The sequence below is a fragment of the Musa acuminata genome, chromosome BXJ2-1, assembly GCF_036884655.1.
Source record: "Musa acuminata AAA Group cultivar baxijiao chromosome BXJ2-1, Cavendish_Baxijiao_AAA, whole genome shotgun sequence".
Taxonomy (NCBI): Eukaryota; Viridiplantae; Streptophyta; class Magnoliopsida; order Zingiberales; family Musaceae; genus Musa; species Musa acuminata.
Window position 1 is genome coordinate 29,735,105 of NC_088338.1, and position 72,089 is coordinate 29,807,193.

At 37.4% G+C, this 72,089-nt stretch overlaps 4 protein-coding genes and 1 long non-coding RNA gene across 8 annotated transcripts; 3 read left to right on the top strand and 2 right to left on the bottom strand.

Annotated features, from left to right (window-relative positions):
- Positions 1 to 1,506: 1,506 nt before the first annotated feature.
- LOC135599089 (ABC transporter A family member 1-like) lies at positions 1,507 to 6,723 on the top strand. Its single transcript, XM_065093819.1, has 7 exons — positions 1,507 to 1,853; positions 2,022 to 2,101; positions 2,235 to 2,406; positions 3,842 to 3,924; positions 4,142 to 4,358; positions 4,917 to 5,152; positions 6,273 to 6,723. Exons 1-7 carry the CDS (start codon positions 1,767 to 1,769, stop codon positions 6,286 to 6,288), a joined length of 891 nt encoding a protein of 296 aa, XP_064949891.1. The 5' UTR covers positions 1,507 to 1,766; the 3' UTR covers positions 6,289 to 6,723.
- Positions 6,724 to 8,175: 1,452 nt separating this feature from the next.
- On the bottom strand, positions 8,176 to 14,014 carry LOC103973990 (ras-related protein RABE1c). The gene is made up of 9 exons (XM_009388697.3): positions 13,873 to 14,014; positions 13,618 to 13,747; positions 9,531 to 9,603; positions 9,316 to 9,416; positions 9,138 to 9,203; positions 8,949 to 9,046; positions 8,753 to 8,815; positions 8,587 to 8,679; positions 8,176 to 8,510 (listed from the first exon to the last, which is right to left on the bottom strand). The coding sequence occupies exons 2-9, from the start codon at positions 13,688 to 13,690 to the stop codon at positions 8,427 to 8,429; spliced, it is 651 nt and encodes a 216-aa protein (XP_009386972.1). The 5' UTR covers positions 13,691 to 13,747; positions 13,873 to 14,014; the 3' UTR covers positions 8,176 to 8,426.
- A 9,370-nt stretch (positions 14,015 to 23,384) lies between these two features.
- LOC135598157 (uncharacterized) lies at positions 23,385 to 24,207 on the top strand. The gene is made up of 2 exons (XR_010481504.1): positions 23,385 to 23,897; positions 23,980 to 24,207. It is a non-coding gene; the product is annotated as an uncharacterized LOC135598157 (long non-coding RNA).
- A 1,971-nt stretch (positions 24,208 to 26,178) lies between these two features.
- On the top strand, positions 26,179 to 27,141 carry LOC103973991 (mannose-specific lectin 3-like). Its single transcript, XM_009388699.2, has one exon. The coding sequence runs from the start codon at positions 26,179 to 26,181 to the stop codon at positions 27,139 to 27,141; it is 963 nt and encodes a 320-aa protein (XP_009386974.1).
- Positions 27,142 to 28,216: 1,075 nt separating this feature from the next.
- Positions 28,217 to 45,842, bottom strand: LOC135583317 (serine/threonine-protein kinase ATG1c-like). 4 transcript variants are annotated; one of them, XM_065093820.1, is made up of 14 exons: positions 45,419 to 45,842; positions 44,362 to 44,526; positions 42,181 to 42,298; positions 42,012 to 42,070; positions 41,529 to 41,593; positions 35,153 to 35,246; positions 34,986 to 35,066; positions 34,801 to 34,906; positions 33,401 to 33,473; positions 32,969 to 33,309; positions 32,513 to 32,883; positions 29,065 to 29,347; positions 28,906 to 28,976; positions 28,217 to 28,649 (listed from the first exon to the last, which is right to left on the bottom strand). In XM_065093820.1, exons 1-14 carry the CDS (start codon positions 45,671 to 45,673, stop codon positions 28,425 to 28,427), a joined length of 2,307 nt encoding a protein of 768 aa, XP_064949892.1. In that variant the 5' UTR covers positions 45,674 to 45,842; the 3' UTR covers positions 28,217 to 28,424. The 4 variants fall into 4 exon arrangements, with proteins under 4 accessions (XP_064949892.1, XP_064949894.1, XP_064949895.1 ...); XM_065093822.1 differs by lacking the exon at positions 44,362 to 44,526 and having other exon boundaries at positions 42,181 to 42,232; XM_065093823.1 differs by lacking the exon at positions 44,362 to 44,526 and having other exon boundaries at positions 28,906 to 28,973.
- Between the last annotated feature and the right edge of the window lie 26,247 nt (positions 45,843 to 72,089).

Consider the following 72,089-nt stretch of genomic DNA (forward strand, 5'->3'; position numbering starts at 1 on the left):
TAAATTATCACCGTATCAATGCTTTAGATAAGATTCATTCAGTATAGTTTTAAATTCTATGAGTTTAGTACATGATCATCTTATCCATAATAAAAATTATAAGATTTTGAAACTTTAATCTTTGACAAGTGAGTTTAATATTTATGATATAAAAAATTTATGGATAAGATTTTAAATCCTCAATTTTTATTAAATGAATCTAATATATCATCCTGACATCCATAAATTTTTTTTAGGCGTTCAAATTAAATCACCATCAGACCAATTGAATAATAATAATAATAATAATAATAATTTTATATTATTTATATAAATGAATAAATATAAGTATTTGATTTTTAAATTTGGCCTATGAAATTAGGGACAGTAATTAAAAAAATAATATAAAATCTAAAAAATGTTTATAATCCATCAAAAATATTGATAAAAGTTATCTATAGCACCGATATGAGCTTTCGGTGCATCAGTTTACGAAAGAAAGACCAGCTGCACTTTTATCATGAACCAAAATCAACTGAATAACATTAAAATTACATCCCATATGTTCTTTACTAAAAGAATTTAGAATAAGCATTTGATACCTAGATTTGGGACTCCAATTTGCCTCACTGTATGTTGTAATATGCCAAATTATGGTAAATGAAAGTGAAATGATTGCTAACGTGCTTTACTACTTCACTAGAAACTCAATACAAAGTTTTTATTTATATAAGCTTCGATTATTTAAATTTGTCTAAAAGACCAGTAACAAATAAGTTTGAACTATTCTTTTCTATATCATTTGTTGATGAATGTTAAATGATATAATCGACTCGTGATCATATTTGGGATACAAATTTATATAATGATGTAATGATGACGAAAATAAATGTATAATAACAAAATAATAAAAAAAATAAAAAATATTTTTCAAAAAATTATTTAATAAGCATCCCACATAGGAATTATACAAATTATTTATAGGAAAAGTAGTACCATTTCCAGTCAGACTTATTAGGGCCGTATGCGGCAAAGAGATGATGATGAATTAGGTAGAGGTATTAACTGAGAAATATTCGACGGAGGCACGGAGAATCGGAAGAGCGAGAGGAGGAGAAGAATAATCGTCAAGCACAGAAGCAAGTCTTGCATAGTTAAGTACGATGGTTAACCTCAGCTCATCGGATACCTCCGCATTCGTAAATGACAAGAGACAGTGACATGAATCGATCCATTTAGGGAAGATGAAGAGACAATCCATTTGACATGGGTCGATGTACTTCTTCTTCGACCGGTCGATTGGCTTCTCTTTGCGAAATCATCATTGATATTTAAAAAACTCGAAGCTCTTTGTTGTGGTCAATAAAAGCTGTGATTTTTTTCTTTTTTAGGTAAATTGTTGTTTATATTTTGAAGTCTGGTACTCATAGGAGAATATTTGCTTATAGCGTACGGTTCACGGCAGCATCCGAACCCGTTTTCCAGCCGGTCCCCCACAGCATTAGCGGGCCACCACATTCCCTGCACCCAAAAGGAGCGGCGGCGCTCAGCCCACCTCTCTCTCTCTCTTTCCTCTCGTCTGTCCCCTGAATCCACAAAACCAGAGCTCCCTCGTCTCGAAAGATCCGTTCCCTTCGACACCTACTCTGTTCTCAGTCTTCGATGATCGCCCGCCGATCCCTTTTCCTCAGTCCTTGCTGTTGGCTTGAGCTCCGTTGATATATATCACCTCGAGTCTTCGGCCAGAAAGAGGGCAGGGTCGAGGGGAGTGGTACACAAAAAGAGAGATGGGGAGGTCTCAGCGGCAGCTGAGGGCCGTGCTCCGCAAGAACTGGCTTCTCAAAATCCGCCACCCTTTCGCCACCTGTGCTGAGGTACTCGGTCGCAGAGCACCACCTGTGAATCGTCCCAAACCTATTATACCAATTCCCTGATCAAAACCCACTCTCAAGAGGACTATTTCATTTGGTTCGGGGTGATTTCTCTTTCTCTCTCCATTTAAGGTACAGTTTGTTTTGTCTTTGTGTCGTTTGATATTTCAGATTCTGCTGCCAACGATTGTGATGTTGATGCTCATCGGAATAAGGTCTAGAGCTGACACGCAAATTCACCCCGTGCAAGCGTAGGCTATCCGCTTCTTTCTCTTCTGTTTTCCACCATCTACTATCCTCGCTTCAGTGTTTACGTGAATTACTCGTCTTTGGTTGCTGCTTGTGGTTTTGATTTTTGCATGTACTTGATTTCTTTCGTTCCAGGTATATTAGAAAGGGCATGCTTGTTGAGGTGGGCAAAAGTGAGATCTCTCCAAGTTTTGACAGTATTTTGAAGTTGTTGTTCGTGAACGGTGAACATCTCGCTTTTGCACCTGACACCGACAAAACAAGGTTGATGCTGGACGTGCTCTCTTCGAAGTTTCCGCTCCTAAAGGTACCATGCCGCGATTATTTGCTTCTTTCCTACTGTTTTCTCATGTCCGTTTCACACGGCACTGCAAACATGTTCCGCGTGAACTCGGCCAATTCATGACGGACGGAAATAGCATGGTATTGACGGACTCTTGGCATTAGAAACTTGATGTCTTCTTTCGGATTTGAATGTGCCTTCATAATGGGCATGGAACTGCCAAGGACTGAGACCCCGTAAAATATATTGTAGGAAAATTAAAGGCAGATGAGCAAGAAACAGTTATTTGTTGCTGTAGATTCACAGCCGGAGAACTAGAACTTGCTCTTTGTCTCTTCAAATACAAGAAAACTGAGTGTATCTGCTGTGGCATCTAACCTCTAAAGCCATCCACAGTGGCAATTCCTTTTTAAGCTAAAAATCAAGCAACTTGAGAGTGTAAGCCAGGAAGGATTTTTGAACTTATAATGACTAATTCTCGTCCATAGAGATCACAAGACACAAGAATAGCTGTTGCTTATACTTTGAGATCTTTAGTAATTTTTAAAAATCAAAGATATTGCAGCTTCCAATATAGGAGAAGGTGTCTAATCTTATTATGAACAATAAATGCATCATTGATCTTGCAAAGCATTCCGATAATATTGAAGCTATAGTCTTGTTGAATGTAGATATCCTTATTAGAGTCACCATTTGAGAGAGCGAATCCCATTTAAAGTAACTCTATGATAAATTTCTTTATGAGTAAATCTCCTCATAGTTCACTTTATCAACTTTCTGGAAAATTTTGCTACAAGTCAGGCCTAAAATTTGCCATTGACCCTATTTCTCTAACCTTCCGAGCCCACAACAAGTTATCCTAAGTAATTTTCATAGAATCAAGATTGCGTGTAGTGGCTTTCCGCTCAACAGAAACTTCGATGCTTCATGGTTTCGCCTAGTCGCATCAACATCCAGAAAAATGCAGCCTTTCCCCTTTGAAATATTCTTGGGGTATTTTCAACATTGAGAGCTCCATGCTTTCTCCAGATTAATTCTTCTCTTTGCAAAATCTTAAGGTCCTGATGTTTAGAGAATAATGTTGACTCAAAGCCCTTTTCTTTGGTTAAACTTCCTGAAATGGTTGTTTTGCACAAAATGTTGAACCCAAAGATGGGAAGGTTGATTCTTGGAGGAATGTATTATTTCTTAGAAATAATTATTGAACCCAAAGTTAATTTTGTCTTTTTTTCAGTATATTTATATTTAATTTGTCATGCAATATTTACGCAATTCTTGGTGTAATAGACATTCAGTCTAGTGTTCTTCATGCCATTTCTTTTTGTTCTTGAGCTAAATGGAAAAAAATAATAATACAAAAATAAACATTTTTGGCTGTCTATCACTTTTTTTTTTAATCATTATCTACAATGTTAGCTTTAAATTAAGTATAACAGGCATTTTTGCTTTTTATTAATAGATGGTTGGCAGACTTTACAAGAATGAAGCTGACCTGGAAAATTACATAAGGTCAGAACTGTACGGCGTCAATGATCAAGTGAGGTAAGTCATGATTCTTTCTATAAATTGAATCCTGTAAGCCTGTAACTCATTACTTGGTGACCCTCATTTTAATTCAGTGTGAACTACGGTTCTTAATGTTCCTTTGCTTGAGAATCAACATGTTATTACTTCTTAATGCATATTATTTTTTTTAATCTTTATGGAAGATGGCTTGAGCTCTATATCTGTTTCAGAAAGATTAGCATCGTTCTTGCAGGAACCTATCAAATCCCAAGATCAAAGGAGCAGTAGTTTTTCACGCACAAGGTCCTCAAACATTTGACTATAGCATACGTCTTAATCACACATGGGCTTTCTCAGGTTTTCCTAATGTTAAAACCATCATGGATGTAAACGGACCATATCTCAACGACCTCGAGCTCGGTGTTAACATTGTACCAATTCTTCAATATGGATTCAGTGGATTTCTGACCGTATGAGTTCCTCTTCCTTTCTTTCTATAGGCAATAACAACTTGTGCATGTTAGATTGACCTTTTTCTGAATGTTATATTCTTGATTGATTTTATTTGCAAGCGAAATGGTATTGCTGTTTTCTTTTCATGTTGACAACGCTTTGAAAATGTGGCGCTCTTGTGTGTGGTGACTTGAAGATTGAAATATGTACTTGGAGTAATGATATTATCATGTCACAAGGATAATCTGTAGAGTAAATGCTAATTATGACTTTGTCTGAACCTCTTTTGTTACATATTCATGTTTCACAAACCCCACAGGGTTTATTGGTTATCTTGGTCAATTCTCCATGTGTCACGATTGAACTGCATCATGATTCATAAATTCTCATACTCAGTCATGAAGACTCAACTTCTTCATTTTATTGTATAGTGCAATGCATGAATAATATCAATTCCTGGAATTTTATAGGAATTGCCTAAGTTATTTAGATACATTTGTAGATTTAGTTGTACCTGAGTGCATTAATTTCAATTGTCTCAATTTTGGGATTTAATTTGATATGTGTTCTTGCAGTTGCAGCAGGTGATGGATTCATTGATAATTCTTCTTGCACAACTAAATGGAACTAATGTTATGTCTGAGAGTATAAATGTAACAGAAACATTATCACCTTTTATTGGACCTCGCTCTCATGTGAACTTCAGATGGACGGAGTTTATTCCAGAAAATATCAGAATTGTACCATTTCCAACTCGAGAATATACAGATGATGAGTTCCAGTCAATTGTGAAGATTGTCATGGGATTATTGTGAGTATAAAATTTACTGTATAATAATCATTTTCATTTTCTAAATTTTTTTATTTGTTTAAACTGGGATCTTTTAGAAAATTAGAATTCCTTTTTCTGACTGAGCAATACATGTACAACAGATATTTTTTGTAAAAGACAAAAGCATATATAATAGTTTTCATACTGTAGTAGTTGCATTTAGGGTTCTGAATTTTGGTGGCACCCCGGTGCGGCTAGGTTGTTGGAACGCGGAATAGCATGTTTGGAATGCTGTGTCACTTGGCGTGGTGAGGGTGCTGCCTGAACTGAAATATAAAATGAAAAAGAAAAATGAATGCCTCTGGAATATCAAATCATGGGCAAAAATTAAAACAAAAGAACTAGTTGCTTGCTCTCCTCTGCTTCTGCTGACAGCAGGAGCTGTGGCTTGTGGCCAAGTTCAAAGAGCATTGTGTTCTAAATTGGAAAGAGGATATCGATTGATGCCCTAACATTTGATGAAGTTAAAAGTGAACCTGTCTTTTACTCGGACTGCGTTTGGATGGTGTTGAGAAAATATTGGCTTGAGAAACTTTGGCCAATACAGCAAGTCACTTTTCAATACAGAAGTGACTTGAGAAACTTTTCAATATTGGCTTGAGAAACTTTGGCCAATACAGCAAGTCACTTTTCAATACAGCAAGTCACTTTTCAAGAAACTTTGGTGTTGAGAAACTTTGGCTTGAGAAACTTTGGCCAATACAGAAAATATTCACTTGAGAAAATACTCGGACTGCTCTCTGATGGATTAGTTGCATTATTTAATTAGTTCAGCAAGTACAGCTACCCTTTTCAATCAATTGGTTTGCAAACTCTTTAGGTGCTAAGAGATTGGAATAATGAATAATAAAAATAAGGTGTCTTGCGTTCGTGTAGAGATATAAACTTGATTTGTTAATGCTACCTATTAAGATAAAAAAAGCATAAGTCTCATCTAATGGAGAAATAACTGCCTTTAACTACATATTTTCCTGCAGAACCTGTTGATCTTCATATGTACCTTTACTTTATATATATCCCTACTCTACCCTCCACTTTCTTGTGAACTCTGTTTATCTTTTTTGTGTTTGTCATTTTGACCAAAAATTTTATAAAACAGTTATCATGTGCTATAACCTAAGAAGAAAATTTCTGATGCAACAACTGCTGTTATCCGCTCGACCCACTTCCCTCTTGGGCTGCTTTCTGCACCTATTTTGGTCTGAATCCACGGTTGGCTCTAATTGTGGCCTCTTTTGGGAAACTAAACCAATTTAACAGGGCTCAGATCTTGTCCTGATAAAATTGAGTCAGCAGCTCTTATTGACAATAGGAAAGGAGCCAACACTCCCGTTAACTCGACCAAAGTGGCACAGAAATTTTTTATCTTCAGACAGGAGCAAAGATGCAACTGGGTTGTTTGGCCAGCAGTGAAAGGCTTAGGCAACAATGTTTAGAAGGATGAAACAGTTTTTTTTTAAAAGTCTTGTTTTGTTAACTTTGTAAGCCTCCTGGCATACGTTTAGGCTGTATTACAGTTGATTCCAGCAGCTGAATGCTCTATTTTCTTAGTTTTTCCTTGCTTTCATAATCTAAACTCTCTTTGGAGGTTTCTACTTCTATTGAAGGGGAATAACACTCATTAGGAGTAATTCCTAATGGAAGAACCTAAAGCATTTGGTTTGTCACTGAAATTAATCAGTTTATGGTGGAAATCATATCGACACCACCTTCATGTCATCCTCAAACTTAAGATCTCTTTTTCACATGTCACCTTAAGAATAAGTTAATTATTTGATCGATGAGCGGAGTAGAGACTGAATCCAGACCAGGAAAGAAATTTGTCATGACTGAAGTTTAAATGACCACTTTTTCACATGTTTAGTTTAGGAACTAGAAAATTGGAATCCAAATCTAGACCTGCATTATGTCTAAGAGTGGGGAAGATGAAAGCAAGGATCTAACACTAAATTTACACAAAAAGATCTACATGATAAATTTCACACTTGAATCGACTTTAAAAATCTAAGGCCTTTATATTTAATATCACATTAACCAATCATTAGAAAAAAGTGTAAAACAATATGTAAAAGTTAACTTTATGATGGAAAAAAAAAAAAAGTTAACTTTATGGAAGTGTGAATACTAAACGACGATAAAATTTTCCCTGTATAAATAAAATTATCTTTTTTTTTTTATCGGTTTTCATTTATCTTCAAGGGAAGATACAATATCAATATAAAGATAAATAAAAAGGAAAGTATGAAAGAGAGACCAGAATCTAATAGATATATTGCTAAAATAAAAACCAAAAGATAAATCCATCATTTAAAAAAAAAAAAAAAAAAACTTCTATACTATTTTTATCAAAGACTGATCTTTTAGTCTTCCCTATTTTTACGGAGTCAAGTAGGATCTGTCCAAGGGCTATCCCTGTCTTGAAGGCCAAAGAGCACCAACAGACATCTTTAATTACGAGCGATAAATTTGGTACTGTTCCAACTAAGGAAAAATAAACTCTATCTTAGTTAAACAATCGATCTGATTGACCAGTCAAAGCCAACTAATCCAGAATTCAAGTTGCAATAGGCATCCCCAATGACAAGTTGCACATGTCATGACGTCCGACTCCCACAGGCGCAAGTCTAACCAAGTGGTGGATACCGAGAGCTTGGCGACAACGGCAGGCATCCCCTTCCTTAATCACTCCTATTAACGGCTCATGGCCTCCCTGGCTACTTCAGCATATAGAATGAACGCTCATCATCCTAAAACGCATGAATTTGACACACAAGGAAAATAGGAGCCCCGGAAATCTTAGCATTCATAGAAGAGCTACGGAAAGGCCACACATCATGTCAGCCCCACAAACATACCCTCCAAAGAGCCTGTCATTCAACATTACTAGACTTTTTAACATTTGCGTCATCATCTTTGTGGATTGAGTGAAAATCTTAAATGACAAAGCATAGGTATATAACTATGCCAATAAAGTCGAATTAAAAAAGGTTTATCAATCACCATGACTCAATCGTGAGGCCGGATCCTTTCAAAAAAAAAACAACAACAAATAAACGTACATGGGTTTCCCACATCTCAAACAAGAAAAACACATGCTAGCTAAGTTTCAAAGAATGGAAGGATTGAAAATACAAGCTCCATCATCATTATCCTCGAAACACCATTGACCAATAAGTAATTAGTTCCCACGAGATGAAAGATTGAACCCAATTGCCGTTGCTGCCACAACCGCCACCATCAGGTAATCATTCCCTCAGGAACCACAGCACGACGATGTTGCTGCAGCAGTGCCATCTGCAGCTGTCTGGTCTGGTTTGTTTATCTTGATGGTCCGATCCTGCAACCAGATGACAGGTTAAATCTTCAAAATTAGAAAGTTGTGATATTTTGACATAGAAAAAGGTTGCTTCTACCTCAGGTTTTGAATCAGTTTCTGCAAGTCTCTGCTTGATATCTCTTGCAATTGAAAAGAAGACTTGTTCAACATTAAGGTTCGTCTTTGCACTCTGCAACATATCAAAGACATTGTTAAAAACTAGCATAACTAGAGACAGGATAGAAACCAACATAGCCACATACAGTCTCGAAAAACTTAATCCCATATTCATCAGCAAGAGCTTGCCCCTTTGATGTCGGCACAGCCTGAAAAGAACCCAGTTATATAGAAAATGGTTTATAAACTTGGAGCAGAAAAAAGAACACCAGAGGCAGCAAGGTTTTATGAACTACTGGCCAAACAAATCAACTATCGGACGTTGAACACACAGAAACATACCCTTTTACTTTCATCCATATCAGCCTTGTTACCAACCAAAACTTTGTTTACGCTATCAGAAGCATGCTGTTCAATGTTGCGAATCCAGTTCCTTATGTCTGTATGTTACCACGAATATAGATAATCTGAATAAGAAAACCAGAAAGTGAACAGGCAAAACTACAGTGAGAACATAAAGAATATTATTACTATTGAAAGAAGATTCATCAGTGACATCATAAACGAGCAAAATGCCCATAGCGCCTCGGTAGTAAGCTGAAAGAATAAAGGAAAATAAGTTATTCATTCAAAGATTTACATAGAAAAGATGGCATGCAATAGAAAAACCCAGGGCAAAGGTCAAGATCAAAAGAAACAAGAAGCCTACCAGTTGTGATAGTTCGAAAGCGTTCCTGTCCAGCAGTGTCCCAAATCTGTAGTTTAATCCTCTTGCCATCCAGTTCAATTGTTCTTATCTTAAAATCAATGCTGCGCAGAGATCAGGTAATTGCCATTGGAACTAGAACAAGCTAATGAGATTGGATTGCAAATCCAATTACAAATAAGCAAATGTAAACTATTGCTCCTTGAAACTGAACTCACCCGATTGTGGTAATAAAACTGGTAGTAAAGGAACCATCTGAGAAACGCAAAAGGAGGCAACTCTTTCCAACACCTAAAGAACACAGCATATCATCTCATGTTGCACATAATCAACTAAAAAAAAAATTACATAATTAGGGCTTCTAAAGTAGATGGATTTTATTTGTGAAAAGGTTCTCAAAACAAATAATATGTTAACAGCCAAGATCCACTTTGCGAGTTTGCTACATGTGGTAGTGATATCCATTTCTCTATATACAATATGCTTTATCACACTTGCATCAGGTTATAAAAAATTGAAGTAAATGTTATTGTATGGAGTTACATTACATAAAATTATGGACCTAAATACCCGGTAAAAACTTATTCTACTCTCTTTAAGCTGCTGACCAAGCTCTTCTCTTAAGAGACAGTCATTGGCAGTCCCCTATTGCTGTGCACCCAGGTCTTTGTGTTGTCACCTCCTAGTCTTGCCAAGAGAAGATTTGTCAATGGCACATATAAGACTGACACGGCATCCTTTGCTATTTGGAATGGGGTGGCCATTTCCTTTGTATTAGCCAAATCACTTACCTGATCGAGGGGAAATAGGACTTCAGAAAAGGCCCACTATAGTTCCATTCAGCTGAAACCCGATGGAAATCAGAAATCCACCGAACTATTACTGGGTGCAGAACTTCACATAGGCCTTTCCAGCAACTAACAGGTCCCATCATTTCCCAGTCAAAATAGACATCCAAACATACTGTCAGATAACTCTTGATGTGTCTCCAATAAGTGGAACAGCTGGTTTAGTTTTGTTTTAGGTCAAGAGCCCCATAGAAAGGGCTAGCAAAGTCCAGTCATGTTGCCTCAGTATGGCTGATGCCTAATCTCATTTGCTCAGAACTCATGAAATTACTAATAAATCCTATATCTACTATAGAAGGTGATGATTCTTCATAGGAGTTTTCAGTAAGAGTATCATGTGTCAGTGTGAGATTCCATTGAGGCATTCATATTTGTATTTTATAACTTCATAGTTTTTCAAGATTCATTGCAACGATGGAGTTACCTCATCATCATCAAAATCCATAAGCACCAACTTAGCAAACCCTTGGCATATCTATTTTAACCTCCATTTCCAACAAAAAGGAGGCAAAATCTTCTAGTTGTTATAGATCAACATGGTCTTTAAATTATCAAGTTTTTAGATAATTCCAGTAGGACTAGACAAGTCTGAAACTTTTGTATTATAACTAATCCAAACTCAAAGATGGGCCTAGGAGTACTTATTAGCTAGTGGGATATAATTGTTTAAATACTTCTTCAACTACCTATGCGTCCAAGAAAGATCCCAAAAGGGATTGCAAATGGCTAGTGGTTCTGTATGCCTATGAGGGACCCCAGGCCACCCACAAAAGCTCCAATCAACGATTCCAATGAGATTTTTAAGAGCATGTAACTTTTCTAAATTCGGCTTTATCTTCCACTAGCATGCCTACTAAGTGAGAAGCCTTAACTCAACAACATAATTTGTCATTCTAGTTAGGATTGAATATTCCGCTAGGAACAGCATGGTGGTGCCAGAATTAGTTTTGGAAGATTGTTGACCCTGTGTATGACGAGGGCTATAATCACGGACTTTGATTGGCTTCTGAATTCTAGTAGTGTTGACCACATGCGAGGAACTATCCTTTCCTCAAGTTCATCCACCTATGTTAATCCCTCAATAGTTTTGCCTTTATCTGTATAAGAGACAGGGCAACAATGTGTTTGCCTTACCAAGGCCTAGATAGTAGCTTGGACCACAGTTTCAACTATTTGGAAAAGCCCTAGGCATTATCATCGTATCATGGCTCTCATATTCAACTATGCCCATGTCAATGTCGACTTGTTAGTTGAGCCTGTTGTTGTTGAAATGAAGCATCAAAAGATTAAAGTGCATCACCCAATTAACAAATCCTTGAGATTTTGATCTTGAATATGAATGTCGATAGAGGATAAAGTAGAAGTTTTAAGTTAAATATAGATCAATATGATGTAGCAAAATCATCCAGTCTAAGAGAAACAAGTATATATACTAAAACAACAAGCAAAAACAAAGATGACTACAAAAGCATTAAATTCCAGGACAATAAATGCTGAGGAAGAAGTTAATTCTGATAAAACAGAAGAAGATATTGAGGGTTCTAAATCAAGTAATGAAGAACATGAGCACAATGATGATGTTGATGATAACATGGACATTAATGATTATTAGAGATTTTGGAGTCTCGGACTAATAAATGTTTTCAATGTCTTTTATTTTATTATTTACACATGGCCTAATTTAATTATGTTTTTTTTTAATTTAATTCACTATAGATCTAGATACATATAATTGATGTTTTAATGGTGATTGTTTATATATGTAACGGCACAAGACTCATTTTCAATTGAAATTCATTTTTCTAATGATTATTTTTATACTTAACTATATATCCATAATTTTTATGAGATAAATGCATTGATTTGCTCGGGCAAGCACCTATTCAAGTGACCAGCATCACAAGCAATTTAGAACCTTGGTTCCTTTCAGCACCTAGCACTTTTGATAACATTAATTCTAATGAAAAACGTTGGAGTTCAAGAACAAAGTAAGCCAATTACTTTAAAATTATATTCTAGCGAACATAGGCATTATCTACCCCTCATGAGCTGTTTATATATCTTCTATAAATCAAATGAAGCATGTTCAACAATTGTACCAAATATTTACAGTTTCACCCTAGGTTTCGATAACCGAATAAATCAATACCCATATACCAAGTGATGAACTGGCCTGTGACACTTGGTAACATAAAAAAAGTAATAACAAAATAAATATTGAGGGGTGAAAGCTTATATGGTCTAGTGCCCATTCTTGGTTAAATTGGTGAATACCAGTTTACACTGATCGAAAAAACAAAAATTTGATTCCGTAAATGGTACTATAAGCAAACAACAAACAATAAATAATATTGGAAATAAATCAGATTAAAATAATAAAATAAGTGTAGAATTAACAAAGACATTATATAATAATTACTAGATAGAATTAATCATAATCAACTATTTGTTAATTTGTACCTAAAAATAGTTAATCAGAATATACCTGTTAGGATGAACTTATTTAGTTTTTGGATAATGTTAAACCAACTGAGCCTATTTTTTTTATCTTGTTCTTTTAGAATAACCTCTTGCATTTTGTTACAATTCTAAGCCTTTTTTTTTACTTCCTCATAAGTGATTTCAGTGGTCCCGGAGCAAAGCATCACTCCAAGTTCAGGAAGTGAGGACTCTCATGCATGCAGAGGGAGTATCACAATTTCTCATGCTTTTCAAGTAATTCATAAGAGCATCAAATTGTACCAAAATGTATTAAAATCTAGAAGATAAACACCAGAAAGGTTAGGCAAATTAAAAAAGAATAACGTCGAACAAAACTATAGTGATTACCATAAATATTCAACGTTTATTCATGAAGCCACCAAAATATTGTAGCAAACATTGTATCTCCAAATGTTCAGATTGACTAGAGAATGCGCCTTTTAATGCCACTGGAATGTTAAACATTATATTGCATATTCTGATACTAAAACAGAGAGTCTAACATATAGCCTTTGAAGTATGAATGGCAGATTATTGTTGGCAGATCAAAGTTTCAACATCCTGCAACGATCTAGAACATCAGAGTGTAACATGAAACATTTATGACGAAAAGTAAATGAGCTTCAGTCATGTTACATTATGAATCACTAGAAGAAAATAACAGCATTTCAACAGAGAGCCACCGCATTCAAAAACTATCATGATACCATCAGATGCAAACCGAAATCCATGGTCACTATCTAATGCCAAATATCCATCTTCCTTATTGCAATACACCAAGGCGAATAAAAATCCTAACAACGGAAACAAAACCTCGGTCATGAATAAACACCCAATTCCCAAATTGACAACAGATAAATCATTATGTTGCTCCTAACGCATATGTGAAACCCTCGAATTAAAACTACAACAATAACGCCTCACAAACCCATACGAACCGAATCAAACAAATACAAAATAGTGATCAGATCCTTACCGCTGTCACCGATCAGAAGAAGCTTGATGAGGTAATCGTAGTCCGCCCGAGCCCTAGCAGGAGGAGCCGCCATGGCAAATCAAAACGAGCTTCAAGAATCTAGGCGGCCAAAAATCCCAAATCGGATGACCTGATCAAGAACCAGCCTCTTCAGATCCAAGTGAAAATCCAAGAGTATAACCATTTAATACGTAGATCGAAAACGGTACACAAACAAAATTAACATAAGATAGATAAGAATTAACAAAGACATACCAGATTCGGACAGGAACAAGGAGCAGAATAAGATCTATGGAAAATGGATGGAGAGGCGTGGGTCAGGGTCGAAGGGGTTTGGAGAGAGAGAGAGAGAGAGAGAGAGAGGGTAAGAGATAATTTCGCGATCTCTAGACTTTTATTTCAGAGGGAGAGACGAAAGATGAGTTCGTTCGCAGCGGGAGCGGTACAGACACCGCCCAGTGTGAATAGTATTTTTCATTTGCTGGCAAATAGCCTTATTTTAGGTTCCGGAAACCGTGCAGTTACCGTGAAATGGGGAAGAAATGATTGCTGGCGCACTTTGAAGTGCTTATCAATCCTTACGTGTTTTGAATCTTTAATATCCTCTCATATTAATTAAAACTGAGAATATATTTATTATATTATGTGTATTTTTTATTTTTTAATAATATATTAGGTATTATTTCGATAAAATAAAAAAGATTATTTTAAAATTATATGAGTGCTCACGAGACCTATAATAATTGGAAGAGGTAAAATATATGTTGGTACGAGAGAAAGATCCCAAAGATTTTATAATTTTTTTTTTTTTACTAATTAATATAATTATCGTCAAAGATTTATATAGTCAATGACTTTATTATATATATATATATATATATATATATATATATATATATATATATATATATATATATATATATATATATAATCTTCTTCTTGATTGAACGGTATGTATATATCTCTGGTGAGCCACACAATAAGCAAGGTGAAGAATGATCACATGCGAATCAAAGCTAGTCCGCAATAAATAATTTAAAATTTATGAAGAAATCCCAATAGAGTTAAATTTGGAACTTCTTCAAACTAATTTCTTTTATAGTAACTTCAAAATAATATTATATATAAACCCTAGCCAAAGATATAATTGTTTTTATTGATTATAAAATACAAATAATTGATTCAAGAGTAGTATAAGACCATTTTTTCATTATTTATGGTTTGATTACGATTATATTGATTTTTGTCACGATAAATATTTGAATTTCTGATAGCCTGTTGGTATGTTTTGGCTGGCCTGCTTAATGGAGCTGGCGTGGGCCCAGTTACAAATTGGGGTACAGTGGGCCCTAGGCATTGAGACAGAGGTTGGATCAGCAGCAGTTCAACCGGCCGACCACTGGGCGTGAATTCCAGAAAGCTCGGTTGAGGACCAACAACCGCTATGGTGGGTCCAAGTCGGCATAGTGGCGTCGTGGGTGAGCAAACAATTGAAAGTGTCAAAGTAACCCGTTGCAGGTATCGAGTTTATTTGGGTCTGGATTTGAATTTAGGCTCACGTTTTAATATAAATTGTATCAAGTGATTTTTTTTATATATATAGTCTGCTTTGTCATCAATTTAACATTTATACAAATTATATGATGATATCATCAAGTTGGAATTATTTAAAATTATCAAAAAATTAATAAGATTAGGTTACAACCCACAACTCATTTTCCTGTAATCTGGTAAAAAAAATTGGAAGTAATCGATCTTCATCGATCATATTATATTTTTAAATATTTTAATTGAAATATATATATATTTAAATATATTAAATTATTATTTAAAAGTTTAAATATCTTTATATATATATATATATATATATATATATATATATATATATATATATATATATATGTTGATATGTGTGTTGAATCTCGTATTTTGATGATGAAACCACTTGATATATGTTTATGATTTAATCTGCGTTTTGAGTAACGCATGATACTTCGATCAGGATGATACAATTAAAGCAGGAAAATCATGTTGTGCTGGAGGAACATGTCAAAAGATTAGACGTCGGGGCGGTGGATCGGTCGACGTATCGACAGAAGGCTTCGGGCCGTGGACTCGGGCATCGGGCCAAGAAGAGCGGGTATTGTGCTAAGGATATCGGAGTTGTGGAGTCAACTGGCCGATTGGGCAATAGGCTGCAGGAAAGGACGATGCGCCGAAGAATCGGACGAAGCGTCGAGGGACCAATGACATACCGGACAACTTGGTTAATTGCTTAGGATTAATTGTCTCGATCGAAGTTTTTGTTTTGAGTGTGCAGGATTAACTATGATGGAAGAAAGACATGTAGCAGGAGTTGCGCCGGAGTCAAGACAATGATCACGTTGGGAGTTCGAGAGTTCTACGGAAGTTCGGACGGTCGTCGGAGGCTCTGCGGGAACAAATCCGAGAAGTCCAGGAGCTTGCCAAAGAAGCTCGTCGGAACTCACCAAGTGGATCATCGCAAGTCCAAGAGTTTGCCGGAAGTCCGCAGGAGCATCACCGAGGGTTCATCGGATGATCGACGAAAGTTCGCTGGAAGCTCGCCGGAAGAAGCGATTGACGTACCGGAGCAAGTTGCAGTAAATGTCTTAGGAAATAATCGTAGTTAGCACAATGATTAAGTTAGAAATGGGAGGTGATCCCATTAACTTAATCTTGGGGCAATCGGGCCCCTGAAAGACCCAAATTGGGCCGAATGAATCAACTCATTCGGACCTGAAATAGTGCTAGGAGGTAGCACCGCCAAGGTAGGAGGTAGCACCGCCCAGGAGGCAGTCTCCGAGCGAGACTGGGTGGTGCAACCGCCCCAGCCAGGAGGTAGCACCGCCTGGGCTCAGTCTCCGAGCGAGACTGGGCGGTGCAACCGCCCCTGACAAGAGGTGGCACCGCTTGAGCTCAGTCTTCGAGCTCTGGCAGGCGGTGCAACCGCCTCAGTTAGGAGGTGCAACCGCCTCAATCAGGAGGTGCAACCGCCTGAGCTCAGTCTTCGAGCTCTGGCAGGAGGTGCAACCGCCCCTGACAGAGGTTGCACCGCCCAGAGGCTTAGTCTTCGAGCTCTGCCAGGCGGTGCAACCGCCCCAGTCAGGAGATGCAACCGCCTGATCCCGGAATTCCGGGAATTGACAATTTTGAGCTCCAAATTTGAACTGGGTTGGGGCCTATAAATACCCCACCCATTCAGCACAGAAAACACAAGAACTTACCCGAAATCTTGATCTTTTTCAGTGATTTTTAGAGCTCAAAATTGTTGTAAAGGCCAAAAGTTCTCCTCCCTCTTTTCTTCCAAGTTCTGAGTTGTAAAGAGAGGAGAGAAATTTCTGTAAGAGTTGTCTCCTAAGCCCGTCAAAAGGAGTAAAACTGTAAAAGAGTGGTTGGCCTTCGCCTATTGAAGGAAGGCCTCTAGTTGACGTCGGTGACCTCGTCGGTGGAGGAAGCCAAAAGTGGAGTAGGTCAAGATTGATTGAACCACTCTAAATCTCGGTTTGCATTTACTTTGAGCATTTTATCTTTACTGCAAACCTCCTTAATAGCTTACTGCCCTCTGCGCTCTTAACGAACGAGTTTCTAAGTTCAGAGCTTTCAGAATCTGCGTTTAGACATAAATCGGTTTTTTCGTACGAGTATCATATTTCAGTTTACGTTTACGTTTAGACTTCAATCATAACTACAAACTGCCTTCTGCGCATTTATAAAACATATCTCAAAGTTCAGTATCTTCAGAATCGGCATTTAGACGTAAACTGGTTTTATTGTACGAACATCGCATTTCAGTTTGCGCTTGCATTCTGATTTCCATCATAAACTGCAAACTGCCTTCATAGATCTACTTTAACGTCATCTCGCTTAATCTTAAGTTAAAGTAATCTTAGAATCGACTTTTACATCGAAATCATTTTTATCGAATGAACTCAGCTTTCGAAGTTTTAATCGTCGAAAGATTTCCACTGCACTAATTCACCCCCCCCCCCTCTTAGTGCTCTTGATCCTAACAATGTGTTCTAAATTTTTTTATAGATTCCAAATATTTTATATTAAATTTCACGACTTTATCCGTTAGTAGTCATTTCCTATTTAAATCTCTCATCTTGTTTGAATGTTATGATTGTAGTAATTAAAATTTCTTAGCTTGAGCCAGTGACACAAATGACTTAAATTTAACTTAATAATAGTACACTAATCAAATTAAGTCAATATAATTTTAACGTTGAATCCAGTGTTACAAATTTGTGAAAATTTTTGGGTATTACAAATTTCATCCCATGGATTGCAACAGTGTTCCGTGAAATCCTTTCACAAAAAACATTCTTCCTAATATCCAAGCAAATTTTTTTTTTTTTTTTTAAGATGATGCACACTGTTGACCTCATCATCCAGAAATTTCTACCTATACTCTAACAGTACCAAACATGGCTTACCGTAATTTCCATTGTAAACTATAAGAAAATAGCATAAGAACATCTCTTACCACTACTAAAGTTAATCGTTAATTGTCATCATATTGTGTGTACTTTAATTGCGTAGTAATTGAAAGAAAACGTAAGCATCACAAAGTGAAGTTATTATCGCAGCAGCTATTGCCACTAATAGCTAGGGAACTTCATTTCCTGTAAGTAGCAAAATTTAATGAAAGTTAGTAATAGCTTAAATGCGGAATGAAATAGTTTAAAGAGTTGACTTGACTTAGCTTTTCTTGTTGAAACTTGACTTATCTGTTACAACTTAATTTTTTCCACAAAATATATCATTAGCCTTTCTCAAGTAAAAAAAAGACCTGATACAACTGCTCTGTGTAGATGCTTGAACACCTTTTGTAAGTGAAAACAAAAAAAGATATATGAAGTTATAAACTGAATAAATGATGTATTTAGTTTGTTATATGTGTTTGTTGATGTATTTAGTTTTCTTACAAACTAAAAGGGAAAATATTTACCTCCGTTAAGTCTTTCGATCCGATCCCCACCACATCAACAAAAGTCAAATACAAATATTTAAACATATTTTTTAATATGTAAAATATCATAAATGTATGGGGGCGCCGGTTATAAAAAATAAACTAAAACATGATTATCAAAGTTTATCTATTCTCACTCTTACCCTTACATAGGTTACTTTGAGATTGATACCATATCAATAAATCCATTCGACATTTGTCTTAGTACAAGCTAGATTATCATCTAAAGTCATTTAGTCTCTCTTGGATGTAAAATCAATGGAGAGAAACTTGGCTTTGATACTAACTGTTAGGACCGTAAATGACACTAAGAGAGAGGTGAATTAGTGCTTTCGTAAAAATATCAGTTTAAAAATTTCATTAGATAAAGCCCGTATCGGAAAGCGTTTAAACTTAGAGAGCAAGTGAGAGTAGTAGACAAATGAATCAATAAGTGACAATGAAAATTAGAAAGAAAGTACACACCAAGTTTATAGCGGTTCGGTTGTCGCGACCTATGTCTACTCTTGATTCTTCTTTTGTCAAGGCCACCGACATTCACTGACGACCTTCTTTCAATAGGTAAAGACTAACTACCCTCTTTACTATTGAATCTCAGATTTTGATGATGAAATCAATTGGTAAATTATTGATCTAATCCATATGTTGAGATAAGTGTTGTGGGATTAACTATGATAGCAATGAAGGCATAAAGTAAGATTTTGGGTCGGAGTCAAATATCAGAGGATACGTCAAAGATTTGGACTATGTGCCGGTGGTTTGTCGGAAGCTCGCCGAGAGTTCATCAAGAGCTCGTCGAGAGTTCGCTGAGAGTTCGTCGGGAGTCCACCAAGAGTTTGCCGGGAGTTCGCCGAGAAATTTGTCGGAAGTTTACCGAGAAGTTCACTAGAAGAACAATTGATATACCAAACCATGATTGCTTAGATAATATTTTAAATTATCATAGTTAGACCTTAAGTTGAGTTAGAATTGGAAGGTAATCCCACTAACTCAGTTAGAAGTTAACTGGGCCCTTAACAAGGATGTATTAGGCTGATTGAACAACTCATTCAGCACATGAAGTCAGGGCCGGTGGCACCGCCTGGGACTCGATCTCCTAGATGGTCTATGGCACGCCCCCCGAATTTATTATAGATCAATAATACATTACATTCCAGGATCCAAGCACACATTTGGGGATACTAAGAAAACATTCAAGTTATTCGCATCTATAATTCCCCAATTCATAAACATGAGAGGTTTCATATCATTACATAAATTAAACTTAACACTACAAAATCTTAAACATGAGAGGTTCTTTAAACTTTTATAAAACTCATAAGTTTATATTTACCATCAACATTCTAATAGACACCAAGTGTACTCATACAACAAAAGCATATCATCCACTAAAGGTTTGCCCAAAGTCTTTTAGCTTTCCATAGCCTCAGCCAAATTTAAACATTTTAGCGAGCGATATCATGAAAATTTTATATAACAATGGAGGGTTAGCATATAGAGCTCAGCAAGCGACTAACATATCAATGGCGAAAAATGATAGTTTCAAAGCAAATAAGGTACCAAATATAAGGCAGGGATACAAGAGTTCGTAGATAGTCGCTCAAAGAATGCAGAATTATAATGTCATTTTATTCGAAGCATGTTTTGTTCATAACAAGGGAGTAAAGACTAATTGGAGCATATCAATGGCATATGAAGCATTTCGAAGTATATCAATGGCATATGAAGCATTTCGGAGTATATTAATGGCATATGAAATGTTACGGAGTATATCAATGGCATATGAAGCATTTCAGAGCATATCAATGACATATGAAATGTTACGGAGTATATCAATAGCATATGAAGTATTTCGGAGCATATGAAGTATTTCAGAGTATATCAAGGACATATAAAATGTTTTGGAGCATATCAATAACAAACGAAAAATTTCAGAACATATCAATGACGGATGAAATGCTTCAGAACATATCAATGGCATATGAAGAATTTTAGAGTATATCAATGGTATAGGAAGTATTTCGGAGCATATCAATGGCGGATAAAATATTTCGGAACATATCAACGGTAGATGAAATGCTTCGGAACATATCAATGGCGTATGAAATGTTTCATAAAATATCAATGGCGGATGAAATGCTTCAGAACATATCAATGACATATAAAGCATTTCGGAGCATATCAAGGGCGTATGAAATGTTTCGGAACATATCAATGACATATGAAATGTTTCGGAGTATATCAATAACAAATGAAATATTTCGGAGTATATCAATGACATAGGAAGCATTTCGGAGCATATCAATGGCATATGAAGCATTTTGGAGCATATCAATGGTGTATGAAATGTTACGGAGCATATTAATAACAAATGAAATATTTCGGAACATATCAATGATGGATGAAATGCTTCAGAATATATCAATAGAATATGAAGTATTTAAGATCATATCAAAGAACAAATACGAAACAGAAGCTCAAAACGTCGCATTTGACGTTGCACATATTTCATTCTTATCCAAAGCATATATAGAAGCACATAACCAAAGATTGGGATATCATATCAAACAGATAGAGGGTGATGTGGGATCCCAAATATAATATGGTCCATTCATTTCTGAATGGCCACCAAACATAATATAGAGCATCGCAGGCTCTAAGCACATACCCTTTACAATTTATGACAAAGGTTCAAATAATCCCTTTACCATTTCTGACAAAGGTTCAAATAATCCCTTTACCATTTCTGACAAAGGTCCAAATAATCCCTTTACTATTTCTAGCAAAGGTCCAAATAATCCCACAAACACTAGAGTAAAAAATGGTATTGTGAATAATAAATTGGGACATATCAGAAACACATAAGAAATAATAGAATGCATGTGTCTACACGCAACATTATGATACAAACATGAATTTTACATAATAGATTCAGATATATTAATAATTGAAGGACAAAAGTATACAGGATTTCAAAGTAATAATGTAAAGCTCAACTGAAGTAAGGATTTTAGTTGAAATCAATTTCCAAAAAGATGAAACAAGAATAGGTGAAATCGACCAAAGCTCGATTCTGACAAAATTTGAGAGACACATTTCATGAATTGTTTGGATAATTAATTATGCTCCAATTTACACAAAATAGAGCCAACAAAGGTTTTATCATGAGTTTCCGAGGTACTGGCGGTACCACCACCTTCACCCTTGACAACTGACGATATCAGTGCCTTGTTTGGATGGTACTATCGCTTGACACATGAGAGATCGTGTACTAATGGTACTATTGCCAGTCTGGGTGGTACCACCACTAGTCTGGGCTGTACCACCGATTGGCATTGATGGTGCCATCGTTGGGTCTTTTGGAAAACATACACTTCATGCATTCCAGCTCATAGGTGGTTGCACTGCTAAAATCTGATAGTGCCACCACTTGACCCAACTTTGGGTTACTGAATGGGTCTCCCAATGGGCCCAACTCAGCCCTAGATTAGGCCTAATGGGCCCGTAATTGAGTGAATAGGATTACATACAAAACTAATTCAATTTACGACCTAACTACGATAATTAAGACCTAAACAATTACAAGACAAGAAATCTAAGTTGTCTGGTATGTCATTGGTTCATCCGAACTCCCGACAAACTTCCGGCGCGTCGTCCAAACCTTCGGCATATCGCCCGATCCATTGGTATGTTGACTTCCATAACATCCAATCTTAACGCAACGTCCGAATCTTCCGGCTCGATGCTTGATTTTTGATTCTAGCCCAATGTCTAATTCTTTTTACTTTAATCATTTTATCTTTTTTGATCAAAGTTAGTCTTGCATTACTTTTCGTAAAGCATATATTAGATCGTAAATTCATCAATTGATTTATATTTTGGCATGAGGTATTTCTAAATGAGGTATTTCTAAATTATATTTATATTTTGGCATTGAAAAATCTATGTTATTTGGCTATACAAATATAGATATAGCTGGTAAAATTGATTTTAAAAAGTCTACCTCTAGTTACTGGAGGTTAGTTTAAAGGGGGAGCAGTATTTTAGTAGTCAAAACAATAAAAAAAGAGTATTACCTAATCTATTAAAGCTGAGTATATTACTAAAGAATTCTTGTGGATGAAAAAGTAATTAAAACAGTTAGGACTCAAGCAAGAAAATTTTATTTTATATTGCGACAGTGAAAGTGTTAATTCATCAAAGTAAAAAACTAATGTTAGTTATCATTAGATTTGAGATATATTAGAGATGAAGTTATTACATTTTGAGAAAATCCATACTAAATATGATTAAATCATTATTAAAAAAAAAACTTATTGCATATAGAGAGATAGTAGGTATGGAGGCTCTCCCCACATGGTTGTGAAGGGGAGATTTGTTGGTGATCCCACCCATGACTTAAGTGGTGGGACCCATAGGGATTAATTAAAAATATAATCATAATCTTATATGATTATCATAGGAAATAAAAGAATTTTCATCGTGATTCAGACTGTTATGATTTTTTTGATATAGATAATATGCTCTTAGAATTGAGCATAGATATAGAGTAAAACTCTATATATCTATGTTTTTTGTTTTTTCCAATAATAAGATGGGAAGCCAATCGACGTTCGAAGTCGACCATCGATAACATCCCCCAACATAAATTTGGTTTTATTATATTATTTGTATTGTCGGGCGAGAGCATCGATGACTTTTTGACATAAAAAGAAGCTTCCAATACATTGGACTCCAGAGAGGGTTGCAGCGGCGAAAGGACAAAAGAGTTGGCCAGCGCGGAGGAATGGGGATCTAAAAATTCTGCACCAGGTTCGTCTCGTCTATCTAGAAGCACGCTGGTCTGCAGAAACGGACGACGTAGAAAGAAACACATCATCCATCACGCAACCATTACAATGACAAGGCGTGGACTAAAACAGTCCACTGACCATGCATTCGTCTCCCTGATGAGTCATCATACGCACGCCGTGGCTGTTCTAGAATGCAGACGCCGAAGGAGAACAGTGGCCAGATTTGTCCTTCTCCCAATACCAGAGGGTTGGTGTTAGGTAATCGCATCAGGTGCCCACGGTAAGCAGAGGAAAAGGTTGAAATCCCACTATATCAAGTGTTTGTTTCAGGCTGCAGCATACGCAGAAACAGAGCGAGGAGAAGGGAGCGAAAGAGGTTTTCATGGGTGTAGAAAGGTTTCGGTTTGTGGTCGTGCTCATGTTCTTGGTTTCCTTCCATGTCCATGTCTCCAGAAGCACAGAGGCCAGACCACTTCTCATCGCCAAGGAGAACAGTAAGAGCAATAATACAAGAACCCTCTCTTTCTTTCTACCTAAGGATTCTTCTGAGCGTGTTATTTGATTGGAACGATTCAGGGTATGTCCAGGTGTTGCAGTCACTTGGAATCACATGCCGCTGCTGCGATGGCGTGGGAGGTGAATGCCGGAGGAGTTGGGCGTACCCCTGTGCTAAGCTGGAGTGCCACCCTTGCAAGTTCTCGTGAGTTTTGCCTGGGAGCGAGTTCGGTTATGTATGTGTAGGAGCTGGTAGTCTTGTAAATTGTTTCGAGGACTCAAAATATAGCATTGGAAATACTTCTTTTATGTCCAGTAATTGGAAAAAGGATTCTCTGGTAATCTTTCCATTGTTGTGGTTTGCAATGATGTCGAGGATGTATCGAAGCACTGAGTTTGAGGATGGCAGCAGAAGGAAGATTGCGTTCTGAAGGCGCTGCGCTGCGCTGCGCTGCTGCTTAAATATTGCCCTTTGAGAGTACATTATTTCAAGATCGACATCATTTCCATGGCTGAATGCGAGAACGAATTGGGAATTTGCATTCTCCACGACAATTGAACAGTCTTAGGATATATATATATATATATATATATATATATTGGTAAGAACTAAAAGAGTTGAATTATAGATTTGACTCAAAATTTAAAGACCTGAACTTTCAGATTGAATTGATATGCAAGCTGACTAGTTTGATTGAGTCATACACTCATAATCAATAAATAAATTTCAAAGAAAGAGGGTCTACTTACTTATCTTGTCATGCCAACACTTGGAGAGCTGCTACAACTGTCATAAAAGTATATTTAGAAGAGGTTCTCGTAAGAAGTGCCCATTATTTTATTTATTTATTTATTTATTTATTAATTATTAATATAAGTATTATTCTTCAACATTAAAAACTAAAAACCTAAGATTTCAAACCAAGATAGATTATATATAAAATAAATAATTTGTGGGTGAGTTATGCATCGGATGAAGCTTTAATTTCTTAATATAAAATAAATAAGTCGAATGTATATTTTATATAAGGCAATCGTTTTCAACCTCACGAGACAAAGGCGAGCAATCGAGAAGGTCAATGGGCAGCATCATGCTAAAACTATTCTTAGCCGATCCTGAAAAATCAGAACACATGATTACTTTATTTCCCAAAATAGGAATCTGTATTACAAGCTAAAACTACGCACGAAAAGACAAGTGTGCACAAAGAATCCGACTTTTCTGCAGATCCATAAGAATGTGGAGATAAGTAAGTCCCTTTTGTGTCCGTGGGCCTAATCACAATCGATGCCCAGTCATTTTGATTTAATGATTTGGACTTAAACTTAATTAATAACGATTTAATGATTTGAACAATATAATTCTCGAGCTAAAATATAATTTTATAAAAAAAAATAATTAGGATGAAAATATTTTCCTCGTTCGAATTTAGATCGATTTACCAGTATTCTTTTTGGGTATGGAATGTGAAGGCAATAGAAACAAAAATAGAAGCTCTTAATTTATCACAAATACCAATCTTTTTCATATACACAAAAAAAAAACAAATGTTTTGTCACCTAAACTTAGTTATATCAATATTTTTAAGTGGAGTTATAATGTTTTAGTCTAATAGTGGAGATATGTCCATCTTCCAAATATATATTTTATATAAAATTCTCGTATAAGTAAGGTATATATATATATATATATATATATATATATATATATATATATAATGATGATGATAATAATAATAATAATAATAATAATAATAATAATGATGATAATAATAATAATAATAATGATAATGATAATGATAATAATAATAATAATAATAATAATAATAATAATAATAATAATAATAATAATAATAATAATAATAATAATAATAACAATTTAGATATGCGAGGAATTAAACTCATTTAATTTCGCCTACAATAAATATTATAAATTAAAAATAATACTGAGTTGCGTCCGTCGGCGGAACCCTTTGCATGGTTTGCAACACACAATAAATTTTGATTCGATGATCATTTATCACCTCATCTGTGTTGAACACTAAACAGCGACTAACCTTTTTGGATCACCCACCGATTGCTCCCCCGAGCACACCTTCTTGGTTGTCGTTTGAAGAGGAAGACTAGCCGATCTGATCACACACAGTTGATGACTCGTAGAGCTTGCTTGCGTAGACGCTTCATCGCACGTAACCGTTCCCAACCTGCATCTACATATAGATGGAGAGAGAGAGAGAGAGAGAGAGAGTACGTTCCCTAGCGAAGGTGATCAGAGAGAAAATGGGCATCCCCAGTGCGTGCTGTCTTCTTCTCTCCTTCCTCTCCTTGGTCCTCCTCCTCCTCCTCCCGACCCCTTCCACTGCTAACGACAACAACATCTTGCTCACCGGCGACGTCCTGCGACCTGACTGCCAGCTCTCCTTCCTGGACGCGTCCCTCACCATGCGGAGCGACTGCGACCTCGTGTTGTATGCACAATCGGACCCCGTCTTCAGCTCCTCCACGTACGACGAGGGTGCCTTTAACTGCAGCGCCGTCCTCAACCAATACGGCCAAATCGTCATCTCCAACCCCCTCACCGGCCGCGTCCTTTGGGTCTCTGGGGATCCCGGCCCCCAAGGCAAGTACGCCGCCGTCCTCAAGCCCGACGGAAACCTGGGCATCTACGGCCCGCCCATCTGGTCCACGCTTCCAGTCGTCACCGAGGGCCAAGATAACCCCGTGGGAGAGGTGAATTCAGTGAAGGCGCCACTGAAGAACACCTTGTTCTCCACCGAGATCCTCGAAGAGAAAGGCGAGCTGACAACCAGGGATTACACTCTCGCCATGGATGATTCTTGCAGTCTGAACCTGCAGAGAGGAAGTGAGCAATACCTCTGGGTTTCTGGAACGGCAGGCCTCGGTGCTCACTGCTTCCTTAGGCTCAACCGCTTGGGGCAGCTCACCATCAAGGACGACAGGTATAAGACCCTGTGGTCGACGGCGCCGTCGTCACAGGGTGAGGGCGAGTACGTGCTTATCCTCCAATACAACGGACAAGCTGCCGTCTACGGGCCTATGTTCTGGGCTGCTGACGCCGAGGACGCCGATGTCACTCGAATCTCTTCTTCGCCAAAGTCTCAGCCGATGCCTTCACAGCCGATGTCTCCACAGCCAATGCCTTCACAGCCGATGTCTCCACAGCCAATGCCTTCACAGCCGATGTCTCCGCAGCCGATGCCTTCCATGACCATGAATTTTTAGGCCACGTGTAACCACAAGTAATAAACGACGGCATGCGAATCTCATCTTTGGAACGTATATCACTTGCGAAACGAGTAATAAACGTACGAACTAATTGGCGTGGTTGTATGAATTTGCATGTACGCCAACTGCGCGCAGAGTGACAGAGCTTAATGTTACAACATGTACAAAGAAGCTATAGCTGTACGTAGGTACATAGTATTCGCCTTTAATAACTTTTGGAGCTGAGGCTGATGACTCCCATCTTCTCCTCCATGGAACAGGTGAACTATTTCAACCGGAGGTGTGGGGATAAAGGCTAATGAAACTGGAGAAAGGGAACATAATTACTGCACTAACATGATATCTACTCGCTTGTCTCTTTCTCCTCGAGCCCTTCAGTTCGATTAACTCCCAACTCATCCTCCTCATCTTTCCAGCAGTGAGTATGATGCGAACTGTATTGATATGGAAGAGAGAGAGAGAGAGAGAGAGAGAGATCATTGGCTATAATAGAAGGTTTCTCCTTCCAAATCTTGGGTGCGGCTTCGGATTGTTCGGAGAAAATCTTGACTGCTCCATCGAAGGTGAGAGGAGAACGTCCCCTGTGACATGGCGAAGCTGCAATGTGGGTGAAACGAGGAAGATGGATTTCGTACTTTTGAGAGTGGCATCCAATTTCTGTGGGTTTTGATGATGAGAGACTCTCGGGGTGGTGGATATTAATTATAAGGTTCTGTAGCCATCTTTGTCGATCATTAAATTCATGCACAAATAAAATACATTTATTTTTAGATACAGGATCTTCATGAAATAAACTTTAATAAATAAATAAATAAATAAATAAATAAATAAATAAATAAATAAAAATATATATATATACACACTCTGATCCATCAATATCCTATGAAAAGTATCTTGGAGACGAGACAATATGGAGTAGAAAAAAAATAAAAATAAAACGGGTACCAACAAAGAGAAGTACAAAATATGGACTTTTTTTTTTGTTTGAAAAAATAGGGCTTATACAACAGTCCAGTTTTGAGTTTATAATGCCAAAAATGAATGGAAATAATAGCTCACCAACACAAAAATACTACTACAACAACAACAATAACCATGATTTGAATTATTATTTACTAAATTGCTAGAGTGACTACAATCATTTCACCTTTATGTTACAGTACCCCAATCCCACCATCCTTACGGAACCATTGAACAAAATAATAACTATACAAAAAACTAATACTGCAAGTCATCGAACAGTAGTTATCAGCGGCTTAGAAGAAATGTTATAGGGGGCTTTAATGACCCTCATGCTTGATGACTGTTCTCTGTAACTGGAACTGGCCTCGTCGATCGTTGATAACCTCAATGTACAAGCGGAGCCGGCAACGATCTGAATTCGTAAGGGAAAATGGCGGGCTGAGAACAAGAGATGGTGCCTCCACCAGAAGAAAACACAACAAGCATACTGCTTTTGAATACCGAGATGACGCGCTCTCTGTGTTCCCCATCATCTCATCGACCTGTTTATTTTGAGTGGAAAAAAAAAGGTGCGTTAGTGCTGTCACTAACGCACGGATCAGCATGAAACTGCAATTATTTGATGTTTTATTGAGATGCTCTTGATAAAAATACCAACCCACAAAATTCCATTTTTGTTAAAATTTAAATGGATAATCAGGTCCGTATCAGTCAAAGTCAAAATGATACTAATATTATTGACCAGAATGAATAATAAGATAATGACTTGTGTTAAATAGAGCTAAAGATTTTACTTACACCACCCTGTCTGCCCAATGTAAGGGCAGATTGGAATATTATTTCCATTGCATCTGGCAGCTTGGTAGCTACTGCATGATTATCAATTTAAGCATCAGAATTAAAGAAAAAAATTATTCTAATTTTAAAAAAGTTCGAAATTAAAACTTATAATCGTACCTGCCATTTGCCTAATTTCCCAGGAAAGCTCCTCGCCATACTCAACTCCAAAAAGAAAGTTTCTCTGAATCTCTGAGGAAATAGCATCTAATGCTTGAGAGCTTGTGCAGTTGATATATTCCACTGTTTTGGAAATGCAATTTTTCTGGGTCTTTACTTCATGCGACGGACTTGCTTCCATACCCGATGCATCATGTGCATGGCAAATGTGCAGTGCTTGCCTCCAGATAGCAAGAACCACTAGCTGAACTGAGAATGCTTCCAGTCGTTGCCCGTTTTCGATCTTTCATTCAGTTAAGTATAATGTTCAATACAGAAAGATATCAAGTCAGACCACATCCTCAAAATCAAATAAAACAAAAGTTTCAACTAAGTGATTTAATTGAATGTACATATTCCAAAAAATAGGAAGCAGCCAAGCAAATTGTGCTGAAAATTAAACAGGACTAGTACTGCAAAATCAGTTAAGCATAGGAACAAACATACGAGTAGAGGCATGCAATGATTTTAGATTACTATAAAAATCTCTATATTTGTTCCAACTACAAACTTAAGATGGAGAAAGAAGGTACCAGTGACAATGGGTGTATTTTGTACTGCGTAGGATCAAGGTTCTCAATTTCGATGTGTACCACCTGGGATGAGCGGTACATACCAATAGGATATCGATACGCGGACCACCCTCTACGGGGCGGTATCAGTGTTTTGACCCGTATTGGGCGAAACAGGGTTTGTATCGAGCGGTGTCAAAATTCGACCATTACCGATTGATATGACCTGAATTTCGACCGTTATCGAGGTGTACCGCTCTGTCACGCACTTAGTTGGTTTTGCCTAAGTCGTGCGGCACCCTTGCGTGTCCGTCCGCAAAGGTCAACCTCCCCGAAACCTCCTATGGTTCCTTAGGACCTACAAAAGAGAAAACGAGTTAGAGAAAGCATCTCACTCGGGATCCACAAACAATCATTTCAGTAAACACTTCATACCCAATGCACCTAGACGAAGCACAACTCTAGGACAGTCCGTCGCCTAGTAGCTCCCGAAGTCCACCGACTTCGTTGAAATTGATGCACCATTGTTTGGATCCTGGGCCTCTACCCCCTACCAACACAATCTCCGCTACGCACCGCTTTTTTCATGACAACTTGAATGGCAGCACTGTGGTGTATTCTTCAAGAGTACTCGCTTCCGCGTCCTCTTGTCCCGTGCCAAGGCCTTCTGAACCCAACTTTGCCTCCGCAAGTTGAGTTGCTTTGGTTCCTCTGTCAAATGCTTCTTCGAGATAAGGTGCATGCGCCTAGAAGCTCCCTTCGTCTTTGGCACCATGCAGGATGAATCCGCTCCATCAGAATGAAGGATCCATTGAACGACATGATCCCACTCTTGCATCTACAAGAGTTCATGTCCTTGACCTATGTCAAAGGAAAGCTCTGTGCCTCCGCTTCATGTTCCATCTTCTATCTCGGCTCCCTTCATGTGGCTTGGGTACTTTGCCAAGTTACACCCAAGTTGCTTCGCTCCTCGATTTGCATTGAGTTGATGCTGGTCCTCACGTCCACCATTCCACAGGTCAGCCCTCCACTGAGTCTGATCTCAATATTGGCTCCAAGTGTGTCTTCATTTATGTTACCTTGGGTCACTCCCCCACTTGATCTCGTAATGCATCCCTCAATGCATTATCTCAAGCGAGATCATGCGACGACTCCTCGCCGCTCGCTAAGTCCATTGAGTATTGTGGAGTTATTTTGAGGCACTCCTCCTCAACATGTAAGGTCCATTGCACATAATTCTCCCTTTGGAGAGTCGAGACTTATCCCTCCTGGATATCTATCCTGTTGGAGCAACTTCTCTCTTTGCTTCCTTCCCTCTAGAAGTTTCGAAGACCACCATCCCCTTGGACTACTCCGCTTTGCTGAACAAACTGTGCATTGTTCTGTCTCCCGCAAATGCACTTGCTAGATTGCGACTCCATGTCAATACAGCCCCCGCTGCATTGCTCAAGACCTAGTAACATGCTAAACTCGCTGCACACTTCAGCCTCTTAGAGAAAGTTTCAATGCTCCATGGTACCAAGTTTCGATTGCCTTGGGATGGCCACGAACATTCCATCGTCTGCATAAAAGCCCTTGCATGAGTACCGAATTCTTCGAATTAGCAATTCCCCTCACCTCTATGAGCTTTGCATAACTCTTTTGGTCGCTGAACGACCCATTCCACCTTGCAAGGTCTCATCCTTTATCAAGTGTCTCGTTTGCCTCGAGCACCATCAAGTATGGTTGCCAATGTCGAGTCGTAGCTCGAACTCAACCATCCCAACCTTTGTGCGCTACATATTCTTCCCAACTTGCTTGTCCTCATGGTGCCTCATGCGTGAAGGGTTGGCCATTCCTCTGAATGCCAATCTCAGATGCCCGCTCCTTAGAGCGACTCCTTTTCCCTACATCTCCATGCCCATTTTTCCCCAAGCGGTCGTGCATGCCAAGTGTCTCTATAAGTGTTTGTCCTGCTCTGATACAATATGTCACGTACTTAGCTGGTTTTGTCTAAGTCGTGCGGCACCCTTGCGTGTCCATCCGCAAAGGTCAGCCTCCCCGAAACCCCCTATAGTCTCTTAGGACCTACAAAAGAGAAAACGGGTTAAAGAAAGCATCTAACTCGGGATCCACAAACAATCATTTTAGTAAACACTTTATAGCCAATGCAAATAACAAATAGACTTCACAAGCTCTGAATGGTTACACAACAAAGGGTACAAAATGATCTACTACAGATCGAGATCTCCCACAAGTGTCCACATGACACAATCTTTATTTATAAATCTAAAATGACCACCAAACTTAAAGAAAATGGGGCTACTAAGCTTATTGCCAACCTTTTACATGCTGTGCAAAGCATGAACAAACCAAAAGACACGGATATACATAAGCATTACATCAAACACCTCGTTTATAATTTTGTCCGTGATAGATCGGTACGCCCTAGTATTTTTTTCAGTTCTTTTTTGGCATTTTACGGCATACTGTCGGTACACCTCGGTACGTACCGTATTGAGCAAGGCTCGGTACATCGGTATGGACCGAAATTAAGAACCTTGTGTAGGATAACCTAGCATCATTATTTCTAACCACTAATAGTATTTCTGTGGAGGGCAATTTCAAATTCTTGACATAATTGCACATTAATGAAAACCAGGAGAAACAAAATAAAAGTTAGTTACTTTTCTTGGTATAGTAAATCAAGGTTCAAACTAATCAAAGAAATATTGATCAAGCAGCATAAACCAACACAAGTACAGTAAATAAAACCACATTTGATGAAATAAGCATTGTTCAACCCTCAATCTTGGGTTATCCCTGGAATAAATGCAGAATGACTAATTGTTTCAGAAAAAAGTCAAACAAAAGATATTCCTAGAGGAGGAAGAGAAAATGAGAATCACAATCTTCACCTTTTCTTTGACCACATCTGTTATGACAGATGCAAACTGCTGCAACGATATAATCCTCGTCATGAAGTGACCTGATGGCTGCTCCACAGCATCAGACATATCGATGGATCCATGGGAAGTTTCTGATGCAGGAGAGCCACAACTTCCCAGGCTTCTTATGGCAGGAGCATTACTGACTGCTGCACCACTTATTGGCATTGGTGCACTTGATGCCCTAACATTTGGAGATGTAATTTGTGAACCTTCTGATTTGCATGGTGAATTGCTTGGCCTGGAGGGACTTACTGAAGACAAAGACATAAGCAGGGGTGGTCTAGGAACAAGGACATAATCCTGATCAACAAGTTCCAATGAGTCCACAGCCGCAGAATCTACAGATGACAGAGAAGTAACTGGTAAATCTAGAAGCTGTAATATAGTAGGCAACAGTAATAGCCTGAATATGAAAAACCATACCTTTCGAAGAGGAACTAGTAGGCTTTTGTACCATGAAAAATATATCTTTAGCAGGTACACCAGGAGACTCCCTAGAATCATGCCTATGGCCACCATATCCGGAAGAAATGGCTACAACTTCTGATGGACTACAAATCCGATTTTTATGTCCAATATCAACAGAGAATCCCGAATCCGGTCTCACTGTGCCCTTGAGCATGGAATGAGAAAGATTTCTTTTCTTCCTAATAGATTCCTCATCTAAAGGGAAAGGCAAATAGTCATCATGTGAATTTTCTCCGATGGACCTTGTACGACTGCATTCAACCAGTGGAATGCTTTCTTGCTCTCTATATATCATCCTGCAAAATGCACAGCTTAAGTCAAAATTATTAAGCCTTCATAAAGAATTGTGTGTAGCAATCATTCAAGTATATGAAAAACATTTCTGACCTTGCTATGTCAACGGGAGGCTGTTTGGAAAGAAATTGATGATTGAAGAACTCCTCAAATGTCAAACGTTCCACTGGAAGAAGTTGATTATTTATAATCATACAGAATGCGATGAAAATTTAAGTTTAAACCATATGTGGGATTCTGAACAAGAAGGTAACATGGTGCATATAATTTTTTTGAGAAAAAGATAACTCTTTTTCCCCTGACAATTTGAAGAGACTCTATGGTGTGTTGTCTACCTCATATACCTCCGTACAAGTGAGGTTAAAAAGGGATGGAAAGAATAGGCACCAAAAAAAGGTAGGTAAAAAACATTTGCCACTAGAAGGTTCCACATCCCCAGATAAACTTTAGGTTGAAACCCTCCATAACATAGCAATGCTTCAATACCATCCCCAAGTGTAACAAAAGAACACAAAGAAGATTTTTAAATGGACTTGTCTGACAAAAAGCATAAAGGACTTACATGATTATCAGAATAGCACAAGCTACACAAGAAACAGTAAAAGCAACAAAGATTTGGTTAACCTTTTCCGTTTTAAAAAATGTTAGTAAATCAATCTACATAGTGATAAAGCACAGTTATCTCCTATAAATGAAACTCCTAGAAATGTGAATTCATTATTCAACTCATCAGTGCAGGCTATTAGCATCCAATTATTTATACATTTATGTCCCTAGGGTTTTCTAGGAAGTATCAAAATTTTATCTAGAAGTTCTACATTTGATTATTCTTGTTCCTGGTTTGACAGAAACTTATGATGAGCCTATTGTACTTAGGTCAAATGGGGCCTGTCTCAAATGTTCTTTATCATAGATGTTTCTGGATCAAAAAAGAAATCATCAAAATTATTGTATTAGATCAGGAATGGCAAAGCTCCATCATTAGCTAGGATATGAGTATAAAAAGCAAATGCAGACATACCGAACCAGCCCAAGGGAGAAAGAAAGAAGTTGAGCATTGAAACAGAGATGAAAGGGATCATGAATAAAGCACCCTGTGACTCTTTCATTCTCTTGTAATGAATGTTCAATATGCTTTTTGATGTTTCTTTGAAATTAACATTTTCTTGTTGAAAAATGTCACTTCTTCTTTGTGCACTATGTCTAGGATGATTTAGGAGATTTGCCCCTTGATTTCAGGATCTTAAACAACAATCAGCACGGTGGACTCTTGCTATTCACCAAAGAAAATCCTTCTGTTGCTTTGGCTCATCTTTGTTTGGGTTTTGAAACATATTTAGTGGGTTGGCATCAAGTTAATAGCCAGTAGTTGAAAATTGAAATATAGTAAAAAAATTCATTGAGATTTCTATATATTGCTATAGTCCATCACTGGAAGAAGGCTTTTGCAGGTTGACGGATTATCTTTTCATGTGAAAACCAACTGTACATACCAGCATTAGGATGCAATAATTTCTGGCACAAATCCATACAGTCAGAGCTCAAATTGTGATGTGATGGGAAACATAGTTGTTTTGCGTTGACTATATTCTGCAGTAACTGCTTGAGAAAGGTCCTTTGTTACTGAAAGAACATACTAGAATACATAGAACAGCAGTAACAAACTAAATAAGCAAACCTCTATTTGATTATTTGCAGTAAAAGGTGTCTTTCCTGTTACAAGTTGATAAAATATAACTCCAACACTCCAGAGATCTGCCTGTCATTTTAGTAAAACATGATAAACAAAATAGGCTGCACAAAATAAATGAATAGTTTTATTATAAGATAGGATTCATTTCTCACCTTTCCATCATACTTCTTCAATTCCATTACTTCTGGAGCCATGTAAAGGGGTGTACCACAAAGAGTATCAGCTAGGGTAGAAGGTGACAGAGATCTGCCAGATGAGTTTAACAAGAAAACACAGAAAAAGAACCATATTGTGAAAAAGAAAAAAAAAGAGTTGTTGGATAAAGTGCCCGAAACAAACACAATCTTAATAGAAAAGAAGGGGAAGAAATAGAAAATTTCAACAGTATTTTTCCACTTCAAGAGATGTGAAGATCTTGAATATTTAAAATGCATAAGAACAATCAGTATCAACAAGGTTTGACATAACACTAAAAATGGTACGATACATACTGGTCCAACGAGCGACCAATACGCAGACCGCCCTATACCGAGCGGTTTTTATTAGGAGGGGTGTACAAGGTGGTACGAGGGTATATACTGAATGGCATGGTCGAAACTCGACTGTTACCGACTTGTACCGGTCAGTAACATTTGGATTTCGATTGATGGCTCAGATTCAAGTGTCTTCAATGGTCAATTTGATAGTTGGCAACATTTGAATGGGCTTTTAAACTCATTCCTCCCTGCTCTTTCAATTTCTTTCACTCTTACATTCTCTCTAACTCATTCTCATTCACATCTCTCTTTCTTAGATTTTCACCCTCTTCAACTCAAGCAAAGCTTTAAGACATTGTAACACTTTATTTAGAGGAGGATCACTGTAATCAAGAGGTATGTATTCCCTTTCTAGTTCTTTGTTCATTTATGCTATGATTAGGTCTATTCTATGTAGTTAATGCCTATCAGGGTGTTTGACATGTTTATAGTGGTAAAAGTGGGCTAATTAGGGAGTAATATAGCTTAATATTGTAATTAATCGATTTAATATTGATTTCGGCAAAATTAGACACATATTTGGTTAATTCTATGTAGTTAATGCCTATTGAGGTGATTGACATGTTTATAGTGGTAAAGGAGGGCCAATTCAACATTAATACAGTATTTTAATGCTGTGATTAGTTGATTTAATGCAAATTTGATCAAAATTCAACGTCAACTATATGTAGTTAATGCCTGTTGTGGTGATTGACATGCTTATAATGATAAAAGAGAGTTAATTAGGCAATAACACAGTTTGTTTAATGATGTGATTAGTGGATTTAATACTGATTTCATCGAAATTAAACCCATATTGAGTCAATTCTATGTAGTTAATGTCTTTTAGGGTGATTGACACGATTATAGTGGTAAAAGAGGGCTAATTAAGTAATAATATAGTTTTTTTTAATGCTGTGATTAGTGGATTTAATACTTATTTCATCAAAATTAGACCTATATTGGGTCAATTCTATGTAGTCAATGCTTTTTGGAGTGATTGATATGTTTATAGTGACCAAGTAGGGTTCATTACATATAATCATAGCTTGTTATTTCAAATTCGTTGGCAATTAGGGCTTATGACAGTTTGTTAATTTGATAAATATTTGTAGGAGCATGGGATCGAAGGAACAAACATGATGATGCTTGGGATCATGTCCACCATTTGGACGACACTCCTCATCATTGGCAGTGCATATTGTGGCTACATCGGCCGAGATGAAAGAATCACTTGATTGAAGCAACATTCGATCGACGATTATCCCGATGTTGCAAAATGAAAACAAGTTCCGATGGAGATCTATAAATTATTTCAAGATAAGCTACAATGGGCAAAGGACAATGAAGTGCAAAAGAAGGCCAAGGAACAGGAAGAATTCAGGCAGGTTACGTAGGAACCCGTTTATGATTAATAGAGGGTCACGACAATGATGTCGACCTGAATATTAGAGCTGGTATTCGTGCATCACTGGAACATCAGTACATGTATGAGGAGACAATGAAACATCAATGACTTGACTCACAATAGGAGTATGACAATGGTAGTGGGTCAAGGCCATAGGGTATCTAAAAGAGGGCTAGCATAAGGCAGCCAATTGCCCCTCTTCAGTTAAGCAAGATTGGTAGCATGAGGTAGGGTAGAATCTAAGATTTTATGAGAGGACTTAGTAGAAGCTTAACATATGATATTGTTTATATTGATCCGCAAGCTTATTCTCTACAAACAACAAAACATAAAAGAATTGATGATGCCTATACAAAAGAAAAGAAGCGAGATATTGGCAAGGCAATAGCAACGTGATTAAACTTCCACAATATTATAGCAAATGGAGCTCAAGGTCCATATTCTATAGCATGGTGTCTTCGATCCAAAATGCTAGCACAGGGATCCAACATCTTACACCGAATGAGATATATGGTGTTTATTTAGATGAGGAGGTCACAAAACTGAAAGATTGGATTAAATTCTTCAAGAGACAGTAGGATGACACTGATGTGTGATAGTTGGACTGGACCTATAAGAATGAGCATCATCAACTTTCTTGTCTATTGCAATAGAAGGATCATATTTTACAAGTTGGTTAATGCTTTCGATAAAATTTAAGATGCAAACTATATTGAGAACCTAATGGACACTGTGGTAGAAGAGATCGGGTCTTAGTATATTGTCTAGATTGTGATCGATAATGGAGCTAATTTCAAGAAGCTCAATTTACAATTGATAAAGTGAAGAGAAACACTGTTTTAAACTCCATATACAGCTCATTGCATGGACCTTACGATGAACATTAGTGGGTTACCATCAGTAATAAAGTGTGGCAAGGGCACGACCGGTGACAAAGTTTATATACAACCATCATTGGGTCCGCTCCTTGATGTAGAAGTCTACAAATGGTGAGACACTCCAACCCAACGTAACTTAATTTGCTAAAATTTTAATGCTTTAAAGTCAATCTTGCAAAAGAGGCATGATCTCAAGGCAAAATAATGGCATTACAGGAATGATCATATTCACAGTATTTAAAACCAAGTGATGTAAAAAAGATGGAGAATACAATTCATACTTCTAGATTTTAAGAGTCCGTAAATGAAATTATAACAATAATAGAACCATATGTTATCCTCCATAAGGTCGATATGGAGATACGTCCACAGATGCCTTATCTTCGATATATATTACTTACAACCAAAGAATAGGTAAATAAAGTATTGTCCGATGGTTAGAAGGCTGATCAATACTTACAGATCATCGATCGTAGGAGCAAATCCCATAGGGTCTAAGACATCCATAATGCAGGTAAATTTATATTATAGTCATTTACTCATTTATAATATGAATAATCATTATTTAAAAATTTAATATAACGAAATCATGTCTTGTAGAGCATTATCTAAATCCGGCCATTCAGTTTCGATAGTCTTGGGACCTGACTAGATTTATTAGAAGCACTAAGGAATATTATATATCAACACTTGCCACAAAGTGTCGATGCAATGGAGGCTATTATGGAAGGTCGATTATGCCAAGAAAGTGTCAGTTCATTTTTCGATGGTGTAGCTATATCGTGTCATTACAATATGAATCCTGGTAAAGAACAGTTACACACCCACACACCCATCTTTGATTATAAATTGAAATTGACATCAATAATTTGTTATGCTAATAAAGCCTTATTTATATTTTTTTACGACCAAGTGGTGACTACAACTTGAAAGGTCCGCACCTAATTTAAGAAAGGTTATGGTCCATATACTTTCGTAGATGGCGTCATCGAGTGGTTGTGAATGTAATTGATCAATGTTCACCTTAATTCACATGAAGGTCAGTAATAAACTATTATATAAATGATTGGAGAAACTTATATACGTCCACTACAATATGCTACTAAGGTTATGGTGTGTTGAGCTAGACAAGGAGTCAAAGGAACCATAGATTGATCCCTTCGATCTTCAATACTATAACCAAGTTTCACAGTCAATGTTAGGAATAGGTCAAAGCAACAAAGAACCAAAGGGATCCTTGATGAGGTGGGAGATCCTCCACATCCTTCTCGTTTGAATCACCGGGCAATAGAAGAGGAGGAACAACATCCCCAACAACAAGAAGATCTCCCATGGTCAGAACATGGTGGAAGGAGCCAAACAACCTCAAGTTAGACTACTCGAGGTCATGACACATAACAGTCAGTCAGGGGAAGACATTAGCATTAGTCGAACTATCAGAAAGAATTGAGTCAGGCGACGAGACACTTTCTTAATCACATTCAACAACCTGCTCGATCCATAGAGATACCAATGACATAGATAGTAGCGCTTCGACCGACGATGGTGACGACAGGAGAGTCGATGGTTCCGTCTACTCAGCCACAGGGTGGTGAATGGACTAAGCAATATATTACGCATGCCACCTAAGATTCAAATTATGGAGCTCAAGCAGATAGCTACAGTTTATACACGAAAGAGGAAGGGGAAGGGACAGGCAATCGATGATTTTGACATATGCGATAGAGCCTATATGACATAAACACCGAGCAAAGCTCGTTGTATTTCAAATCATCGCATTATGGAGGATCTTAAGGCCTATAACAGTATAGTGATAGTTAGTCATAAGGTATGCGATACCATATCGTACCGGTGTTTCGAGGTTGGCTCGGTACGGTATGGTACCGATGTACCGAGCGGTACACCCTGGTGTACCGAACAATTTTATATATTTTCTTCATTACTGTAGCACCATAGCACTGCTACAACGTAATACTGTAGCACTGTAGCGGTACCGGGCGATCCGCGTACCGGTATACTATCGGACCGGTATGTACCGCCCGTACCGGGTGGTACCATTTGGTACTGCATACCATGGTTGGTCATTCTTTTCTAAGGTTGATTGGTCTTATGATGCGGAGCAACATATTAGTGGCGAAAGTAGAAACTCTGGTATTCTCCATCCTCCGCACCAATACATGCCACAATCATACTTACCTTAGGAGCCACCTCGCACGTGTGGTTCAAGACGATTAGGCTACAACTGTTACTATATTGATGCACCAATAGTGTACAAACTATCGGTATACCATGTCGTAGGAGCAATTTTAGGATTAGATCCGACAAATATACCATATTGATATACAAATATATAGGATCAAGGACCTCGATCAACCGCCTGTTGAGTCCCGTTGTTCATTTTAGTAGTAGAACAAGTATATTCATTGGCCGATTCATTTATTATTTAATTCATTTGAATCTTAAAGTTTTGTCTCATGATCTAACAATTCAAGTCATATCTTTGTAGATAATTTAATATCAATAGAAGAACGACTCGAAACGTGTCGTAAAGCTGCTCCTCAAAGCTTAAAAAAGATAAATCTACTATCCCTTCCTAATTTAGATGATTTTGATGAAATTAAACTAAACTTGCATTTACTTCCAAATTAAAAACCTGAATATGTTTTTTTTTTCTATTTTTCAGGTATTTTGAGGGTTCTTGGGATTTTTTGGGACCATCAGTATTCCCCAGCATATTGACACACGGTACACTAATACGGAACTGTACGTGTCGTACCACCGACCAACCGATCGGCACAAGAAGACAAACCTTGGTATCAAATTTTATTTAAGATTTAGTCATTGCAAGAGATTATAAGGAAAACAATAGGCTCTAGAGCAATATTCCAGAGCAGACAAGACATCTAAATAAACCAAGAATTTCAGCGATGTAGAAGAGAGTAGCAATGAAAGAGGGGAAGGATGACATCTAAGAGCAACGAATACTTCACATTAATCGAGACTGAAGACCACCTTCTAGAATAGATATTTCATAATTAGATTAAAATCTAAAACAAAATCTGTTTCATGCGAAATCTTGAATTATGTTAAGTAGACAACTTTCACATTCAACTAATTAAAATAAACTACAACAATTTAACATCTCTAATTTTATGGTGCTATTGATGATATATAACAACTCACAAAAGTTTTCCCTAAATGCGACAACCATTAAAAATGAAAATACGAGAAATTCCTTTGCTTAATGACATTCTAGGCCAGAGAAATTACCCTATTTGATGTTGGCTCATCTTATTCCAAAAACCTAATATGATTAGTGATGCAAAAATTCATTGTATTTGCGAATGAATAGATAATATATCATTGGAAACCTTGTAAAACTAATACAACATCACAAGAAAATTTTGTCAACTTGTAAAACTTGTATTAGATATCTTCACACGAATTCGCTAACTTGTCAAGTCATAGGGAATTCACAGTAAACCTTCCTCGTAACTGATGATTAATGAAGAATACGATTTACTTACATCACATTCCACAATAGATTGGTTAATCCACACATCTGATTTTATAAGTTATGAAAAATTAAAGCTTTGTAAGAAAAATAATAGTCAACACCATAAGAAGTGGCATTCACCTACAGTTAATACAATATTTATGGTCACCAAAATAAATAAATAATTGGTATTCATTAAATAGTAAAAGAATAAGAAACAAAAGAACACACCTAGCAAAGCCAAAATCTGCAATTTTCAAGGTTGCATTTTCATCATATGTTGAGAGAAGAAGATTCTGTCAAACAAAGGATTAAGCTTTAGATGGAAGTTCTGGAATTTAAAACTAAGCTTAGTGACAAGAAAAAGATTATTAACTAGTGACCAGCCAAGAAGCATAATCCAATTTAAACATTGTTTGCATATATTAACACAAATAATCAATAAGCTCATTGAATATATCAGAATGTTAGAAAGTGAAAAAGACAAATCAAACTATCAAAGCAAGATAAGTTGCAAAAAATAACTAGAGATGAAACATATTCTTGGCAGTAAGGCTGCAAAATCCTAACAAAAAAATAGAGGTGAGAGTCTGAAAAATTCCAAAATTAAGATATAAACACGATATTTCGGAATGTCCAGCCAGCTTTCAGAACCATAAGCTTCAAATATCAGAGATCAAGCAAAAGTATGGGAGCAAAAAAGCAGAATAAAACCTGTGGCTTCAGGTCACGATGAATGACATTATTAGCACGGAGAACCTGCAAACCAGAAGCTATAAAAAGAAATGTAAATTAAATTAACCGCATTTCTGTAACAATGCTGCAAGAAAGACCATTAAGGAGTGTAGAACATAACAATTTTCCAAAAGACAAACAACAGTACCTAGCTGTTTCATAAAATACATTGCAGTTGCTTCGGAAACTCTACCATGACTCTGTATGTACAAAGATAAATCGCCACCTCTGCATAACTCCAATACAAGATATATTCGCCCAGGAATCTGGTATAAAATGATGGGCATAAAGAAAAAAATGCAGAATTATGAAAAGGCATGAATGCTAGGAAACATTTTTTGTTCTATTTAAATTTCTTGCACAAAAGGATATTAAACCTTGCAACAAGTACTATCTTAAAATTTTGAACCAGAAGAAAAGTACTATCATTTTTAGAAAAAGCATCGTGTCCACAAAGCTCCCAAGTTTTTGGATCTAGGGAGGGTGTTGTACCCTCACTATCATGGATATTGATGCTAAAGCATTAACTAAAAAAAAGGTTAGACTGTTTAAAAGAAACCAAAGAACCAAACTACTAGCAGACAAAACGCAAAAAAGATAAGGAAAAAATTAAAAAAAAAAAGAAGAGAAAAGAAGGCCTGTAGCTAGTCATATTAGTTACTTTGTCTAAACCAGCTGAAGAATCCTAAGAATAATAAAATTCACTAGTCAATTTAATAATATACAGAGTGTACCACCAAGGATTTACCAATTTGAGCAGAAACTGGTACACTCTATGTACAACATTGCTGCCTACATTTTGACATTGTCGATGGACAAACCATCTGGTGCAGGTACCATACATACAGTCTGGTAGTTCTATTTTTTAAAAATAAAAGTGAGCTTTTAAAACTATTAAAATGAACTAATTGTCAATAAATATGATCACAAATTTAATTAGAAAATATTGGTCTTCCTAGGAAGTAGGAAGCACCTATTATATATAAGAGTCTATCATCCCACCATGAGGGTACCAAAGAGTGTATTGGATCATATATATTCCCAAGATCTGTTCCTAAATGACATCAAACAAACAACTAAAACTCTCAAGTTAAGATCCAAATAAATTTGTTACAATTCCTGATTATTACATCTAAATGGCATTAATAAAACTCAAACAGATTAAAATCAAGTGTCTTAAACAACTCTAAGCTCATGCTGGAATGCATCAATGGCCTTCCTCAGTTGGAATTGTGCCATTAGATTCTTAGAATTTCATGTATGTCTAAAATCAAAAGATCAACATATGCAAAAAAGATTTCATGTGATAAGTATGGAAAAAGAATCCAATATTTTGATAGTTATCTAAAACCAGATATTTATCCAAAACCTATCCAGTACAAATACCACAAGCAATTTAAAGTATCCATGTTTAACAGTAGTTAATTTATTTATGATAGTTCTACCACAGCATGATCAGCATCCTAACATAATTAACCAAGGAGCTCCTTTTTAATCAATCTATTCAATCAGGTCATATAATATTATTTCCACTATTGATAGAGTTTGTTTTTCACCTATAAAAAATATTTCAACACTATATCCAAAATGTGATGCTCAGACAATGACAACCAAGTTTCCCAATAACGTGATTGTGGTTATAGGTGGCTTTAGGATCTACATTAGAATCGAAAGCAAGAGCCAGCTTAGCATACGGGTTCAGGTATGATTGGCCAAAGATGAATATGAAAATAATAATTCAGAAACAAAAAGTGAAAAAAATAAAAATGTGTGGTCCAACATATTACTATAACTTACTGTTAAGAAATTTTAGTTTTTATAACGTGATAGAAACTCTTTAGAAAATGATTCATTCAAGTCATGGGTTTTCAAAACTACAACTCTAATGACCATATCCCCCTCCAACCCAGCAACATTAAATTTTTTGATATAATCAGTTGGTATTTGTCCAACTTTTTTATAACATAACTTACTGCTAAGAAATTTTAGGTTTTATAATGTGATAGAAATTTTTTAGAAAATGTTTTATTGTCATCATGGGTTTTGAAAACGACAAATCTAATGACCATCTGCCCTTCCAATCCAGCAACATTAATTTTATGGATATAATCAGTTAGTATTTACTGATATAAGGAACCTAATCTACCTAAAACGAGACTCTGATATAGGATCCAATCTAAATTAAACACAAAACATTAACTCAAGGCTAACATTAAAAAGGTAAGAATGGATAGTTTCACAAGAGACTAAATCCTCATCCAACTAACTAAAACTTAACAAAACTCGCCACCAAGGCTGCATCTTTTGCCTCTGCTGTGCATCAACATACCTCATGATCATCTAGCATATTTGTAAATGTTGTAGAAATCCAAAGGTAGTGATGCTCATTCCTTATTTCAGATGACTTCTTCATGAAAAAAAGGCTCAATCGGGCACCAAAATTGAGAGAGGTGTTGAAGTTAATAGCCTTCATAGCAGTGTACAGCAGGTTTGACTGTCAAACAAATGTAGATATTGAAAATCATGGAACGGCCTTAAATCTGTTGATGGTTGTATCTGCATACATTATTGATGACTTCAAAGACAAACAAAGGATTTTAATACTTAATTATTTGCTCAGCAACCATGACCTTCTTGATTATGAACTGCGCTATGAAAAAATCCAAGCGAATTTTAAGATATTGTTAATCCAATTAGTTGCTTAGTTTACATCTACTTGCTAATTGCATAACATCTAAAACTCTTATTTTGGGATTTAATTATTACATTTTGAACCAGACCTGACAGTTGGATGTAAATGAAGATGTTTCTGCACGAACCCTAATATACCAATGTGCCATAGTCTGCACTCAACATACACCAATACGAGTTTATCAAGAATTTTCAGTAGCATTTTCACGGGACCTTTGTTTCTGTTTCACCATCTTTTCAAACCCCACATGGTCATCCTTGGTCCCTGTTCAACATAATTAGACCATGTTCTCCATGATCCTGTTCATAGTACCATCAAACATCAGTAGGAGTACATTCGTGTGGGTTCTAATTTCCAAGTCCCGAGTCATTTTTTATTTATGCAGCGCCACAGATCAACAACAAGACATCCGTAAGCTAAAATCAACAATCAGGTGAAGATATCAAATCAAAACACATGTCCATGCATATTTTGACTCAAGACGAACCATTTAACAAAATTCATCCTTCTCAGTCGTTAATAGAAACAACAGCAGATAAAACAGAGGTGGTTCAAAGCAACCAAAATCGGCACCTAGTTCCAGCTATTAACTAAAAGAAAGGACCAATGACCACAGCAAGTAAACAAGAAGCCCACGAGTTTCTTCTATCGAGGAAGGAAGGCGAAAAGAAAACTACAAGAAAACGGGGAGGACCTGGATGAAGTCGTAGAGAGCGATGATGTTAGGGTGGCTGATGCGACCGAGGATGGAGACTTCGGAGAGAAGGCTGCGCCGCAACTTCTCAGAAAGACGAGACATGGCAATTTCCTTGACGGCCACCTCCGTTCCCTGAATGCGGTGCCGCGCCAGCCACACAGTAGAGAAAGCTCCCGCCCCAATCTGTCGATCAATAATGTAATCGCCCACGAGCCGGCGCCCTCTCGCCACACCGCCAGAGGTGCTGGCCATTGCGGCAGACGGCGGAACCCTAGGAGAAGACGAGGATTTTCACTTATTGTCGAATCTCTGATTGAGTCAAACTTGATTCTTCTTCGTTTTCTTATTGGACTACGGTTCGATCGCGAGCAGGAATCGGGAAGAAGTCGGGCACCAAAGGGAAGCAACGAGAGAGATTCCAGGTCGCGCGTTCGTGCGGTCCAAGACGGAAAGAGGCGGGCTTTATAGCGTCGCTTATTTTATATTTTTATGTAAAAGTTAGCAACTATCTATCTAATTGTACATTTTTAATGTGTTTAAGATAAGATTATGTATCGTTGGCACGTCGGTGATATGGGAATGGAGCCACGCTACAGTTTTTGTTTTCAAAACCTTCCGTAAAAATACATTATAGTATTTTGGATGAATTTATTTTTCGATCGATATTCCTTTTTCTTTCTCCTAAATAATAATTTTTTTTTTATTTTAAAAATATCTCCAAAAATTTTTTTATTAAAAATTGTTTTACTCATTTTGTTATCAATTTTAAACTATTTTTATTGGACTCATTTATAATATTTTTAATAATATTTATAATATTTTTTATTGAAGTACTAAAAGTGCTATAAACACATGTGGCGTATATCATATTTTTAGACTTATAATTTATAGAATTTTCAGCTAGGTCTTTCAGTATTTTTATTACGGGTGTCAAAATATTATAATAAAATAATTTTTAATTTTTATTTGAGTGATGTTGTCCTAAACGATTATAAACTTGTCTTTAAAATATAGTATTGTATATCAAATGGTTTCTAGGGTGTTTTGGTTTTATTTGACTCATACATAATATTTTTATTGTGATGATCAAAACATTGTAACATATCAAAAATATTACTAAAGTACTCAATAAGTGAACAATTTTTTGAGGGAAAATTTGGGTTATTTATAATTATTTTTTATTTAAAAAAAAAATTGAGTTGATTCTCATGAGGGTTTATTGAGTACACCCCAATATAATAATTTTATTTTTCTTTTTAGAATCAAAGGAAGCAGAATATTGCATGTGTGAATTCTACCGATGGAACTTCTTCACCTCTCTTCCAAATGCAATCGGATCAATTTGATCGAAGTAATGTTGATTGATGATCACAACTTTTTTCAAAAGAAAGAAAATGTATCTGCTACAAACCTTACCATTGTTTGAACGTCAAATAATTTAATATTGTAGTGGCTAATTGGTCCTCTGGATTTGTTGTTTTTGTTTAAGTCAGGCGGCCGACCAATGCATACACCTATTAACTTCCAAAAAAAAAAAAAACATGTAAAATTTTCACACCCATAAATTTATCGAACCATAAGAATACATTTCGAAAATTATTGATACGGTTGCATGGAGGATGTTCTTCTCTACGCAACAATTTTCACCGATGATTTATCATCTGATTCGATCACGATGAATTGTGTGCCTTTGACACTGCACGTTTGATCCTCCAATCTATCGTAATCACGATGAATTGTGTGCCTTTGACACTGCACGTTTGATCCTCCAATCTATCGTAAATTGACAACAACTCATTTTGGAAGCAATACCAGATATACTTTCTTAAGAGAAAACTCCCTCTCGTTTAGTTAACTCATCTTAAGGTATTCAATTTGATCCCCGGTTGGTTTATGATGAGTTAACTCATCAATGCCGTTTGATCCAACTAACTATTAAGATATATACTTTCTTTCTTAATAGAAAACTACTCCCTTCCTCCTACTCCCTTTCTTTCTTAATAGCTTTCTTTTTATTTCCTTTTGATGCTTGTGGATTTTAAATGATTCAATGGATTTTTCTAAGGCGAGGAGGAAGGGAATTATCACCCTCCTTTGCTCCTTGAACTGCTATTCTTAGCCAAATTATCACCCTCCTTAAGGCAATTAGCATTTTCCTGGTCACCAAAGTGTTCGATTTTAAGCTTTATCATAGTGCTAATTAAAAAGATTCATAAATTTATAGAAAAAGAATAAGAGAAGAATATGCGTTATTGATATCCCTTTCATTATTACAAAAAAATAAAAATTATGTACCTCCTAGATTCTTAGTGTCCCACAGGTCTTGCGTTTGGTTTGCAATCTATCGTGTTTCAATATAATAGAATAACTCCAGGAATAACATATTTATACAAGCATAGTGCTATTTATTAAAAGAAGAGCAACCTTTTTTTTTTGTTTTTGTTTTGTTCTTTCTCTTATATGTGGCTTTGATTTCTTTCTTAGAAATCTTCTCCTCCCAAGTAACACGCCAAAAAGGTATTCAATCAAATGTATATTCCATATACCATCGATAAGAAGAAATCCAAAGTTGGTTTAAAAAAATTAAAATTAAAATTTTAAAAAGCCAATTATCCCTAAACACATTTATAGAATCACCACATCCAATTATATAATTAAAACCATTAGCCAAATCAGCCATGAACTTAGTAAATATTCTCCGACCCATCTAGATTTTTTGTTTGTGTTACGGGAATGACCTTTTTTTTTTTTTTTAATATTTAGCTAATACCACAAATTTCCGCAAGTAGTATTTCAAGGGTATAACCTTCCTTTCATATTTAGCTAATGCCACATTATCCCACAAACATTGTTTCAAAGAGATAACCTTTCATATTTAGCTAATGCCACATTATTCCACAAGCACTCCATTAACATAAAAGAGTAGATGTGTTTTACATGTGAACCAGAAGTGATATACAGATCATGAATATCAAACCTAAATTAGACTTGGTCTTTTTTTTTTTGATATTACAAATCTCTCATTGATTTTTCAATAATGTTTATGGCCTTCTTGGCATCCATGTAACACTAGATATATGTATAGATGTTGATAGAATCAATTTGATTAGAGTGAGACACCAGCTTGGGGTAGCTTAGATATGAAACAATTTCTAATTTGTTTTATATTTGATTAAATTGAGTTTCAAAAGCTGTAATCGGAGGTTTACAAGGGCATATCATGGCACCGAGACATTTGAATGAAAATTTTCTTTTCGAGATGTTAAGTGAAGTGCAAAATTTGTTCTCTAATTGACCTATAGGAGTATTTATAAGAAAGAAAGAAATTTTCTGATTTTTAGTGACTACTTTTATGAATTCTTAATTTTTCATATGCATAATTTTGTTTTTGTAGAGGAGTAATATTTTTTTATTAGCCTTGAAAGCCTATAAGATGGTTGATGATTAAAATTAATCACATCAAATTGAAATTGAAGCTATAAGAAGGGTCACATGAGACTGTGTCACACCTATGGAATCTTATAAGAGTGTATCGATAGAGAGAAGCCTCTGCTTCGTCATAATGATTAATCATAGATTTGGACACCTTTACCTTCTCTTTTTTCAAGACCATTTGTCTTCCCTTTACTAATAGAGTAGAATTCTAGCTCAAATCATCGTGCTTACTAAAGCCTTGATTAGCCTCACCAAATAGGTATAATCTCTAATTGAGATGATGCATATCATCATCCCCTTTATCTATAATTGACATAGCTAATAGCAGCGCATATTCCTGACTGCTAATCAGCCATAATAAAAATATTGCACATCGGTTAGCAATTGAATCGATTACATAATTACTTCCTCAACTATCGCAATCTTTTCCTCGACAATGCAATTCGATTCAGCTCAACTGCCTCTACATAAATAAATATATGGCACACCAGACCAGACAAATGAGACAAGAACCTTTCCCAATGGCAATTCGAGAACGACCATAGATTCCCTTCCCTTTCCGGGAAATGATGGGGATATAAAGAGGAATAACCTTTGTATATGAATAAATACTAGAAGACCATAATACGCAGCGAAATTAAATAGAAACACAATCAAATAGAACATCAAGATATACGTGGAAAACCCCTTCAATGTGAAGGGTAAAATCCACAGGACAAACTAGAGATAATCCACTATGAGAATAATGAATATATAAATCTCAATCTCTTGCCCTAAACCCTAGCAACAACCACAAGAGAATAACTGGGATACAAGGATCACGTCACTGCCCACAATATCTAAAACCTCCCCAAGTAATCACAGAAAGAGTCTACTGTAGATTTGATCTAATCTGAGATGAGAACACTACTAGATGATTGAGAACAGTCTCTCTGCATTGTCCTTGTCTTCTTCCCTTTCTTTCTCTTCCTTTTCTGCCTTGTTCTCCTTCTTCTCTTTGGAATCCCGTGGCTCTCAAGATCTGCCTCGTTGCTGCCTTTTTATATCCTTTTTCTGCTTCTAAAACGCAGCCACCACACCCCTTAATCTTAATTAGGGTTAGGTTAAGAGGGGGTGTAGGCTGTGGGTTGCCCTAGCCCACATGGGCTGAATATGGGCTATCAGCCCAACAACCTCCCCCTTCAGCCCATAAGGGAGGCTGTCCCATGACTCCTCAATGTGAAGCCATGCCGACCAGTTGTCGGCATATCTCCTGTCTTTCTTTTGGTAAGGTCTTTGTCAATATGTCTGCTCCGTTGTCATCTGTATGAATTTTCTGAAGCTGCAACTGCTTCTCTTCAAATACATTTCGAATCCAGTGGTATCTGACATCTATATGCTTTGATTTGGAATGAAACATTGGGTTCTTACATAAATGGATGGCACTTTGGTTGTCACAATGCACCACATAATTTTCCTGTTTCAGCCCCAATTCTTGTAAGAATTCTTTCATCCATAACATTTCTTTGCATACCTCTGTAGCAGCAATATATTCTGCTTCTGTGGTAGAGAGAGCAATACACCTTTGCAACCTGGATTGCCATGACACAGCTCCCCCTGCAAAAGTAAGTACATAACCTGAAGTAGACTTTCTCGTATCTATATCTCTTGCCATATCTGCATCTGTGTAACTTGTCAACACATGTGGTCCACCTCCAAAGCTTAAACAAACCTTAGAGCTCCCTCTGAGATATCTAAAAATCCACTTCACTGCTGCCCAGTGCTCTTTGCCTGGATTTGCAAGAAATCTGCTAGTAACACCCACTGCATATGCGATGTCCAGCCTCGTACATACCATTGCATACATTAAACTTCCAACTGCTGAAGCATAAGGAACCTTTTGCATTTTCTCCTTCTCCTCATCACTTGACGGACTCTGTTCTGAGCACAACTTGAAGTGAACTGCAAGAGGAGAACCAACTGGTTTTGCGTTGCTCATACTGAATCTTTCCAATACCTTCTCGATGTATTTCTCCTGTGACAACCAAATCTTCTTGTTTTTCCTGTCACGGGAAATCTGCATGCCTAGTATTTGTTTTGCTGGCCCCATGTCCTTCATTGTAAAAGACTCACTCAGTTCCTTCTTCAACCTGTCAATTTTAGACATATCTTTCCCAAGAATAAGCATGTCATCAACATAAAGTAAGAGAATAATAAAATCCTCACCAAACTATTTGATGTACACACAATGATCTGAAGCCGTTCTTTTGTATCCAATTTCTATCATAAATGAATCAAACTTTCTGTACCACTGTCTTGGAGCTTGCTTTAGCCCATACAAGCTCTTCTTCAACTTGCAGACAAAATTATCTTTACCTTTGACTTTGAAGCCTTCTGGTTGCTCCATATAAATTTCCTCATCCAAATCACCATGAAGGAAAGCTGTCTTCACATCTAACTGCTCAACCTCCAAGTCCTGGCTAGCAGCAATACCAAGAGCAACACGAATAAAAGACATTTTAACAACAGGAGAGAAAATATCTTCAAAGTCAATACCTTTCTTTTGACCAAAGCCTTTCACAACCAATCTAGCTTTGTACTTTGGTTGAGAACAATATTCTTGAGTCTTCAACCTAAAAACCCACTTGTTCTTCAAAGCCTTCATTCCATTTGGTAGTAGCACCAAATTATAAGTGTGGTTCTTCTGAAGAGCATCCATCTCTTCCTGCATAACAACTAACCACTTCTCTTTCTGCTCACTTTCAACTGCTTCCTGGTAACTCTCTAGTTCACCTGCATCAGTAAGCATCACATACTCATCTGTAGAGTATCTTCTGGAAGGTTGACGTTGTCTAGAAGATCTTCTCAACTGAGGTTCTGTTGGAACTTGCTCTCCTACTTCTTCTTGCTCAACATGTCCTGCAGGTAGATCAACATCAGGCTCTACACTATCTTCCTGCACATCTCCCCCATCACCATGATATACTGGAGGAATAACTGGGTCACAATCTGCTAATCCTTCTGCAGAAGTCTTGGCCTGTGTCTTCTTCTTCAAATCTTCAAAGGTTTGATCCTCAAAGAAGACTACATCTCTGCTTCTGAATACCTTCTGCTTTTCTGGATCGCCTGTAACCAAAATGATCATGTGAGTAACCAAGAAAAATACATTCTTTAGACTTACCATCCAGCTTGGACCTCTCATTGTCTGGAATATGTGCAAATGCGCGACAACCAAATACTCTCAAATGTCTGTAGGAAACATCTTTCTCTGACCATACATGCTCTGCAACATCACCATCTAGGGTTGTACATGGTGATAAGTTGATCACATCAACTGCAGTCCTCAGAGCCTCATCCCAAAACCTTTTGGGTAGCTTGGCCTATGAAAGCATACATCTGATTTTTTCCATGATGGTGCGGTTCATCCTCTCTGCAATTGCATTATGCTGAGGTGTACCAAGAACTATCATCTCATGTTGGATCCCATGTGACCTGCAATAGTCATTAAACAATCCTGTATACTCACCACCATTATCTGATCTTATGCATTTCAATTTCCTTTCTGTCTCCCTTTCAACCCTGGCATGAAACTCTTTGAAGACATTAATAACCCGATCTTTGGTCTTCAAAGCAGAGGCCCAAACTTTCTTGGAAAAAATCATCTATAAAAGTGACAAAATAAAGTGCACCACTTATACCAAAAACATCAACAGATCCACCAAGAGTTTTTGTCCTCAAAGGACCACATACATCTGTATAAACATGGTCTAAGACATGCATTTTTCTAGACAAAGTAGCACTAGCAAATGAAACTTTATGTTGTTTACCAGCCAAAGAATCAATACAAGGGTTCAGATGTATACCTTTGAGATCCGGCAATACCTCTCTCTTGGAAAGAGCTTGCAGCCCCTTCTCGCTCATGTGTCCCAATCGCCTATGCCATAACTCCATACTGAAGTCTTTTTCTGTAGCATTTAACTGCTCACCATAAGCTTTAGCCTACAACCTGTACAAAGTATGACATTTCTTTCCATTAGCTATAACAAGAGAACCCTTACTGAGCTTCCATTGCCCTTTGTGAAATCTACTTTCATAGTCTTCATCATCTAGTCTTCCAACTGAAATTAAATTCAACCTCAAGTCAATCACATGCCTCACATCCTTAAGTACCAACTTGCAGCCAAGGTTGGTCTTTAAATGGATATCACCCATGCCAATGATGTCTGCTGTGCCATAGTTACCCATCTTAACAACACCAAAGTTTCCAGACCTGTATGTAGCAAAAAACTCCCTCCATGGTATAGCATGATAAGAAGCACCTGTGTCAATCACCCACTCAAGATCCTGACACACAAAAAAAAAAATATCATCAGAAGGAGACAAAATCAAATAATCACCACCCTGCAGTGTAGCTATAGTATTATCCTTTGACTCTGTAAATTCCACTTCTTTTCCCTTTTTCTTATTCTTCTTAGGTTGCTTACATTGGTTCTTGTAATGTCCTTTCTCACCACAGTTATAACAAACAATATCTTTTCTTGATCTTGACTTGCTCCTACCCATACATGAACTGCTTCTAGACTTTGACCTTCCTCTGTTCTCTGAGATAAGTGCTTGTGAATCATTCTGCGATGTTGCTGAACTCTTTCTTCTCAACTTCTCATTCAACAAACTGCTTGTTACTTGACTCATAGTGACAATACCATCTGGCGCATAATTACTAAGGGAAACCACCAGTGTCTCCCAACTTTCTAGTAATGAACTGAGAAGTAACAATGCATGTAACTCATTATCAAGAGACATTTTCATAGAGGATAACTGGTTAGTAATACTCTGCATTTCATTCAAATGCTCAACATTAGAAGCACCCTCTCTATATTTTAGATTCACAAGTTTTTTGATCAAAAAAGCTTTGTTGCCAGTTGTTTTTCTTTCATAGAGACTTTTCAATTTTTTCCAAAGAGAATATGCAGAAATTTCAGTAGAAACATGGTGAAAGACACTATCATCAAGCCACTGTCTAATAAACCCAATTGCTTTTCGATCTAACCTCTTCCACTCATCATCTGTCATAGTTGTAGGTTTTGTACTATCCCCTTGCAAAGGTCCATACAAATCTTTGCAATGCAAGAGATCTTCCATTCTTGGTTTCCATATCATCCAATTATTTCCATTCAAACTAATCATGCGAGAAATATTACTAGCCTCCATGTTCAAATACAAAAATTAAATCACCAAAACCCCGCTCTGATACTAGTTGATGGGGATATAAAGAGGAATAACCTTTGTATATGAATAAATACTAGAAGACCATAATACGCAGCGGAATTAAATAGAAACACAATCAAATAGAACACCAAGATATACGTGGAAAACCCCTTCAATATGAAGGGTAAAAATCACGGGGCAAACTAGAGATAATCCACTATGAGAATAATGAATATACAAATCTCAATCTCTTGCCCTAAACCCTAGCAACAACCACAAGAGAATAACTAGGATACAAGGATCACGTCACTGCCCACAATATCTAAAACCTCCCCAAGTAATCACAGAAAGAGTCTACTATAGATTTGATCTAACCTGAGATGAGAACACTACTAGATGATTGAGAACAGTCTCTCTGCATTGTCCTTGTCTTTTTCCCTTTCTTTCTCTTCCTTTTCTGCCTTGTTCTCCTTCTTCTCTTTGGAATCCCGTGGCTCTCAAGATTTGCCTCGTTGCTGCCTTTTTATAGCATTTTTCTGCTTCTAAAACGTAGCCACCACACCCCCTAATCTTAATTAGGGTTAGGTTAAGAGGGGGTGTGGGCTGTGGGCTAAATATGGGCTATCAGCCCAACACCCAATTCATTGAAGTCTTTATTGGCCTCCCCAAATAGGGCCAACCTTTAATAGGGAGGATGCAAATATCCTCTTCTCTCATTTTTTTTTATTTTATAAATGCTTATTTGTAAATATGAGGATTAGCTAATATTTTTTATATTAAATAATTTTATATTAGAAGTTTATAGCTAGGGATCTAAATGTGAATATTAAAAATTTGATATGATTTATGAAAGATTCAGATTTAAGATATATATATATATATATATATATATATATATATATATATATATATATATATATATATATATATATATATAAGGTGTCACTAGCTAACCTAAGTATGGTGCCACCTATGTTGGTTCTGTGGATGAGACATAAGTCCTTTCATGCATGCTTGACATCTTACAACCCTTGTATTAGCGAAACCCAAATAATTAGATGAAAGATTAAAGAAAACAAAACTTAAGTTTCTACAACTAGCATGGGTCTGAGAAGAGAAGAGAAGGAAAGAAAAGAAAAGGAAGAAGAAGAAGAAGAAGAAGAAGAAATCTTTGCATCAATTTTCTCGAAATCAAACTTTTCTAAGGCAAGTGTTCTAACCCCATCCAGACATTTATTTCGTTTTGATACAAAGTCATGAATCTGTAATTTTTCGGTAATCTAACTTCTATGCATTGTTTCGGATCTAACTTTTAGTACTAAATTTTGATTTAGGTAAAGTCTAATCCATTTGAAATTAGACTCAAAGACCTTTATTTTGATATATAGATTGACCAATTTAGAGTTTAAATGCCTATTCAAACTTTTGTTTCAATTAACCCTATAGATTCTGTAAAATAGAGACTGTAATTTCTGATCTCTTATTGCTTAACTGCTTATAACTTTCTGTTGGGAATTCAGATTCATGCAAAGTATAATTTATTGGAAACTAGACTCAAACATCTACACTTACTTGATTTGAAAATTTTGGAATATAAATAACAACTGAAAACATCTATTTTTTTCGATCCTATGGATTCAGTAAAACAGAGCAGATGCTTTCAGACCTTTCACTATGAAATTATTTGTAACTCCTTGTTGTGAACTCTAATTTCTACAAAACTTAATTTACTTGAAAATATATTAACACATATTTCAAATGAAACCATTTTGTATAAATTGACGCATAATTGGTTATCTAAATAATTTATACAATCCGTCTCTTAAATTTTACTAGAATCGAGCTTTAGTCGATTTTGCCTCCTCTTGTTTCTTCTCTTTGGAAATTGATTTCAGCAAAAACCATTACTTAAGTTGAGCTATACATTATTGCCTTGAATTCTTATATACTTTTATCCTTCAATTATTTGTATACCTGCATTTATTATATAAAGTTCAAGTTTGTATCGTAATGTTTCATATAGGCACATGCATTTCATTGTTTCCGTATATGTTTCCGATATGTCTCAATTTTATTGTTCACTATCATTATGTAGTCCGGTGTTTGTAGGATAAATATAAACCTTCGCTAGAAATGGTAAAGGGAGTTATGCTTAGAGCCCACAATGCTCTGCCGTGGGTGGATAGAGCTCCCAAACATGGGAGACTTATGTTTGGTAGTCATTCAGAAATGAATGGACCATATTATATTATGATCTCACTTCACATTCTATGTATTTGATATAATATCCAAAGCTTTGGCTGTGTTTCTATGCATGCTTTAGATAAGAATGAAATGAATGCAACGTCATGTGACATTTGAGCTTTTGTTTATGTTTGTTCTTTGATATGTTTCCGAAATATTTATATGCCTTTGTTATACCTTGAAATATACCATATGCCATGGATATGCTCCTTATGCTAATGATATGCTCCAATTACCTTTTTTTCGATTATATGAACAAAACATGCTTCAAACGAAACGATATCGTAATTCTGCATTCAAACAAAACATGCTTCTGTTTCATCTTGTATCTCTACTTTGTATTTTGATACCTTATTTGTTTGAAAACTGTCCTCTTTGCTATGGATATGTTAGTCATTTGCTGAGCTTTATATACTCACCTTATTGCTATATAAATTTTTTTAGGATAGCTTATAGCTTGCTAAAATGTGTAATTTGGGTTGAAGCAGTGGAAAGCTAGAAGATTTTTGGGCAAATCTTTCGTACTTGATATGTTGATGTTGTATAAGTTCTTTTTGTGTATATCATTGACAAATCTAGATTGATATATCTTGTAAATATTTGAAAAATACCCATCATATCGAGATTTTAGGAATGTTAAATTTAAATTGTGTAATGATATAAACATATGGTACATGTTGGTTTTGTGATTGTATAGATTCTCATGCTTATGAATTTATGATGTAGTTATGGTTTAGTTGAGTTGGTTTTAGATTTTACGAATCATTAAGTGATATGATGGTATGATTATAAACTGCACAAGTTTTATAAATTATAGATTATAGAGGTGAATTTTGACTTGAGTGTTTTCTTAGTGGCTTCAAATGTATGTTTGGATCCTGGATTGTTTAGTGAATTATAATATTATCAATTTTGAGTTAAGTTCACATCTCCTGAATGAGGATTAAATTTAGGAGGTGTGACATATAGTGCCATAGTTAACTACAATACACAACCCCTCATTAGACAACGTGAAGATTTCGAGTTTGGTCCTGCCATCAATCGATCCATTGCACAATTTCTTTCTCAAGCACCACAATTTTTTCCTTAGTTTAGCAGTCCAATTTAGCCTCAACAACCTGTATTGAATTTTGTTATGTACTTGGTCAATAAAATGAGTCCTATTTTGCATGAGCAATTATAAGAAATAGACAAGCACATTGACATAAAATATAATATTCAACCTGGGAAAGAGTCTAACTAAGAGAATCTCTATTACAAGTCTTGTTATCCACCGAATATCAAAGAAATCTATTTCCTCTAAATTTTACCTCCCTTGCGTAGAGATTTTTGATGTATGCATTGACCATGAAGCATGTGGATGCCTTCAGGGTGCTTATGGTTTTGTATGTCATTTCTAATGCACTCGTGTGTCAATCTTTTTCGAACACTTTATGAGAAAGTATCATATATTCTTATCTTCTTGTCATATTATAATATCCTTCAAGGAATTAGTGAAAAAGTTTGAGCTCTTAATGAATCAATATATGAGAAAATCTATAATAATATTGATGGTAGTTCGATAAGGCGGGAATGAGTTGTTAGCTAGCTACATCTGAGATTGAACGATAAAGACTTAAGTAATTCCTTTGGTCAATAGTTAAAAAAAACTCTCAATTAACATTCACCAATCTACTCTAGAAGAAAAATCAAACACATAGCCATCACAATCACCCTTATTTCAACATAAAGAAATAGAAACAAAGAGGTAACACAAAGATAAACAATCTTTAGGATTTTAGCCTCCATCTTCTTATGATGATGACTATATTTAGAGGGGAGCAATGTATATGTTGATGAACTATGAAATGTAATTACAAAAGTATATTTAGATAGTGAACTTTGAAAGCTATTTATACACATTTAGCAGAGAGGATTTTTCTCAATTGCTTAGAGATTTTTTTATGCAGTTAAGGAAATCTTATTTGTTATCATGCCCTCGCAAGATTGAGCTTCTATCAAGGATCCCAATCTTAGATCGATGTAATGAAAAATATTTGCGAGAGAGAGGCTTTGTGAGTGAGTCCGCTAGTTGATCAACCGTATACATGTGAGAAACACATAGTTGATGTCTAACAACTTGATATCGTATGAAGTGGAAGTCAATGACAATGTGTTTTATGTGGGAATGGAACATTGGATTGACACATAAGTTGGTAGCTCCAATATTATCACAATATATTGTAGGAGTAACTGTGGAGTTGACGTTGAGTTCCTTGAGCAGATTTGTGACCCAATTGAGTTCAACAACGGCGATGGCGATGACACGATATTCAGTTTTAGTTGTAAACTGTACGATCGTCTTTTATTTTTTAGTGTTAGGATCAAGAGCACTAAGAGGGTGAATTAGTGCAGCGGAAAACTTTCGACGTTTAAAACTGCGTTCGTACGATGAAATCGTTTCCGACGTAAAACTGTTTTCGGAAACTTAACTTGAAAGCGAGTTCGTAAAGGAGTGCAGCAAAATTAAAGAGGAAGTAAAGCATATATGGAGGTTTGTAGTAAGGTAAGCAGCAAGAATAAATGCAAACCAGAAAGCACCGTAATTTTAGAGTGGTTCGGTCAATCTTGACCTACATCCACTTTTGGCTTCCTCCTCCGATGAGGTCACCGACGTCCACTAGAGGCCTTCCTTCAATAGGCGAAGGCCAACTACCCTTTTACAGTTTCACTCCTTTTGACGAGCTTAGGAGACAACCCTTATAGAATTTTCTTTCCTCTCTTGACAAATCAAAACTTGGAAGAAAATAGGAAGGAGAACTTTTAACTCATACAACACTTTTGAGCTCTAAAAATCATAGAGTAAGATTGGATTTTCGGTGCATTTGGTTACCCTTTTATTGCTGAAAGGGTGGGGTATTTATAGGCCCCAAACTAGTTTGAATTTCGAGCTCAAAACTGTCATCTCCCAAAATTTCGGGGTCTGGCGGTTGCACCGCCTAGCAGAGCTCGGAGACTGAGCCTCTGGGCGATGCCACCTCCTATCAGGGGCGGTTGCACTGCTTGGCAGAGCTCGGAGACTGAGCCTCTGGGCGGTGCCACTGCTTGACAGGGGCGGTTGCACCGCGCAGCCTCGCTCGGAGACTGAGCCCAGGCGGTGCTATCGCTTGACTAGGGCGGTTGCACCGCTTGGCACAGCTCGAAGACCGAGGTCAGGCGGTTCCACCGCCTGTCAGGGGCGGTTGCACCACCCAACCTAGCTCAAAGACTGAGCCCTGGGCGGTGCCACCATTGGCCAAGAAATCTGGGTTCGAATGGGCTGATCCATTCGGCCCAATTTGGGTTTGTCAAGGGCCCAATTGCCCCAAGATTAAGTTAATGAGATCACCTCCTATTTCTAACTTAATCATCTTGCTAACTACGATATTTCTTAAGACATTTACTACAACTTGCTCCGGTGCATCAATCGCTTCTTCCGGCGAGCTTTCGGCGAACTTCCATCGATCATCCGATGAACCCTCGGTGATGCTCCTGCGAACTTTCGGCAAACTTCTGGACTTGCGACGATCCACTTGGTGAGTTCCAACGAGCTTCTTTTGGCAAGCTCCTGGACTTCTCGGATTTGTTCCCGTAGAACCTCCGACGACCGTTTGGACTTCCGTCGAACTCTCGAACTCCCAACGTGATCTTAGTCTTGATTCCGGCATAACTCCTACTGCATGTCTTACTTTCATCGTAGTTAATACTGCACACTTATCTCAACATATGGATTAGATAACAAATGACAATTGACTTCATCATCAAAATCCGAGATTCAACATTTAGAACTCCAACTGATTGGAGTAGCTCTAAGGAAGACAATATACCCTGACGTGGATATTCTATCATCAAAGTTCCCTACCAATCAGCATCAACAAAGGCATGGAGATGGAGTGAAGCATTTTTGTGGAGAAAAATGCCACGATTAAGAGTCCCTTTAAGATACCGTAAAATTCATTTGACCGCAGACCAAAGCGTAGTAGATGGTCGATGCATGAATTATGATAATTTATTAACTGCAAATGAGATATCTGGATGGGTGAGAGCCAAGTACTGTAAAGAGCCAAGGACTTATCAGTATTAGGTTAAATCTGTAGCAAAGCTTCCATCACATAATTTGAGTGATTCACTAGTAGAGAGAGGAGTTATAACCTCTTTTGCATCCTGCATGTTTGTCTTTGATAATAAATCTTGAATATACTGTCTTTGTGATAGGAAGAGACCTGAAGTTGTAAATGTTACTTCCACTCCCAAAAATTAGCTTAAAGTTCCTAGATCTTTGTGGGAGAATCGATCGGCCAATTGCTTTAGGAATGCCTGAGTCTCTAAAGGATCATTGCCCGTGATAATAATATCATCCACATACACTAGAAGATATATTATGCTTCTATTGCGTTGGCATATGAATAACGAGGTATCAGACTTGGAATTGATGAAGTCAATTGAGGTAAAAAATGAGCCAAGTTCAGTATACCAAGCCCTTGGAGCCTAGCAAAGTCCAAAAATAACTTTTTGTACTTTGCAGACATGCCTCAGATATTGAGGATGAACAAAACTAAGAGGTAGCTACATGAAGACATCTTCAATCAGAGACCCCTGTAAAAAGGCATTGTTAACATCCAGTTGTCATATATTCCAGTCTTTTGAGATGACCAAACTCAGGATAAGACGGATTGTTATGGGTATAACAATGGGACTAGATGTCTTTGTGAAGTCAACACCAGGTCATTGATGAAACCCTTTGGCTACTAGACGTGCTTTATATCTAGCAACGGATCTGTTTGGGTTCCGCTTAATTCGTAAGACCCATTTACATCTGATGATATTTTGTGTGTGATGAAAGGGTACTAGGGTCTATGTAGAGTTATGGAAGAGAGCATCATATTCTTCACACATGGCTTTACGCTAGTGAGGAGAATTTTGAGCTTGAATGATTGTATTGGGTTCATTGGCCTCAATGGAGGAATTTGTTATAGCATGTAGGCCAGAAACTTGACGTGATTTGAAAATACCACTTTTGGAGTGTGTTGTCATTGGATGAGCATCCTGGTTTAGTCGTTCTTCTTGTATTCGGGTGAAAGAAATCACAGCTATCATGGTACGAGGCTGCCACGCCTTAACCTCCACTTTTATCTCTAGCTTGAGTCCTTCGATGAATGTTCCTAACAATTAATGGTCAGTCCAATCACGAGCAAGGTAGGATAGCTTCTTAAATATGGTTTAGTACTCTTAAATCATAGAGGTTTGTCGAATCTTTATGAGTTGGCCATCGATATTTTTATATTCCATAGGTCCGAAACGATTCAGTAGTGCATTCTTAAATTGATTCCACGTCGGAGCCCTATGATTGTATTCTAGCCAATTGTACCATTGAATCTCCTTTAAGGTGGATGACAACAATTTCCACCATAGCATCATCCGACGTTCGATAGTAGCGAAAGTAACATACGACATGCAAAATCCACCCCGTCGGGTCTCCTTCTTCCCATCGCGGGAAGTCCACCCTCATGCATGGCTGAAGCATGTCCGAGGGCTGTCCCTCATTCTCTAGAGGCCTCTTTGAACTCTCTCCTTGCTAAAATTTGGTTGGACTCAGTGGTTGTCCAATTTTGAATTCTATGAACAAAGCGCGTAATTTGTCCTCCAAGCATGATTCAAGCCGCGATTCAATCTGAGATTCTAATGCTTCAAATTTGGCATCAATTGGATCTTGAGAAGCCATAGCATATGCCTATAGATTAGATATGTCCCTATCTTTTTTTTGTTGATGAGTTAATGGCATGGGGTGGTGGAAGGTTCAGAAAAATTGAGGATCATAGAAAGGTACTGCAGTTGATTTTTACGTCTAAAGTGTAACAGTTTAGATGTAAAAGATCAGTAGTTTAAATTGAGAATTTTTTTGACAAAACTAAAGGGAAATATACTAATAGGAAGTGTCAAAGCTATTATAAAAATTTCATAGAGATTTGGACAGAAAAAAATATAGTAGCAAGATCAAACAAACTGTTCTATGCAGTTGAAATTCTGCAGTGCATCTTTCGTCATAGAGATAAAAACTTTACGACAAAAAGTTTATACAACAATATATAAAATAAATTTTTTTGGATTTTTGAATAAGGATAACTAAATTGCAGCAGCAGTAATATAGGAAACCAGAACCTATTGTAATTCATGGGGAGATCAAAGGATGATCCATGGTGGTGGAGGTGACGACGGAATTCGGCGATGATTTTTTAAGCAATTGTGGAAATTTCTTTGGGTGGCTATAGAGGGCTGATGGATGGCTATGGAAGGGCAGTGAGACGCCAAGACTGCTGTTATGATACCAAGTGTTAGTACCCTTGTGGATTCTAAGCTTGGGGTTGATCTCTTTAGGGGATCAGCCTCCTTAGAACTCGATAGGGGTTTCTTCCTCCAGGTTGCTACTCAAAGGCTGCTAAAATGATTAATCTATTCATTAAGAAAAGAGGATGAATATAGGGCTATTTATAGGGCTTCTAAACCCTAACTCATAATATGACTCCTACTTCTAACCAACTCCTAATGCTTCTATAAGAAGCAACCTCCAAACTAATCCTAAACTTAGCCGGCCTCTTCACCTCTTTAATAGGGGTTGGCTAGGTAAGTTTTACATGAATACCCCTTTCAATGAAACTTAATTAGGACTCTCCTAGCTAGAGTCATAACAAGGTGCTTGGGTAGTTCGATGGAGATGTAATACCTAGTAGGGCAGGATTTATTAAAGTTAAGTTGACAAGAGGTCTCTACAAATAGGAGAGAACCAAAGGGCCATAGGCTAGACCCTTTTTGGCTACCACCTCATATTCTCCTCTCCCCCTCTCCTCCTCAACCTGCAACTCCTATTTGGGGCATGTAGATAGCAAGAAGGGTTGCCCCTTCTTGATCACAACGAGGAGGATTGTACACCGATTTGAGGAGCGTCTTTGCAGCCCATGTCATGTGGATCACCGCTAGAGAGGAGGATAGTTGACCTCCTTTATCCTCTCCCACAGATTTGAGGAATTTAGGGATATATGATCTCCTTAGATAACACAATCTTCTTATATACATAGTTTTTCGATTTTGCGGGTTTTTATGCACCAATCTTTGCACGACGACAAGAGACTAATTTTTTGTGGAAATCTAGAATTTTATTTTTTTATTTTTCTACTACACATGTGATGTCACCCTAGATTTTCCTACAATCGTATCAGAGCTAGGTTGTTCGTGTAAAAGATTAGTTTTTAAACTACGTGTATTGTGTTCAATCATATAGAATTGTATTGTGTGATTACTATGATTTTTTGTCGTAGTTTTCAAATCTATGCTGCACCTTTTCTCGCTATTAAGAGGTTTTTTAGAGACGGATTTTGATGTCAAATTTGTTAACACAAAAGGGGAAGAAAGGGCAGCAACTGTTGCTACCCTTTGGATTGGCTGAAGGCTGCTTAGAGCCTTGGCCGAGAGCACCACCATGCTGCTCTGTTAGGACTCTAGCTAGGAGAGTCCTAATTGAGAGGGACATTCTGTTAGGACTCTAGCTAGGAGAGTCCTAATTGAGAGGGACACTCTGTTAGGACTCTAACTAGGAGAGTCCTAATTGAGAGAGACATTCTGTTAGGAGGTATTGAGAGGGACACTCTGTTAGGACTCTAACTAGGAGAGTCCTAATTGAGAGAGACATTCTGTTAGGAGGTTTTTAGAGATGAATTAGGAGTTGTAAGGGAATAGGAGTCTTGAGTATGAGTCATATTAGGAGTTGGTTAGAAGTAACAGTCTTAAGTAGGAGTCCTATTAGGAGTTAGGGTTTAGAAGCCCTATAAATAGCCATGTATTCCTTCTCTTTTCACAAGCAATAGATGAATCTTTTCTGCAGCCTTTGAGCAGCAACTTGGAGGGAGGAACCCCTATAGAGTTCCAAGGAGGCCGATCCCCTAAAGAGATCAACCCCAAGTTTAGAATCTACAAGGGTTCTATCACCTGGTATCAGAGCAGCGTTCTTGGCATCTCGCTGCCCTTCCACTGCCATCCATCAACCCTCCACAACCGCCCAAAGCAATTCCCACAATTGCTTAAAAGATCGTTGCCAAATTCCACCGTCATCTCCACCACCGCAGATCATCCTTTGATCTCCCTATGAATTGCAACAGGTTCTGGTTTCCTACCTTACTGCTGCTGCAATTTAGTTATCCATATTCGAAAATCCAAAAAAAAAAAAAAAATTTTCGTTCCTATATTGTTGCAAATTTCATCGTAAGTTGCTGAAATTTTTCGACGAGAATTCTGCTATCGCAACTTACACCAATTTTCTTGCTGTTACTGTCGAAATTTTCTTGATTAAATTGGACATCCTTACTGTCATATAAACTGAGATATTGCTGTCAATTCCCTCCTCAAATCTCTCAAATTTTTTGTGGAGATTTCGTCGAGAAACCGCTGTTTCTTCGACGTTAATTCTGCTCTTACAAGACAACACAATTCTGCAGCAAACTTTCACTGATTTCTATCAAACCTATACATGCCTTTAACCCATCAACAAAAGAGAGATCTTAACATCACAGATTTGGAGTCATATACTATGGCATCTGAGGACGCAATCAATGCTAAATTTGAAGCCTTTGAGGCACGAATGGAGGATAAGATTCGGACTCTCCTTACCGAATTCAGTTTGGGCCGACCACCAAGCCCGAAGAAATCACATCAAGGAGAGAGCTCTAATCAATCAAATCATGCCCAAAGAGATGATTTCCAAGAGAGGGGAGGTTCTATGACCGACCCTAACTATTCGCGCATGAGAGTGGACTTCCCTAGATGGGAAGAAGGAGACCCAATTGGTTGGATCTCGCGCGCGGAGCGATATTTTCGGTACCATAAAACTGCGGATGCATCCATGGTAGAAATTGCAGCTATACATCTTGAAGGGGATGCCATACAATGGTTTGACTGGTTTGAACACACTTATGGAGCCCTTTCATGGCGACAATTCAAAGAAGGACTACTGATCCGCTTCGGACCAACTTATTACGAGAACATTGACGGACAACTAGCAAAGATCCGACAAACCTCCACCATTCAGGAGTACCAAACCAGGTTTGAAAGGTTATCTAATCAAACTCGTGATTGGTCTGAAAAACAGTTATTGGGGACTTTTATTGAGGGCTTAAAGCCGGAGATCCGGGGAGAAGTTAAGGCGCGACAACCATACATGCTTATGGCAGCCATCTCTTTCGCACGGCTTCAAGAGGAGCGATTTAACCATGAAGCCCGGAGGACAAGGATCACTCCACGACCTACAATACTAAAGCCCTCAGCCCCCCCTACTATCAACCGAGTCCCTGCACCGAAAAGGTTAACAAGAGAAGAACTTCGGGAGCGATCTGCGAAAGGGTTATGTTGGCATTGCGACGAGCCGTGGAGCCGCGAGCATCGCTGTAAAAAAGGTAGACTTCTTATGATTGAACCAGTAGAAGAAGAGGTCATTGAACATCTAGAAGAGAGCCTTGAACATGAAGAAGAAGATATGGAAGAAGAGCCACAGCCGACCGACATTACGGTACACGCACTAGCCGGCTACTCAAATCCGCAAACGATGAAAGTTGGAGGCCTTCTCAAACAACAGCCGATCACTATTCTCATCGACACGGGTAGCACTAATAACTTCCTGAATAGTAAGGTTGCTGCTCGGATGGCACTGCATATTGAAGGTTGCAGCAAGTTCGATGTAAAGGTTGCCGACGACAGAATCCTAAAGTGCGACCAAAGATGCCCGCAGGTGAAACTATTACTGCAAGACCAAGAAATTATCACCGATTTCTTCCTCCTACCAATCGATGACTATGAGGCAGTGCTTGGTATCGAATGGCTGACTACACTAGGTGATGTCTCTTGGAACTTTTCTAAATTAATTATGAAATTCAACTGTAAGGCAAACAGATCATCCTACGCGGGAAGCGCGGAAGCAACGTTACCACTGTTTCGACCCAACGAATGGAGAAAGTTTTACACAAGGTAAATGGTGCCTTTTTGATGCACCTCCAGCAGCAACCAGAGGGAAAGAAAATAGAATTTGAAGATCAAAATCTTGCCCAATTGCTTACTGAATTTGCCGACATATTTGCTGAACCGCGCGGTCTTCCTCCTTCTCGGCAACATGACCATCGAATTCTAATCCTTCCGGGCAAGCCACCAGTGAACACTCGACCATACCGATATCCTCACCTCCAGAAAGATGAAATTGAAAAGATCGTAAAGGAGATGCTTGAAACAGGGGTGATTCGACCAAGTTACAGCCCCTATTCCTCACCGGTGCTACTTGTACGCAAGAAGGACGGAACTTGGCGGATGTGCATCGACTACCGAGCTTTAAATGGCATCACCGTCAAGGACAAATACCCAATACCAGTGGTGGATGAACTTCTTGATGAATTGAAAGGAGCTCGAGTCTTCACGAAGTTGGACCTCCGATCCGGTTACCACCAAATTCGGGTATGTGACGATGACATTCCAAAAACTGCATTTCGCACACATGATGGTCATTATGAATTCTTGGTAATGCCTTTTGGACTCACTAATGCTCCTTCAACCTTTCAAAGTCTCATGAATGATATATTTCGGAGCTTTCTTCGTAAATTTGTGCTGGTATTTTTTGATGATATTCTCGTTTACAGCCCTTCTCTTGAGACTTACTTTCAGCATTTACGGATTGTTTTGACGATCCTTCGAGAGAATACTCTTTTTGTTAAGCAACCAAAGTGCAGCTTTCTCCAGCAAAAAGTAGAGTACCTTGGGCATATAATATCAGAAGAAGGAGTGGCGGTAGACCCAACAAAAATTGAGGCAATGCAAGGCTGGCCGAAACCTATAAACGTGAAATTACTACGGGGGTTCCTTGGACTAACGGGCTACTACCGAAAATTTGTGAAGGACTATGGGAAGATCAGTGCACCACTCACTTCTTTACTGAAAAAAGATGCTTTCCAATGGTCGGACAAAGCCTCTGCTGCCTTCGACAAACTTAAAGCAGCCATGACAACGACGCCGGTGCTTGCGCTACCAGATTTCAATAGACCCTTCATCATTGAGGCCGACACATCTGGAGTCGGAATTGGAGCCGTTCTCATGCAAAATGGTCGACCACTTGCATACACTAGCAAGGCATTATCTCCCTCCTATCAAAACATGTCAGTATATGATAAGGAGATGCTTGCCGTTGTACACGCAGTAACGAGGTGGAGACCCTACTTGATCGGCCGACGATTTCAAATTAAAACTGACCATAAAAGCCTCAAGTCAGAGGTGCAACCGCCTGATCCCGGAATTCCGGGATTTGATCATTTTGAGCTCCAAATTTGAATTGGGTTGGGGCATATAAATACCCCACCCATTCAACACTGAAAAGATACAGACCTACACCGAATTCTTGATCTTTTCTGTGATTCTAAGAGCTCAAATTTGTGTAAAGTCCTAAAGTTCTCCTCTTTCTGTTCTTCAAGTTTTGAGTTGTAAAGAGAGGAGAGAAAGGTCCTGTAAGGGTTGTCTCCTGAGCCCATCAAAAGGAGTGAATCTGTAAAAGGGCAGTTGGCCTTCGCCTATTGAAGGAAGGCCTCTAGTTGACGTCGGTGACCTCGTCGGTGGAGGAAGCCAAAAGTGGAGAAGGTCAAGACTGACCGAACCACTCTAAATCTCTGGTTTGCGTTTATTTTGAGCACTTTATCATTACTGCAAACCTCCTACATAGCTACTGCTCTCTGCGCCTTTACGAACAAGTTTCTAAGTGCTGATCTTTCCGAATCTGCATTCAGACGTAAATCGGTGTTTTCATACATTACAGTTTACGATTACGTTTTGTAACTGCAAACTGTCTTCTGCGCTTTTAAGAACGAGTTTCTTTGCAGTTTACATTTACGTTTTGATTCTATTTATAACTGCAAACTGTCTTCTGCAATTTTACGAACGAGTTTCAAGGTTTAGACGAAAATCTGCATTTAGACGTAAAACTGCATTTAGACGTAAATCGGCTTTCCTCATACAATCATCAGATTTCAGTTTACGTTTACGTCTTGATTTCAACTGCATACTGCCTTCTGCGAGTCTACAAACGAGTTTCAAAGTTCAGACGTAAATATGCGTTTAGACGTAAATATGCGTTTAGACGTAAATATGCTTTTTGCAGATTACTTTTTGAGCTGTACAATAGCAGCACATTGTCTTTATACTTCTGCTTAAACTACGCTTAGACGCAAACTGTGTTTAGACGCAAACTGCGCTTAGACGCAATCTGCGCTTAGACGTAAACTGCGCTTAGACGCAAACTGCGCTTAGATGCAATCTGAGCTTAGTCGCAATCTGTATTTAGATGCAAACTGCGTTTAGACGCAAACTGTGTTTAGACGTAAACTGCACTTAATCATAAGTAATCTTAGAATCGGCTTTTGCATCAAAATAGTTTTTATCGAATGAACGCAGCTTTCGTTTTTAATCGCTGAAAGATTTCCGCTGCACTAATTCACCCCCCCCCCCTCTTAGTGCTCTCGATCCTAACAATTGGTATCAGAGCGAGGTTAACTCTCTAACGGATTAAAACCCAAGAGAAATGGCATATGCCGGAAACCAAGAGGGACATTCTATTACGCGTCCACCTATGTTCAGTGGGACGGACTACACCTACTCGAAGACCCGAATGAGGATCTTTCTTATTTCTATGGATTTTGAACTATGGAATCTTGTCGAAAACGGATTTTCGACGTCTTCTCTTCCAATGATCGATTGGAATGATTTGGAGAAGAAGGCTTTCGCTCTTAATGCAAAGGCTATGAATGCCTTATTTTGTGCACTTGATAAAAACGAGTTTAACCGTGTTTCAACTTGTGAAACTGCATTTGATATTTGGCACACACTCGAAGTGACCCATGAAGGCACAAGTAGAGTAAAAGAGTCAAAAATCAATTTGCTGTTACATTCTTTCGAACTTTTTCGGATGAAACCGAGTGAAAAAACCATTGGCGACATGTTTACCCGTTTCACGGATGTCGTCAACGGTCTAAAAGGACTCGAAAAGAGCTTTTCGGATTTTGAGCTTGTTAATAAGATACTAAGATCCCTTCCTAAGAGTTGGGATCCTAAAGTCACTGCTATTCAAGAGGCAAAAGATCTGCGAAATTTCCCTCTTGAAGAACTAATCGGGTCATTAATAACCTACGAAATGACTTGTAAAGCTCATGAAGAGCAAGAAGACATCCTTCCAAAGAACAGGAAGGATATGGCACTCAAAACTTCTGAATGCCACTTGAGAGAAAACTCAAGTGATGAGGACTGTGATGATGACTTGGCACTTCTAACAAGAAAGTTTAAAAAGTTCTTTAAAAGAAACAAGTTTAAGAATGATGCAAAAAATAAACTTGAACCCAAGAAGGACCAAGTAATCTGCTATGAATGCAAAAAGCCGGGACACTACAAGAGTGATTGTTCCCAAGTCAAAAGGAGAACATCAAAGAAGAAGGCGCTTTAAGCAACATGGGATGACTCGAGCGCATCCGAAGAAGAGGAGTCTAACACCGAGCAAGTTGCTCATTACGCCTTAATGGCCATCGAAGATGAGGTAACAAATTCAATAGATGCAGATTTATCATTCGATGAATTATTAAATGCTTTCCATGAATTGTTTGATGAGTATAAGACTATCAGTAGTAAATACAAATTGCTAAAAAAGGAGCATGATAGTCTTATTTGTAATTTCGATAAGTTAAATGCTAAACATCATGATAGTTTAAGCCCATGCATAAAATGCCATGGTCTAGAAACTCTCCAAAAAGAAAACTTGCTACTTAAGGACACCTTGAAGAAATTCGAGGTTGGTAGCAAGTCATTGAACATGATCCTTACAAACAAGGGTCACGTTCCCAAAAGAAGTGGAATTGGATTCGTGAGAAGTCCTCACCAAAATCCAACCACTTTCATAAAAGGCTCCATTTTACATATTCAACATCAAGACAAATGTAACTTCTGTTGTAAATTTGGACACAAGACACATTGTTGTCCATTCAAGAAAATAAGTCCAAACAAATTGATTTGGGTTCCTAAAGGAACCATGACAAATTCTATGCAACATGATAAGAAATGTAGATCTATTTATGAGGCACCCAAAAGCAAATGGGTACCTAAACATCATCCTTTCTTGTAGAAAACTAAACCATCGCAAGCTAGGAGCAAGAGATGGTACCTTGATAGTGGATGCTCAAGGCATATGACCGGAGATCCATCTCAATTCTCTAAGCTCACTAGCATAGACGAAGGATATGTCACCTTCGGAGACAACAACAAGGGTAAAATCATTGGCAAAGGAACCATAGGTAACAAATCCAACTTCTCTATTGAAGATGTTTTGCTAGTTGATGGTTTAAAACATAACCTCTCGAGCATTAGTCAATTATGTGATAAAGGATATATTATAAGATTTGAATCTAATGCTTGCATCATTGAAAAACCATACAAAAATATATCTATGATTGCATTGAAACAAAATAACGTATACACTATTGACATCAATGATTTGTGTAATGAAATGTGTTTTTCTGCTTTGAATGAGGATGCTTGGATATGACATAGAAGATTAGGTCATGCTAGCATGAAACTAATCACTCAAATATCATCCAAAGAACTTGTAAGAGGAATTCCTCATATCAAGTTCATCAAAGATAATGTATGTGATGCTTGCCAATTAGGTAAACAAATTAAGAGTAGCTTCAAATCTAAAAATCAAATAAGCACCTCTAGGCCCTTACAATTGATCCATATGGACTTGTTCGGACCAATCTCCACATCAAGCCTAGGAGGTAGCAAATACGCCTTCGTCATCGTGGATGACTATAGCAGATACACATGGACTTACTTCTTAAAACAGAAAAGTGAGTGCCTTAGATCTTTTACCAACTTTTGCAAACTTGTTCAGAATGAGAAAGGGTCTATGATTTCATCAATTAGAAGTGATCATGGTGGTGAATTTCAAAACCATGATTTCCAGGAATTTTGTGAACTCAATGGATACAACCATAATTTCTCTACTCCTAGAAATCCTCAACAAAATGGAGTTGTAGAAAGAAAAAATCGAAATTTACAAGAAATGGCAAGAACCATGTTGAATGAACACAACCTACCCAAATATTTTTGGGCCGAAGCCGTAAATACTGCATGCTACATTTTGAATAGAGTTCTAGTAAGACCTCTACTAACCAAAACTCCCTATGAGTTATGGAACAATAAAAAACCCAATGTTTCATATTTTAAAGTCTTTGGGTGTAAGTGTATTATCTTAAATGAAAAGGACAACTTAGGAAAATTTGATGCTAAATCCATTGAAGGAATCTTTCTTGGTTATTCTACTGTTTCTAAAGCCTTTCGTATCTTCAATAAAAGAACTTTGATTATCGAAGAATCCGTTCATGTTGTTTTCAATGAGATTTCCGAAATCACGAAAAATGATCTTGACGAAGATGTTAATTTTGATTCCTTGAATTTAAATGAAACCCCTTCTCCAACTAGCAACTTGGATGCATCCACTCCCAAAATATCCTTACCCAAGGATTGGAAGTATGTAGATGCTCATCCCAAGGAGCTAATCTTAGGAGACACGTCAAAGGGGGTTCAAACACGATCTTCTCTTAAAACTTTTTGTGCAAACGCCGCCTTTCTCTCCCAAATTGAACCCAAATGCGTTGACGAAGCCATGAAAGATGATTCATGGATTATCGCAATGTAAGATGAATTGAATCAATTTGAGAGAAATGAG

Coding starts and splice junctions, on each gene's coding strand:
- LOC135599089 (XM_065093819.1), top strand. CDS start 1,767: ATGGGGAGGTCTCAGCGGCAGCTGAGGGCCGTGCTCCGCAAGAACTGG. Junction 2,102..2,234: donor CAAATTCACCCCGTGCAAGC/GTAGGCTATCCG, acceptor CTTTCGTTCCAG/GTATATTAGAAAGGGCATGC. Junction 2,407..3,841: donor CGAAGTTTCCGCTCCTAAAG/GTACCATGCCGC, acceptor TTTTATTAATAG/ATGGTTGGCAGACTTTACAA.
- LOC103973990 (XM_009388697.3), bottom strand. CDS start 13,690: ATGGCGGCTCCTCCTGCTAGGGCTCGGGCGGACTACGATTACCTCATC. Junction 9,047..9,137: donor TGATGAATCTTCTTTCAATA/GTAATAATATTC, acceptor GGTAACATACAG/ACATAAGGAACTGGATTCGC. Junction 8,816..8,948: donor ATATGGATGAAAGTAAAAGG/GTATGTTTCTGT, acceptor GGTTCTTTTCAG/GCTGTGCCGACATCAAAGGG.
- LOC103973991 (XM_009388699.2), top strand. CDS start 26,179: ATGGGCATCCCCAGTGCGTGCTGTCTTCTTCTCTCCTTCCTCTCCTTG.
- LOC135583317 (XM_065093820.1), bottom strand. CDS start 45,673: ATGGCCAGCACCTCTGGCGGTGTGGCGAGAGGGCGCCGGCTCGTGGGC. Junction 44,527..45,418: donor CTCTCTACGACTTCATCCAG/GTCCTCCCCGTT, acceptor TTTGTTTGACAG/TCAAACCTGCTGTACACTGC. Junction 28,650..28,905: donor CATTGGGCAGACAGGGTGGT/GTAAGTAAAATC, acceptor CAAAATAAACAG/GTCGATGAGATGATGGGGAA.